Below are 72,089 nucleotides of genomic sequence, written 5' to 3'. Positions count from 1 at the left end.
TTACGACCTAATCATGTTTCAGATAAACTGATTCAGTTCTTTCAAACTCCATCTGATGGTCTGTTGCATGTATTGCTACCTTATATATTGTTTGGTATTGGACTTTTATTATTTTGCTTGTGTGTGCCCCTTGTGATGCAAGTCCTCATCTCATGCATAAGAAGGGTTTTGACTGATGTTTTTGTCAATCCTCCGAGACAACCCTTTTTCTGGGAATCTATAGGGTGCTTCGCACTTAAACAAGAAAGGGGAATTGTAAGGGGTTAATAGACAGAGTATGTGGCCATGAGGAGTTCATCCTGAGAGTCATGAGACCGGGGACAACAGGAATGTCCATATCAGAGTGCTCTGAACTCAGGAAGGAGCTCTGGCCCTTCTCTCTGTTTGCTCTCTGCCTTTCATCCTTATCTTGTTGAAGATTCTCAGGAAGGAGCTTTGGCCCTTATCTCTCTGCCTTTCATCCTCATCCTGTTTAAACCAGGATACACACCTTTTGTGGCATGCCCATTACTCTTTCACAGTGCCTTGGAGGTGAGGAATGCTGATAACAGGGGGACTAGGCTTATATATACCCTTACTCAACTATGTGAGTTAGAGATGTAGAGATGTAGTGTCCTGTTAATAAAACCTGTTACACATCTCTCCTGGTTGAACTCTCATTATTGAACATGCTGGCCATGTCTGGTGGCACCTCAAAGACCTTGGAAAGGTAGGACCCAGCTGCCCAAAAGAAAAAGTCAAAGGACTTTTCATACTTTCACCACATTATCTTCCTGAGAACATTCTACTCTGGCAAAGATAATTCAACAATGGAAAGTGTTTTGGAGCAGAACCTCTAGCCTGGATGAGTATTTGAGGTCATGCTCTAGGACTCCATTAATCCCTGTCTTAAACATAAAACATTCATCATGTATTCATCATGTGTCCTCCCATAGGGTTTATACTGTCTTTAACTCTTTTCATTTCTTGTTCAGATATTTCTCTGACTCATTTCTTTTCTAGCCTCAATCCCTAAATGGTTCTTGCTCAATCGAACTTCAACCTATTAAAGACCTTAGTTTTGTTTTGTTTTTTAATTCTTTTTCCCTTCAGCTGAATGTAAAAACAAGTTTTAACATTTATTTCTAAAACCTTGAGTTCCAAATTCTTCCTTCCACCTCACTCCCCCTAATTGGTGTAGGTTAAAACATGTAGCCATGAAAAACATTACTAAAATAGTCACATTGTATAAGTAAACATAACCCCTCAGACACACACACATACACACACACACACACACACACACACACACACACACACAAAGAAATCTCAAGAAAAATAAAGTAAGAGAAAAAGAGTATGCTTCAGTTAAAGCCTTTAGTTTAAAAAGTCAAGCATTCATTGCTATCTCCAGTAGTCCTGATTCATATCTGGCTACTGGACCCAGATGGCTCTTGAGTAGAAAGTGAGGCTAGTGATTCAGCACACCATCCCCTCACTCAAATCCAATTCACATGCTTATCATGGCATTACCTCCCTGATGTCATGGCCTCCTTCGAGGATGAAGATCAAACCACTTATGCTACTATAAAGAGTGTAGAGGCCCAAGCCCAAGGGAGTGATATTCACATATCCTTGATGATCTTCTTCATCAAAGATATGTATGGATTATTGCTCATTGTATGGATCCATTGGCTCACCAGTGAAGCCTGACCTAGGCTAATCTGTGGCTCCAGAGATGGTTGTGAAAGTTTCTTTGATAGAGAAGTATGCAGATTTCTAAGAACAAATACTATAAATTTTCCCAGGAAATTGTAAAACTGTGTCTCCTTTAACCAGTCATTCCTGAGATAAGTTTTTGCTATAAAAAGTCTGAGTTTCCAAAAATAAAGTTGGTAGATTTTTCACTTCCCAATCTTTTGTGTTTGGATATGTTTGTCTACCTGACCTGACTCTCTGAAATTCATGTCCAGACCCACACCAGAGCTATTGCAGGTGATAAACAGAAGGACTCAGCATCCCAATGATTCTTAATATTAGTAGAATGTTTTGGCCAAAACTTCCTTCCTTAATCACCACTCCCTGATCCCACATACCCAAACCAAAAAGGTTTTATTAGAATCACCTTTAAACAAATTGGAGACATCCTTGATCAGGGTAATAATTATTAAAAGCTATTGTTAGGGGCAGCTAGGTGGTGCAGTGGATAAAGCATGGCCCTGGAGTCAGGTGTACCTGGGTTCAAATCCGGTCTCAGACACTTAATAATTACCTAGCTGTGTGTCCTTGGGCAAGCCACTTAACCCCATTTGCCTTGCAAAAAAACTAAAAAAAAAAGCTATTGTGAGACCCAGGGTAACTGGGAAATACACCTTCTAAAAATTACTAAAATGTTCATGCTCATCAGCCTTGGGAGAGCCTGACCCTTGAAAGAAAGTTATTGGGGTTTTTTTCCCCCATATTTCCTAATCCTACCCTAGAGTTCTGAATTCTTAAAAGTTTAGGTCACCTGACTTCAAATGACTCTGGAGGAGAGAGTGAGGCTGATGACTTTATATAACTCATCTCACTTAAATCTAGTCCTTAATGAATGTTTGTCCATTGACTCATTGATTGATGCTTAAGATAAAGTAATTGGATGGCAAGATCAGGGATTGGGGTGAGGAGTAGAAAAGTAGGAAATATGATTTCTATAGGACATTTTGTCATCATAAAAGGATAAAGGTATGGCTTAGGAACTGCACTTAGAGTTATTTATGATGATTCATATTTTGCAGACTTATTTGTAAAATGAGCTGGAGAAGGAAATGCTAAACACTCCAATATCTTCCCCCGCCAAAAAAAATACAAAGGGAGTTATGAAGATTCAATATGACTAAAAATAAATGACTTAACAACAAATACTTTGCAAAGCACTTTCACACATGATTTCTTTTGATCCTCATGGATGAGGTGGGCAGAGAGGGAATTTTTAATCACCATTTTATAGCTCATTCTTTGCTAAATTTATTTTTATTTTTAGAGATTTGTTTTCTTTTTATCTCATTTTCAGGCCCTATGAGTCAGTGTACTATAGTGGAAATCAATTTGAATGTAAGAGTCTGAAACCTTGAGTTTAAATCCAGATTCTGCCACCTCTGTGCCTTTGAGTAAGTCACATTCTCTCTGAACCTCATTTATATGTAAAAAGAGTAAATGGAAGAAAATGGAAGAGAGGATCACACAAGAGAAAATGGACAATTTTGATTACATAAAATGAAAAGGTTTTACACAAACAAAATCAATGCAACTAAAGTTAGAAGGGAAACATAACTGACAAAGAGAATCTGTAGCAAGTTTCTCTGTTAAAGGGCTCATTTCTAAGATATATAAGGAATTAATTCAAATTTAAAGGAGTTAGAGCCATATTCCAATTGTTAAATGGTCAAAGGATATAAGTAGGTAGCTCTCAAAGGAAGAAAGTTCTTTCAAACCTATCCATAGAGCCATATGAAAAAAAAGTTCCAAAGCATTAATAAATACAACTTAACAAAACTCTTAAGATTTTACCTCATACCTATCAGCTTGGAAAAGTGGACAAAAAAGGAAAATAACAAAATTTTGAGGGGCTGCAGGAATATGGGCACATCATTACACTGTTTTGGAGCTATAAATTGATCTAGCCATTATAAAAAAGCCATTTGGAATCATGTCCCAAAAGTTACTGAACTTTGGATACTCAACCTAAAATAGCAATACGGGGTCAATATCCCACAGAAATCAAAATAGAAAAGGACCCTTAGGTGTTCATAACAACTCTTTTTGTAGTGGCAAGGAATCAGAAACTAAAAGGATGACCATCAAATGGAGAACGACTGAATACATTTCAGATTATAAACATAAAGTAATGCCATTTTGCTATAAGAAGTGAAGAAGGGTATATAACCTATATCAGATTACTCACTGTCATGGGGAGGAAAGAGGGAGGGAAAGAGGCAGAAAAATATGAAACTTACCAAAAAATCAGGGTTGAAAACTATCTTGACATGTAATGGAGGAAAAAAAATAACTTTTTTTAAAAAAATGATGAAGGGCATGGTTTCAAGGAAACTTAGGAGCATGAACCAGTGTAAAATGAGCAGATCCAGAAGAGCAATTCATACAAGAACAACAATATTATAAGATTAAATAACTTTAAAAGACTTAAGAACTCTGATCAACACAATGTCCAAAATAATTCCAGAGGTCCCATGATGGGAGAAGGAAAGGGAAGGGATAGAAGACACACAGAACTGTTTCCTGCAGAGGATGCCTGTGTATTTGCAAGACTCCTCTTAGAGCTATGAGTAGGATAATATAGGCCTTGTTCATCTTATCCTACTACTTACTCATTGCCTAGATGAGTTTCCTACCATAAACATTCTTTATCTACTCTGAGAAGTTGTGACAAAATTGTTTATAATTCTGCAATTTAAATTCTGAGCCCCAAATCTAAAATGGCATCTTAGTAAGAAAACATAAAACAAAAACAAAAACAAAAACACCCCACCAATAATTTGATCTTCCTTTCCTCTCCAAGGATTTACCTGATAACTCTTTCCAGTTGGATTGTATTCCCAGGAAGCAAAGACATCTTATCAAATGCTTGTAGTTAACACAATTTATAAGACAAAGTAATTAAAAACAAAAACAAAAGGTGACCCTCTGATTTCCACTCCTCAACATGGAAGCTTGAGAAGAGAGAATTATTACCAAGAGGTTGGTGGTTCAGATCACAAGATGTTCACTCATAGTATCTGTTCCAATACTCTTCAGTGTGCTCTACCTACAATGCCACACTCCCAGAGTCCTAGTCTTACCTCATGGCTGCCTTATAGTCTCAATTCTCTCCAGTATCAAGTTCAACATTTATTTTTGATTTGGGTGATTCAGAAAGAGCAGGGTCCCTGAGTCTGGGACACCAGATCTCTTGCCTTATCTCCAAGACAGGAGGTAGTAGAATAGGGTTGTCCCAAAAAATTGATGCCCTTTAGGCTTAGCCTTTCTTTTCCACATGGCCCCAGAGGTGGTAGCAGAAAGAGGCATTGGTGTTAAGGAAGTTCTGGACTAATCCAGGAGCCAAGAGGAATGTATAAGCCAGTTACAGAGGAGAGTCAGTGACAGAACAAGGAAAAATTCTGATATCAAATGTTCTGGAAAGCAGAAGATTCCTGGACCAAGGACAAAGAAGAAATGGAACCATAATATGAGTCAGGTGTTTTAGAAAACCGAACCTCACCAGAGAAGGAAAGAAAGTTGACTTGACAATGGACAAGATAAGATTGCTTAATGTGTCATTGGGTTAAACTAATATTTAAAAGTCTTCTAAGCCCTGCTGTTTACACAGAAGCTGAGAGCTCTTTCCCCTTTTTATTTTGGAGATCAAAGTCCAAATTTGATGTTGCCAAGAGAAACTCTAGGTGAGGGTATGGATCAAAGAATAAGATGAATGATAGACTCCCAAGATTGAACATAGTTCAGGTGAACCCAGGACTTCAGTTCTTGGAATTTTCATTTTAATGCTTACTATGTTGAAAGACACAGTGATAGCTGCTGGGGACATAGAGATGAAAAACCACACATTCCCTGCCTTCAAGGTATATACAATCTAAAGGAAAAGGGCAGAATGATGAAGACTTTAACAAATGAAGATCTGGAGAGGGAAAAAGGCTGAGAGAATATAATGTGAGTACAAACAAAACCACTGTAACCAAGAGTAGTAAAATGGAATTTTTACAAGTGTTTTGGACAAAAGACTCATCTCTAAACTATAGAGAGAATTGAGTCAAATTTATAAAAAAAAAATCAAGTCATACCCCAGTTGATATATATATTCAAAGGATATGCAAAGGCAACTCTCAGACAAGGAAATCAAAGCTATCTATAGCCATATGAAAAAATTGCTCTAAACCATTATTGATTAGGGACACACAAATTAAAGCATCACTGAGGTACCACCTCACACCTCTCAGATTGGCCACTATGAGCAGAAAGGTTAATTATCAATATTAGAGGGAATATGGGAAATCTGGGACTCTGATGCATTGTTGGTGGAGTTGTGAACTGATCCAACCTTTCTGGAGAGCTATTTGAAATTATGCCAAAGGGCAACAAAAAATGTGTATAGCTTTTGATCCAACAAAACCATTACTGGGTCTATACTCTGATGAGATCCCCCACATGTACAAAAATATTCATAGCAGTTCTGTAATGGCAAAGAATTGAAAACTGAGGGGACATCTATCCATTGGGGAATGGTTAAACAAATTGTGGTATATGTAAGTGATGGAACACTATTGTTCTATTAGAAACTAGGAAGGATGTGAATTCAGAGAAGCCTAGAAAGACTTGCATGAATTGATGCTGAGTGAGATGACTAGAACTAGAAGAAAATTATAGACACTAACAACAACATGGGATGATGCTCAACCCTGATGGACTTGCTCACCCCCATCAGAGCAATAATCAGGGACAATTTTAGGGGATCTGTCTCTATCCAGAGACAGACTTGTGGAGTTTAAACAAAGACTAAAGATTATTTTCAATTTTTAAAAATTGTTAAATGTATTACATAATTTTTCTTTCTCTAATGTTTTCTTTCTTCCTTTTGGATCTTTTTTCTTCTCTCAACACATTCAATTTGCAAAGAAAATGATTGATAGAAACTACCATTGTTTGTAATTAGAAAACAAATAAAATACTTAAGTAATTTAAAAAAAAAGAATATAGTGTGAACAAAGTCAGGGAGATTGGACAAGTGAAGGATCTAGTTGTCCAGCTTGGTTGAAAAATAGTTATTATCAGTGAGTCATAGGGAAAGCCAAAAACTATGGCTCAATTCAGGGTTGAAGTAAGAATTCTGCAAGTCTAAGGAGCACAGAATTTCAGAGTGACAATTTTTTCCTTACTAATGGCACTAGTGTCTGCCAACGGGGTTATTTGGAAATACTCTTCAGATTAACAGAATGCCTTCTGTGGGGGGTGTGGGGAGGGAAGCAAGAATGGGGAAAAATTGTAAAACTCAAAATAAATAAAATCTTTCTAAAAAAAATACTCTTCATGCAACAATCTTAAATAACCTTGAAGTATAGCTGAAACTGGTTGTAATTGTTCCCCACCCACCAAGTTTAGGCCAGGTTGACTTGGGAAAGGCAAAGAAGAGAGCACAGAGTTCTATTCCAGTCAAAGGAAGGGGGAAGTTTAAAGAGAAGAAAAGGGTCGTTGTCCAAAGACCTCATTTGAGAACACAAAGGCTCAGAACATGAAACAACTGACTCAAGAGAAGTATTTGTACCCAGATTTTCCTGACTCCAAGTCCAACTTGGTCTAGTGAGAATGCCACACTGCCCCAGATTCAGGGAGAGAAAGATCAACAGCAAATAAGAAGCCTAAGAAAGGAGCAATTAATCAAAATTCCAGATCATTGACCCCTCCCTGGTCTCCATTCCCTTGGCAGTCCTAATTTCAGTTTTTATTTTCTTGTACTGCTTGGAAGATACATATAGCATGACTATATATTCTCTACAAGTGAGGGTTTGGGGATAATGATAGTTCAATCTAATAGTTCAATCAAATCTAATTCCATTAATTGAACTTCCTTGCCAGGTTGCCTACCAGGGTTTGTTGTGGATTGGTTCTTTTTTCTGGGTCCCTTCCAATGTGTCAGTCATAGAAATAAAGCCAGGAGATGTACGGGAAGATTATGAGAAGAGTCTGGACTCAGATTCATCCTAGATACTTAGGTTCAATTAGAGTTTATTTAGAAAGTGGCATGTCAATGTGGCATTATGGTTAAGCTCTGGCAGTTACTAAAATGAGTTTGCATTCAAAATAAGAGACCAGATAGGGTAATGAACCCTCACTTGTGCTAGAGTAGGGAATGGTGCTAAAGGGTAGGGAAAAAGACATAGAGAGCAACATTTTCTGAATAATCCACAGAAATAGATACTGGAGAGCAGCAATTTCTTCCCTTTCCTACCACTTTTATCCAACAGCAGTTTGCTGGTTTCACCATCTTCTGCCATGAGGCACAAGACCTGATCCTTACTGTGAGAAATGTAGGGTGTTGTTCTTCACAGGGTATGGAGGGGAGCCTTAGGGAATCCATTACAAAAGGGGAAGTTGTGAGAAATATAAGGTGAGGGTCTTCACAGTATGTGGAGGGGAGCCCTTAGAGAATCCATTACAAAGGGGGAATGGCCCAGCCAATCACAAGACTGAAAGAGTCTTCCTAATCCCATTCCAGGGATACCAAACCCCAATGGTCAAGAATGACCTAGAGATCTTGACCTAATGCTACTGAGTTTGTGCAATTAGGTAATTGAATATTAACCCACACACCCCCTGTGACGATTGGGGTTCTTTAGCATGTCATGCCTTGGATGAGGGGGGGGAATCATATTAGGGGCATATCATGGAATGGGCAGACCTTTTAGACTGTAACTCAAACTCTGAGAGCCTATTAACATCCAAGAGGGAGAGGAAAGAGTTTCTGAGGACAATAAATTACCTGCTCCTGAGACTAAGGTGTGCCTCACGCCTAGGAGTGAGGTACCCATATCTTGTAAGGTGTATATTGCAAGGTTCATGAATAAAATGTACAATTTTGTCTCACTCTAGCAGGTTTTTCTTTTCATTCATTTATAACACTTACCAAGGTAGACTTTATCAATTATCTTTATTAGCTAGAACCAAAAAAGTCAGGTGTCCTATCTTATTGTCCTACTGCCTTCCCTCAGGAAGTCATTTGAAACCATAGGAATATAAACCACATTAAGACTGGAATATTTTGTATGCTGCTGCTTGGATGTGAAGTTGGATTGGTGGAGATAATGCCAATGCAAGGGTATGTCCTTGCCTGAAGAATCAGTGCTAATGCAAGAAATATGGGAGAAGACGGGAAGTCTTCTTGATACTATCTCTGGGAGAGAGGGAGGAAGAGAGGAGGGGTGGGGAGGGGAGGGAGAGAAAGGAGAGAAACATTTTTGAAGCTGCAAATATTGGTAAAGCCTGCTCCTCAATATGATACTGATTTCCAGTCTACTTCACACATAACAGACGTCAAAGAATTATCTCCTGGGTAATATCAGAACTTCTTTAATCTAAAATATCTTGCTTCTAGCAAGAGAGATCATTTACTCTGTATTTTCTGGTATTCTCTAGTCTGTGTAACTTTTCCAGTCTGAGTTATCCTCTTGGATAAATGGGTTTAGTGATTATTTGCCATTTGTGATTTACTTTGAAATGGTCTTTTACATCATCATGATTTGGTGGGAAGAAGTCAAATTGATAAGTGAAAGTTGAAGAAGTGCTAGTAACTAGGGAAGAGATATTTGTTCTAAAAATTATGCCAGCAGCCCAGTAATATGGCAGAGTAGGGGCAAAGATATTTTAGTTCACAATCCTTTTCAGAAGCTGGAGAACTCAGTAGCCAGTGCTGTGACCTTCCCCCCCGCCTTTTCTTTTTCTTTTTAAAATTTATTTATTTTTATCCATTTGTACAATGCTATTTCCAAGTTACAAAATTTCCCTCCACAATCCATTCCCATGCCTCTTCCCTCAGCAGGGAACAGTCAGGTTAGCATTGTACATACATATTTTGTTAAACATGTTTACAAATTAGTAATTTTTGGCATGAGGAATTAGGATTAAGGGAAAGAGATACATAAAAGATACTTTTTATAAAGTGTTCATCAGATTCGGAAGGGTTGCTTTCTTTCTGTGTTTTGTTTTGTTTTGTTTTTCTTCCTCTGGTTGGGGATAATATAGTCCATAACCAGTCAAATGCAGTTGTCCTAGCTCTCTGGACTGCTGAGAGGAGTTGCTTCCATCAAGATTGTTCATCACAGTGTTGTTGATGATGTGTACATTGTTCTCTTCGTCCTTCTCCCTTTGATCAGCATCAGATCCTGAGTTCGACCCTTTATGTTTTCTTATAGAACAATAGTATTCCATAGTATGAATGTACCATAACTTGTTTAGCCATTCCCCAATTGATGGGAATCCCCTCAATCTCCAATTCCTTGCCACTACAAAAGGAGCTGCTATGAATATTTTGAAACATAGGATTTTTCCAATTTTTTAATAATTTTGTTTTAGGTTTTTGCAAGGCAAACAGGGTTACATGGCTTGCCCAAGGCCACACAGCTAGGTAATTATTAAGTGTCTGAGAACGGATTTGAACCCAGGTACTCCTGACTCCAAGGCCAGTGCTTTATCCACTACGCCACCTAGCCTCCCCTAAAAGAGCTTTTTTTGGGGGGGGGGTTTGCAAGGCAATGGGGTGAAGTGACTCCCCCAAGACCACACAGCTAGGTCATTATTAAGTGTCTGAAGCTGGATTTGAACTCAGGTCCTCTTGACTCCAGGGCCAGTGCTCTATCCACAGCACCACCTAGCCACCCAATAATTTCTTCTGGATATAGACCTAGAATTGGAATTTCTGGGTCAAAGGGTTTGAACAGTTTTATTTGGGCATAGTTCTATATTGCTCTCTAAAAAGGTTGGATCCAGCAATGCATCAATGTCCCAATCCTCCCACAACCTCTCCAACACAGATCATCTTCCCTTTTTTCTCATTTTGGCCAATCTAATGGGTGTGAGATGATACCTCACACCCATTGTTTTAATTTGCATTTCTCTAATCAAAAGTGATTTGGATCATTTTTCCCTATGATTATATATAGCTTTAATTTCTTCATTTGAAAACTGTCTGTTCATATCCTTTGACCATTTATTATTTAAGAAATGACTTGTGATCTTATAACTTTGATACAATTCTCATTATATTTTAGAAATGAGACCTTTATCAGAACTTCTAGTTGTGAAGATTGTTTCCCAGATTTCTACTTTCCTTCTAATTTTGGTAGCATTGATTTTATTAGTGCAAAAACTTCTTAATATAGTAAAAATCATTCATTTTGAAGTTTACAATGTGCTCTAATTCTTGTTTGGTCATAAATTTATCCCTTTTCCATAGATCAGATAGAGTATTTTTTTATTCTATTTATTTATCTATGGTATTGTTCTTTATGTCTAAATCTTGTACCCATTTTGACTATATTTTGGTATAGGGTGAGATGTGGATCTATGCCTAGTTTTTGTCATACTGTTTTCCAGTATTTTTCCCAACAACTTTGTCAAGTAATGAGTTCTTATCCCAGAGGCTGATGTCTCTGGGTTTGTCAAACAGGAGATTACTATAGTTGTTTACTGCAGTTTCTTTTGAACCTATCCTAATCCACTGATCCTTATCCTATTTCTCAACTAGTACCAGGCAGTTTTGATGACTGCTGTTTTATAGTATTAGTTTTAGATCTGGGAGGGCTAGGCCACCTTCCTTTACATTTTTTTTCATCAGTTCCCTTGCTCTTCTTGCCCTTTTGTTGCTCCAGATGAGTTTTGTTACTATTTTTTCTAGCTTGGGAAAGTAGTTATTTAGTAGTTTGATTGGTATGGCACTGAATAAATAATTTAATTTGGATAGAATTGTCATTTTTTTATTGTATTAGCTCGACCTAACCATGAACAACTGACATTTCCCCAATTATTTAGATCTGACTTTATTTGGGTGAGAAGTGCCTTATAATTGTGTTCATACAATTTCTGGGTTTGTCTTGGGAGGTAGATTCCCAAGTATTTAATGATATCTTCAGTTATTTTTAATGGAATTTATTTTTCTATTTCTTGCTCTTGGACTTGGTTCATATATAGAATTGCTGATGACTTATGTGGGTTTATTTTATATCCTGCTACTTTGCTGAATTTGTTAATTGTTTCAAGGAGTTTTTTAGATGATTTTCTTGGGTTCTCTAGTTATACCATGATATCATCTACAAAGAATGAAAGTTTTGCTTCCTCATTGCCAGTTCTGATTCCTTCAGTTTCTTTTTCTTCTCTTATTGTTATTGCTAGAATTTCTATATATTGAATAGTAATGATAATAATGGAAATCCTTGATTCAACCCTGATTTCACTGAAAATGTGTGTTTATTCCCATTAAATATAAAATTTGTTGATGGTTTTTAGATAGATGCTATTTATTATTTTAAGGAAAACTCATTTATTACTAAAATTTCTAGTGTTTTTAAAAGAAATGGATGTTGTATTTTATCAAAGTCTTTTTCAGCATCTATTGAGATAATCAGATAATTTCTGTTGGTTTTGCTACTGATATGCTTAATTATGTTGAGTGTTTTCCTAATGTTGAATCATCCCTGCTTGACTGGTATAAATCCAAGCTGATGATGGTGTATTATCCTGGTAATAGTCCTTGCTGTAGTCTCATTGCTAAAATTTTATTGAAGATTTTTCATCAATATTCATTAGGGAGATTGGTCTATAATTTTCTTTGTCTGTTTTGGTTCTTCCTGGTTTATGTATTAGCACCATGTTGGTGTTATAAAAGGAATTTGACAGAATTCCTTCCTTTCCTATTTTTAAAAATAGTTTATGAAGAATAGGAATTGTTCCTTAAATGTTTGGTAGAATTCACTTGGAAATCCATCTGGACCTGGAGACTTTTTCTTTGGGAGCTTATTGATGGTTTCTTCAGTTTTTTTTTTCTGAAATGAGGTTACTTAAGTAATTTATTTCCTCTTCTGTTAATCTAGGCATTTTGTATTTTTGTAAATAGTCATCCATTTCACTCAAGTTATCCAATTTATTGGCATACTGTTCAGCAAAGTAACTCCAAATTATCTCTTTAATTTCTCCCTCATTAGTGGTTAGTTCACCTTTTTCATTGTTGATACTGGTAATTTGGTTCTTCTTTTTAATTCTTTTTTAATCAGATTAACCAAAAGTCTGTCTATTTTATTGACTTTTTCATAAAACCAACTCTTAATCTTATTTATGAGGTCAGTGGTTTTCTTGCTTTCATTTTTATTAATCTCTACCTTGATTTTCTGAATTTCTAATTTGGTATTTAATCTGGGCATGTTTAATTAATGTTTTTCCTAGCTTTTTAATTGCATACCCAAATCATTGATCTCTTCTTTCTCTATTTTATTCATATAGGCATTTAGAGATATAAAGTTTCCCCTCAAAACCGCCTTGGCTGTATCTCATAAATTTTGGTATGATGTCTCATTATTATCATTTTCTTGGATATAATTATTATTTCTATTATTTGCTGTTTGATTTATTACATGTAATTTTTATTGCATCATGGTCTGAAAAGTGTGTATTTATTATTTCTGCCATTCTGCATTTGATTATAAGGTTTTTGTGCCCTAGGACATGGTCAATTTTGGTGAAGGTACCATGTAATGCCAAGAAAAAGGTATATTCTTTTCTAACCCCATTAAATTTTCTCAGAGGTCTATCATATCTAAATTTTTTTAAGATGTCATTCACCTTCTTAACTTCCTTCTTGTCTATTTTGTTGTTAGATTTATATAGTTCTGAGACAGGGAGATAGAGGACTCCCATTATTAAAGTTTTGCTGTCTATGTCTCCTTGTAATTCATTCAGTTTTTCCTCTAGGAATCTGGATGCTATACTGCTAGGTGCATACATGTTTAGTAATGATATAGCTTCATTACCAATGGTGCCTTTTAAGAAGATGTAGTTTGGGGGGCAGCTGGGTGGCACAGTGGATAGAGCACCAGCCCTGGAGTCAGGAGGACCTGAATTCAAATTTGATCTCAGACACATAATAATTACCTAGCTGTGTGACCTTGGCAGGTCAATTAACCCCACAACCTTGTTAAAAAAATTTTTTTTAATATATAGTTCCCTTTCTTATCCCTTTTAATGAGATTTATTTTTGCTTTAACTTTATCTGAGATTAAGATCACAACCCCAGATTTTTTTTTACTTCAGCTGAGGCATAATATATTTTTCTCCAACCTTTTACCTTTACCCTGTGTGTATTTCTCTGCTTCACATGTGTTTCTTATATACAACATATTGTAGGATTCTGGTTTTTAATCCATTCTGCTATCTGCTTCTGTTTTATGGGACAGTTCATCTCATTCACATTTACAGTTAAGATTACTAATTCTGTATTTGCCTCCATGCTATCTTTCTCCATTTATATTTATCTCTTTCCTTTTCTCTTCTTGCTCCTCACCAAAATTTTACTACCTTTCCCCTTTGACTTTTCTTTTAAAAATTTAAATTTCAGTTTATTTTCATTTATACCTTCCCTTCACTTTTATCAGTCCCTTCTTCCCTTATCTTTCCCTTTCCCAGTCTCCCCCTTCCCTGTAGATTAAGTTAGATTTTTATACTCAAGTAGGAATGTATCTTATTTCTTCACTGGGCTAAATCTATTGAATAGAATTTGCTCATCATTGACATTCTCCCTTCTTTTCCTCCAAAATTATAAATCTTTGTGCTTCTTCCCTAGATGTTATTTATCACTCTAGTATTATTAATCAGGTATCATCAATCATACATTGATTTTTTGATTGCTTGACAATCTATTGTTATCAAGATATCATCACAGACTATTTACTTTATTGCATGACAAGCAGCATTGACTCAAAGAGCATCAAATTATAATTATAATCATTCTTTAACCTTATCCCCTTTTTCAAGTATCTTTCTAGTACAAACAGTCCTCCTCATGAGTCAAATGATATGAGCCATATCATTTCTTGAACTATTTGTGGCCCTCCCCCAAGCCTATTTTCTTTCACACTTTACCTCCCCCCATCACCACCCATAGTACTTTACATCATGTTAAGTGAAGCAATGCCTATTCTCTCTCCCACTTTACCCCCCTACTCCCACCCAGGGTACTTAACCATTGTTAAGTGAGCACCTGTTAAGTCGAACCTTGATCTAATTAATTGTAAAACTATAAGAATCTTAAAGATTTCTAAGTCCTGGGAGGCTCTGATGGTCTCACCTGAGAACTTTACCAATGATTGTAAGTTACAGAGACAATGTCTAGGGTCCTCACAGTTTATGATGCCCTCCTTAGACAAGGTGCTAAGCAGCTGTGATTAAAATGAGTCAAAGGAGGGGTGGCTAGATTGCACAGTGGATAGAGCACCAACCCTGGAGTCAGGAGTATCTGGGTTCAAATCTGGCCTCAGACACTTAATAATTACCTAGCTGTGTGGCCTTGGGCACATTGCCTTGAAGGAAAAAAAAACAAAAAATAAAAAATAAAATGAGTCAAAGGATAATGAGACACAAGTTTTAAGTTAACACCCCTGCTTTTCTTCTGGGCTTTGTGTCTCAAAACGTAGTGATGTGATCTTGGACCTCTACAATGGAGAGATAAGATCTAATTAAACCCATAACCTTTAGGTTCATTCTCTTCAATTATATTATACCCTCTAATTATCCTTAGAGAAGTTAAGTTCTAAAGAATTAGAAGTGTTGTATCTTCCCTTTTAGGGTTGTATACAATTTGGTAGTCTTGACCAAATTTGTTTTGTTTTGTTTTGTCCTTCCCCTTTTCATTTACTTTTTTTTTCCTATGCAACTCTTCGATCATATATTTGGTGATTGAATTCTCTGTTCAGTTCTGGTCTTTGTGTCAGAAAATTCTGGAAGTCCTCGATTTCACTGAATATCATCTTTTTCCCTGGCAGTTTTGCAGGGTAGTACATTCTGAGTTGTAATCCCAGGTCCTTTCTGAAATATGCTATTCCAGTTCTTTCGATCCTTCAGTATTGAAGCTGGTAGGTCCTGTGTGAGTCTGGTTGTGTTTCCTTTATATATGAATTGTTTTCTTTTTGCTGCTTGCAATATTCTCTCCTTTATTTGAGAGTTCTGGAATTTGGCTATTACATCCCTTGGAGTTTTTATCCTGGGGTTTCTTTCTGGAGGGTTTCCTGTGGATTCTTTCAATGGTTATACTGTTATCTTGTTCTAGTAGATTTGGACAGTTTTCCCTTATAATTTCCTGCATGATATTTTCCAGGTTTTTTTGTTGGTACAGGCTTTCTGGTAGTCTGATGATTCATAGATTGTCTCTCCTGGATCTATTTTCCAGGTCATTCATTTTCCCTAAAAGGTACTTAACATTTTCTTCAATTTTTGCAACCTTTTTTATTTTGTTTGATGGAGTCTTGTAGTCTTGTAGATTTATTGGTTTCTATTTGTTCAATTCTAATTTTCAGATTTTTTATTTTCTTCTGGGTTTCCTTTTCTATTTAGTTATTTTTACTTTTAATGGAGTTGATTTGTTTGGTCAAGTTTTCATAATTTTCCTGCATAACTTTCATTTCTTTTTTCCATTTTTCTTCTTCCTCTATTCTTCGGTTTTTAAATTCTTTTTTTAAGCTCTTTGATGAGCTTGTGTATTTGAGCCCAATTTATAGACTGCTTTGAAACTTCCCCGTGAGTGATTTTTCACTGCTTTCTTCTTCAGACATGGCATTGTTGTCATCTTTGTCTATAAAGTTGTTTTCTATAGTCACTGCTCTTTTAGCTTTTTTTGTTCATCTTTGTTGTTTTTGTTCTGCTCTTGGGATATAAAAGTATAGATCCAAATTTTTATTTTGATGGACCTAGGGTCTGATCCCTTGCTTGTTGTTGGCCAAGATGTTACCTATGCAGTTCAGGCCTTACTTTTGCAAAGGTTTTTTCCCCACCTTTATGTCCAGGTTCTGACTTAACAGTGGTTTGTTCCCAACCCAGTCCTGTCTTTTACCCCAGTATTTTCAGGGTTCAGACTTTGACACTGGAGTACTCCCTGATGGCTTGCTATCTAGCTTCCGGGACTTCTGCTATTGTTAAGCTGTTGGGACCTATGGCTAAAAACCTCTTGCTGGCTTTTCCCACTATCCTGCCTCCTGGATTTTACTTCCCTCTTTTCCCCCAAAAGAGAGACAGCCCTTCACTGAAGATCCTCCATGATGTCTACAGTTGAAAACTTCTTTAAATCTTCTCATTTTCTTGGTGGAATCTGTAGTGTGAATGTCAGAGTAGAGGCTTCATTTATCTTTGGTAGGGGAAGGCTCCAGGAGCATGTTAGCTTCACACTGCCATCTTGGCTCTGGCCTGGTAGACCCCTTTTCTCTAGATACAAATCAGTCTAGAGAATGGGCCACATTGCCTAACAAAATCTTGTCAAAGGTCCCATATAGAATTTAGTATTTATCTATGACTATAAGGAAATCTATTACCCACTCTTTCATTTTCTGGTTAAACATCAATGGGTTGTATATAACTTGAAGGTCACAAGCTAGACATACCTAATCTATAAGATTATGAGAGAAGTGGGTAAGATTCTAGAGATATCTATCAATGCCTTCCAAGAGCCTCATTTAGGCAAGTCATGTGGACATACAAATGGGGAGCACCCACTTATGACAGAAAATTTGATATACATTCAATGTACAACACTGATTGTTTGTTCCTTTTCTGGCAAACTACCCTACCTCATTATTCATTCCCAGGGTAATCTCTCAGTCCATCTTCCTTCTTTATTGACCAAAAATGTATTTTAAAATTTTATCAATGGAGATTTCTCTATGGTTTTCCTAATTGATTGATCAATTTTCATATTCTAACTATAGATTTCTTTATCCTATAGTTTTAAAATTAAAAAATAGGCCATTTACCCTTATAAGCCACAAATTGGTGAGTTCCACATTTCCACTAATATCTCAGGGTCCATTCCAAATTTCTCTGACTAACATTTGATCCACATATGCCATTCTTTATTTCTCTCTTAATGTTTGGCTTGGCCCCCTTGGTCACACCATCCAGTAACCCATTCCTCATTCTTTATACCCTCAGTCCTCAGTATAGCAATGGAGATGGTTCTTGAAGAAGTGAAGAGTCAACTTGAACTGGATCTCTGCCTCAGAGTTGACCTGGAACTAATTATAGGGTTTCTTCAAGAGAGACTTCTCTGGGACAGGCACCAAGTCTTTGGACTGGTGATCAATCACCACATCTGAACAAGACCCTACTTGAAGACTCCCCAAACCATCAATGAAAAATTCTACAAGGAGAAGAAAATAGAGAGTATAGAACAGATAAACTTTGGGCCAAAGTTTAGAGTAACCAGTATCATCAGTACCACCATTGCCTACAGACCTAGAGTCCCATGTTAGGAGATCCAAGTGAAGAATAAGAAGACAGTACTGAATTTGGGGCTTCCTGATCTGATAAGCATAACAATGCACAGACACAGAAAGAAAGAAGATTGCAGAGCTTCAAGGTTAAAAGCTCTAGATCTCAGGTCTAAGAAGTAAAAAAGAAATTCAAGATTCAAGACTAGGGAGTAGTCTCTTGGAGGGCAGGGAAACAGATTCTGGACACTCTCAAAGTGGGATAGAATAAGAAAACAGACAAGCTCTTCAGTTTAGGGTATAGAAAGTTTGGAAGCTGATCAAGGTGAGCAGAACCAGAAGAACATTGTATACTTTAACAGCAAGATTGTGTGATGATCAACTCTAATGGAGTTACCTCTTCTCAACAGTACAATATTCAAAAACAATCCTGAAGGACTTGTGACAGAAAATGCCATTCACATCCAGAAAAGAAATTATGGAATCCAAATAGAGACCAAAGGTTACTATTTTTAATTTTTAAGATTTACATTTTGTGATTTTTTCACTCTCACATTTTTTATTCCTTTTTGTTCTGATTCTTCTTACACAACATGATTAATATGAAAATGTGCCTAATATAGTTATACATGTATAGCCTATATAAGATTATTTTCTCTATCAAGGGAGGTTGGGAGGGAAGGGAGGGAGGGAGAAAAAATGTGAAACTCAAAACCTTACCCAAAAAATGATTGGAAAAAGGAATCAATTAATTTAAAAATATATAAAATAAAATTGTTAAAACAATAAAAAAGTGAGTTCTCTTACATACTGGCTAATTTTTAACCTTAGCCTAGTATCCTTACCTGAATGGGCTACTCTATGCAGTTTGGGATCAAGACCAACTCCCCAGAGCTTCTCTGTATGGGCCAGGAAGAAACTGACAATGCCACTTGTGATCACACAATTGGGGAAGCCATCCAAGGGCTGGAAAGACCCAAGTCATTTGTGGATGCAGCTCCCATCTTCACCTTGGGCCAACAGCAGTTTGAATGGGAATGAATTCCCAGCCACACTGCCACCTACCTACACAAGAGGGAGAAAAACTGAAAAATAGGCATTAATGAACTCAAAGGCCTCAGCACCCATCTTGCCTCTCCTGGGAAGTATTGCAGTAATATTTCATATAATTATTATCATGATGATTGTGTTGATCTTCCCATCTACTCAGCTAAAGGACTCTCAGATTCTTAAACCCCACAGTAGCTGACCCCCTACCTCCTCTTCCATCCATGTTCTACTTTCTCTATTCAACAAGGGAAGAACATTTTGTTATTCTCACTATTGTCACCATATTCCATCTACTGTTCAGTGTATTACATCTTAAATTCTGAGATCAGCTTTGGGACTATTCCAGGCAGCCAGGTGGCACAGAGGTAGAATACTAGACCTGGAGGCAGGAAGACATCCAGTCTAACTTCTGACACATTCTAGCTATGTGACTCTAGGTAAGTCATCTAACTTCTGTCTGTCTCAGTTTTCTCAATGGGAAAAAGGGGGTTATTATTATTATTATTATTATTATTATTATACCATCTACCTCACAGAATTGTTTTGAGGATCAGATAAGACAATATTTGTAAGACACTTAAAAGGAACTGGTACTTTAGATAAAGCCTAAAGCAGCCTGAGTATGGTAGGTATGAATGAGCCTCTGGGAAGGAGGATGATGGGGACAAGAGAATGGATGAGAAAATCAGATAATTCAAAGGAAAGGGCAAATACAAAGATGAAAATTGAGTCACAGGAAAACAAATCAATGGGATGCAAAGCTGAGGATATCAAAGACTCATGGTCATCAATTCAACTGGAAAGACACATATCAGGAGTGCTAGTGGGTCATGTTTTCTTAATCCTCACCCTTTCCCATCCTGCTGAAGCAATACAGTTGTGCAACCATCAGTCAAGAAAAATGGTAACAAGACCTAGGAAGAAGTTGTTGTTGTTTGTTATTTTTTGTCCTTCATCTTCAAAGAAGATCATGATATCAGGGAGGTAATGCCTTGACATGTCCATGAATTGAATTTGAGTGAGAGGGCACTGTGCTAGCTCTAGTTCAACAGCACAGAATTAACAGTTGAGGAAGGGAATGCATAGGTGATATGTGGAGTCTCAAGAGAAAGTAGGGGGGCAGCTAAGTGGTGCATAGGGCGACTAGGTGGTGCAGTGGATAGAGCACTGGCTCTGGAATCAGGAGTACCTGAGTTCAAATCCAGCCTCAGACACTTAATAATTACCTAGCCGTGTGGCCTTGGGCAAACCACTTAACCCCATTGCCTTTCAAAAAAACCTTCAAAAAAAAAAGAGAAAGTAGGGAGAAGGTAAAAAAGACAAATTTTGTCAACTGAGTAATTCTGTCTAGGACCCTTGCTCTGATACTTAATAGCTGGCAAGTCATTTTAACCTGAGTTTCAGTTTCCTCACTTGTAAAATAAAAAAAAATAAAGCCTGTCATACCTACCTCAAAAGATTGAGAGGTTCAAATGACAATGAGTTTTTTGCAAGCTATAAAGTGCAATATGCTAGCCATTATAATAATTATCATCACTATTAATCATCAATAATTTATAAAGTATCTACCATGTGAGAGGCACTGTGTTACACAAGAGACTGATGCTACCCTCAAAGAACTTGTACTCTACTGAGTGAAAGGAGATAAAATAAATAAGAATTTATGCATATAACAGAGGGTATCAGAGAAATTCTGTGCATCAAGCCACTAGATAGACAATTAAGCCAAAAGTCAAAGATTCCTACAGAGGACTGGGTTTAGTCCAATCTCTGCATCTAAAATGGCAGAGGCAGCAGCATTCAGACTACAAAGGGACAGGACCAAACAGGGCTCAATAATCATATTTAGTAGAAAAGAATGAGCAGAGTCTGGCCTAAGTACAAAGACCCAGATGCCAAGCCTGGAAATAGGAGTAAAGAGAAGAAAATACTGAGTACATCAAAGAATATTCTAGATTTAAAGAGATACAGGAAGTAAACATAGAAGAGAGTGTCTTTAAGACAAGGTGAAGTAGAATCTCATTTTAAAAAATAAAAGCTGTTTTTGCTACAAGAATTATGAGAATAGTTGGAGAAAAATGAAGCAAGAGAGAAATATAAAGCTAGAACTGAAGTAAAAACTCTGGCCTCTGACACCAGCTGTAAAATCTTGGGCAAGTCACTTAACCCTATTTGCCTCAGTTCTTCTTCTGTAAAAAATGAATTGAATAGAGGAACAGCAAACCACTCCAGTATCTTGGCCAAAAGAAAAAAAACAAACAAAAAAAAACAAAAAACAAGCCCAAATGGATTCACAAACAGTCAGATATGACTGAAAAATGACTAAACAAGATAACAAAAAGCTCTGGAGAAAAAAGTTGTAAGGAGAATAAGTAGTTTAGTAGAGAAGGCAGAAAATATTACCCAACTAATGAAAACTAATAGAAATTGAATAACTTCATGAAACAATAAGTATTTGAATAAAGTTAAAGGATTCAAAAAAATGGAGGAAAATGCAAAGTTATCTATTAAAAACATTTCATTGGGGGAAAAAAGATTGAGGAATGGGAATTTAAGAATCACTGTGGGGCAGCTAGGTGGCGCAGTGTATAGAGAACTGATCCTGGAGTCAGGAGTACCTGAGTTCAAATCCTACCTCAAGCATTTAATAATTACCTAGCTGTGTGGCCTTGGGCAAGCCACTTAACCACACTGCCTTGCAAAAACTGAAAAAAAAAAAAGAATCACTGAACTTCTTAAAAACTACCACCAAATATTCTGTTATATTAAAAAAAAACAAAGCAAAACAATTAAAAAGGCATAAACACAAACATTTACTTGATATACTATACAATATATATATATATGTATATATATATATATATATACATATATATGTATATATATATAAAACCAAAAGCTAGGAGCAGCTAGGTGGCACAGAGCAGCAGCCCTGGAGTCAAGGGGACCTGAGTTCAAACCGACCTTAGACACTTGATATTTGCCTAACTGTTGTGACTTTGGGCAAGTCACTTAACCCCATCACCTTGCAAAAAAAATCCCCCAAAATAAAAAAATTTTAAAAAATAAAACCAAAAGCTAGCACTAACTATAAAGGATAAAACAACTTAAAGATCCTTTTAGTAAAATGAAAAATAAAGCAGTGATGCCCACTGTTGCCATTATTATATGACATAATTATAAAGATACTATGGTGATAAAACAAGGAAAATTTGGGGAAGAATACACAAAAGCAAAACAGAAACAAATTTAATAATCACTTTTGCAGATAAAATGTTTACGAGGACTCCAAAGAGTTAATTAAAAATTAATTGAAATAATTCACAACTTCAAATTAGGGGCAAAATATAAAATAAACCCAAAAAATCATCAGTCTTTCTATATTACCAACAAAACCTGAAGAAAGAGATGGAAAAATGAAATCTATTCAAAATAACTATGGGATTATAAAATATCTGGGAATCTACCAACATAATATACACAGAAATGTGAATACTCTGCACATAAAAGAAGATAAATAATTGGAAAGATGCTAACTGTTCATATTTGGATCATGACAATACAATAAAAAATGACAATACTATTTAATTTTTAGATTTAATACACTGCCAAACTACCAAAAGATTACATTCTAGCATTATACAAAATATCAAGAAATTCATATGAAAACAAAATGTCAAGAACCTCAAGGGAATTGATATTAGAATAAAAGGAGATAAACAAAACTAGATCTCACAAGTACTACAAAGAAATAATTATAGAAAAATTTGGTACTGTTTTAAAAGTAGAAAAGTTTAAAATAATAATAATAAAAGCGGAAAAATTGATCAGTAAACAGAATAGATATATAAAGTCCAGAAGTAATTAAACACATAGTTTTTGTTAATCAAACACAATTAAACAAGTATGGGGTTGATAACCTAGAGACAGCTACAGTAGTCAGAATTCATTATAACACAAACTGCTAGGAAAATTTGGAAGCAGTCTGGCAGACTAATAGCTCATACTATAAACCACAATAAATTCTAAATGGCTATGTGACCTAGATATAAAATCATGAAAGCAAATTAGGAGAATATGAAATGATTTCACAACTATGGATAAGAAAAATATTCCTGATCATATAAGAGAGAGGAACACAGTTAATTTTAAAAAAAAAGAGAGAGTATTCTGGTTACAATATGTACCAAAGAACCATCTGTGCAAGACTTTCCTGACTGGTGGAGGCTATGATGATTCAACACAGTATATCTGTATGAGAGGTAAGTTGGCTTGAGAGTTTTGGAAAGGAGATAACTTTTACATTACTTTTTTGCTTTGAGAGAGGAAATAGGTGGTTCCAGACCAGTTGGAGAGAGAACCATGGAGAGAAAAAAGATTTTGGGATGCAGAGAAACCAATTCCTCAAGATGTCCCTAATTTCTACTTTGGAGAATTTCTCCAAAGATGATCTCCCTCTCCCTCCCCTCCCCCTCCCCCTCCCTCTCCCCCTCCCCTCCCCCTCCCTCTCCCTCTCCCTGATATCTTATTCTCAGTGAGAGTTCTGAATCACTCTGTATTTTCTGTTATATTCCAACTAATATGACTTCTCCAATTTCTCTTTGCAATCTGCTTGGATTGATGGTGTTTCTTGTCATTCTCTATTCATGATTGACTTTTGTGTAATTATCATTTGATAGGGAAGAGTTAAACATTACAGTGTAAATTGGCATTACTCCTTTCCTCTTTAAGGAATATATTTGGTTAGTGAAACTAAAGACATTTTTGCCCTTGAGGGGGTATATCATGCCTACATGTCAGCAATATTTAGGTGTGGGGACAGATGAGAGAGAAAGAGATAAATAATTCTAGTCCAGTAATTTTCTTTCAAAGTAAAACAGCAGCCAGACTTATGACCATTTTACTTCTCTCCTACAGGTAGGAATTGTTAAGCATAAAATTCTCAAAATTATAATCCTGGTAAAAAAGATTCATTTCTTTATAGAGTACTCAGCCTTCATATCAGTCACCTTGCCAACTTAGTAAGAAATTAAGACTCCTGGGGATCTTCCCCTGTTAATTACAAACTCAGGAGGACAATGATCAGGATGTTGGGAGACTTGTCCTGCCAGGAAGTTTTGTGCAACTTTCATGTCAGACCACAAAAAAGGTTAATGATCTCCCTATTCACTATTTTTATATAAAACTCAACTCTCACCCCATTTAGCTGTGGTCATTTTCTGAATGACCATCACCTATATAGGTTAGAAGTGAGATCTTAAGAGAATAAAACTTTAAAATGTCCAACCTATATTTTCTGCCATTTTATTTAACCCTATATTTTTAAGATTTTTTTTACAGTTTTAGGTTTAACAGAATCAAAGTTTCCTTTAGAGAGGGGTAGGCAAGATTCCAAAAATATTTATCAATGTCTTCCCAAGAACTGCATTTAGGAAATCCATTTGGACATACAAATGGGCAACACACATACAAAATGTACAAACAAGATCAATATAGTTAGAAGGGAAACAGTTATTTGGTGGAAGAGAGAAGGAAGGAACATTTAGAACAAATTTCTCTGATAAGTATTCTATATCCAAGTTATATAAAGAATTGATACAAATATATATATATATATATATATATATATACATATTGACAAGAGTCATTCCTCAATAGATAATCAAACGATAATGGACAAGGGGGCAGTTAGAGGGCACAATGGATAGAGCACTAGCTCTAGAGTTAGGAGGACCTGAGTTCAAATCTTGCTTCAGACACTTATCATTTGATAATTACTTAACTATGTAAGATTGAGCACTTAACCCCATTGCCTTGTGAAACTAAAAAATTTACAAAAATAAAAGAAATGGAAAGGCAATTCTCAAAAGCACAGAACTTTTTCAGTCATTCAACACAAACTCTAAAAGTAATACCTAATAATGGACAATATTTTTCCTTCTCTTTTTTTTTAGGTTTTTTCCAAGGCAAATGGGGTTAAGTGGCTTGCCCAAGGCCACACATTTGGGTAAATAATGGACCATATAACAAAAATCATGCTAATGTCTTGAAAAGGGGATGAACATATTCAAAATAGAGTTTCAAAAGGCCCTTTTGAGATTGATAGCACAAGTCCAGTTAGAATACCAACTAAACCAAAACAGAGTAAATTTTAAAATTTTATTTTTAATTTATGGAATAAAAAAGCATTTCCATAATGAAATAAAATTAATGAGTATTTGTAGAGGAAGGAAGGAAGGAAGGAAGGAAGGAAGGAAGGAAGGAAGGAAGGAAGGAAGGAAGGAAGGAAGGGAGGGAGGGAGGAAGGGAGGAAGGGAGGGAGGGAAGGAGGAAGGAAGGAAGGAGGGAAGGAAGGAAATGAAAGCTTGGGAGCCCAGGAGTAGGAATAAAGGAGGACACTTCTTAGCACATCCAGTTCTGTTTTTTCCAGTACATTCACCAGAAGCTCAACATTCGTCTCTTTGGTGAAAAGAAAGTCATCATTAACCCACAGCATATACTTAGTAGTAACCTGAGATAGGGCCAGGTTTCTTCCAGCAAACCAGCCCTGTCAATGGGAACAGCAGAATAAAAAGAGAAAACTAAGCCATAGAATCATTCTCAATCCTTCTTGCCTCGAAGACGAAAGGAACTAATTTTGGGTCAAGGTGGGTTGGGGGTTGGGGGAAAAGTCATTTATTCTTTGTTTGCTTTCAGCTCAGTCTCTAGCCTATGGAACTGCTAATGCCTCTCAGGTGATGGCTCCAGAGTCATCAGGTTTAGGTCACTGCTGACTCATGCATGTCTCTTACATTTTCATTTCTTTAGCTACAAAGCAGATGTCTTTCTCGGCCTCCACTGCACTGTTTCTTTTATTCAAACCTCCCATCCTGGAAAGGTACCCACCTATATGAGTCCTTGCCTAGTGAGTCCACCACTCTAATAACCAGATAAGAGTCCAAGCAATTTGAGAGGCAGAATAGTAAAGAGGAAAGATAACTGGCAAAAACTTAAGGACTCTAATCAATGTAGTATTCCAGTCAAGATTCCAGAAGCTAAGTGATGAAGCCTGTTACCCATCCCTTGACAGAAAGGTGATGGGCTCAAGATGCAGAAAAAGAGATTTGTTTTATTTAATTATATGTGCTGATGACAAAGATTTGGTTTTGTTTTCAATGGAATGGGAATGAGAAGGAAAGAAAATAAGTATTTGTTAATTGAAAATTTTTTTTAAAAATCACTGACTTTAGAGTCAACAGACCTGTATTCAAAATCTGCCCCTATTACTTTCTACATGAAGTCACTTAACATCTATGAATCTTAGTTTTCTCATCTGTAAATATTAGAGGGTTTGGGTAGATAGTCTCCAGGTCTCTTCCAGCTCTAAATCTAGGAACTTTGATAGATATCTTGTGAATCCTCTTCAGCCCGCTCTAAATGAGACTTTGTTATTTACAAGAGAGCCAGAGAAGGGGTTAGAAGGCTGGCCAATCCCTCAGAAAGGGGTACCTGATTAAAATTATATTTATCAGTACCCCAAAATATTGCTAGGTTAGCAAAATAACTTTTTTCTTAGGCTCAAGCTTATTTTCTGACCATTATCCCTTAAAGAAGGTATATCTTCAGGCTTAATTCTTTATCACCAAATGCTAAGTTACACAAAAGATCATCACAAATAGTGAACTGTGAATAAACTCATTCATCCAAGCAGATAACAAAGAAAAATTATAAAAGTTATACAGATAAGAATATACCAGAAAACACATATAGAGTAAATAGAACATCTTCACTGGAAGCAAGACATCTTGATTCAACTGAGAGGATGAGCCTCTTTTCCAAGAGGAAATTCCCTAAATTTTTAAGAAAGTAAACTGAAAATCTGGGTTATGTTAAGACCTGCTCCTCTACAGGCCTGCTGCTTCCCAAAGTCCCTCTTCTCTTCCTGAAGAGAGTCTTGAACCACATGCATCCTTCCTGTAACACAGTCAGTAAGTAATTATCTTGAACTTGGAATCATGCCCAGGAAGCCGAAGATACATGCTCCTTAAACAGCCTAATTTATATTTCCAAGGAGTGATCCCTTTGGGTACCAATAATTATAAGAAATGAAATCATGGTAATTTTTATCCTTGGTTCCTCAGTAAAAATTCTGTTGTCCTTGTTGTCACCTTAAGTGTATAGGAAAGGCTAGAAATACAAAATGCAAAACATGTTTTGTTTACAACTTAGTTGCAGCAACCAACCCAGATGGCTTATGCCTTAGTTATCCAGTACCAGCTAAGTGATATAGTGGATAGAGTCTGGATTGACCAGGTCTGTAGTTAGGAAGACTCAGGTCAAATTTGGCCTCACACTTACTAACAGTGTGACCCTGGGCAAGTTGCTTTACCCTGATTGCCTTGGTTTCCTTATCTGTAAAATGAACTGGAGAAGGAATAGAAAACCACTCCAATATCTTTGCCAAGAATACCCCAAATAGAATCATGAAGAGTCAGACACACTAAAAGTGACACAGTCACTAATTATTTACTTCCTCTGTCTGGAATCATTATTACATAGCAGCAGACACAATATCCTAAGCAACCCATTCTACACTTCCAAGGAGTGATCCCTCTGGGCAGCTATGACTATCACCCAATCTCAGTAAGGATGGAGTGAAACCTGCAGAATCATTCCAGGTCACATCACATGCATATACTAGGAAGGCCATATAGCAACTCCACTGAGTTATCTGATGAAGCCTTGGGGTTCCCAGGATGTAGAGGAACATGTAATTAAAACTGTCTGGTTGCACTTCTCCTGGAGTATGGTACAGTTCTATACATCTTGATACCTGCCAAGTCTAATACCTGCTTAAATAGCTTGCTTCAGAATCTTAACTCTGAACAAAAGAAATCCTTGCAGGGAATCCATACAGTGAAAAAAATTTCTCCCACAACACTGACTCTTAGAGAAGCTTCCTGGTTCCTGGTTGAGTAAGTCTGGCTATAGAAGGTGAAGTCGTCTATCACCCCTAGCATAATGCTTATATTACTTCTTTTCTCTTCCAGGGACAAGTCTATGGCCATCAACTACAAAGACTTTTTAAAGTTTATGTATGGGGAGGCTAGGTGGCGTAGTGAATAAAGCACCGGCCCTGGAGTCAGGAGTACCTGGGTTCAAATCCGGTCTCAGACACTGTGTGGCCTTGGGCTAGCCACTTAACCCTGTTTGCCTTGTAAAAATCTAAAAAAAAAAAAAAAATAAAGTTTATGTACTACTAGGTAAGTAACCTCAGGTCAGCAGTACCTTCCTTATATGAAATAAGCACTGGTTATAACCTCTGTATATACATCCCCCAATGTCATGGGCTAATAGAACCTGTTCTACACCAACTTTTTTAAAAGGGAAGGGAATAAATTTTATTCTGGACTGGAGGAGGGGAGCTGAAGAGAAGATAATGACACAGAAAAAAACAAAGCAAAACTGTGATGAAAGGACAAAAGGCATCAATAAGATGGATTTAAAAGAAAACAATGAGTAGATCTGGAGATTGTTGTCAGATCATGTTGGGTTTATAACTGCCCAATCTGCAAGGAAAATCACTGAGGCAGAGCTCTGAGCCAATGGCACTTTGTTAAAGCACCACAGTTCCACTTAAGTGAACCTCAGATCTTCCTCACAATCTGAGATGCTTTTGGTTCCTACAACCTTGTTTTTATAAGCTTTGATACCAATATGCAAAAAAAAGCATGATAAAATACAGAATTTCATTGGTTAAAAGACTTTGAGGGTCAAAAATGATGTATCAATAGGGGCACCACAGGTTGGGTGAAGCACAGGGCATCTCCACTGACTAACTTCTCATAAGATGATCATAAAATGATTACCTGCCCATGTTGGATAAGAAAGGTTGTTCAGAAGTACAAAAATAAGTTGGAGGCCTTTACAAAGAATCAAGGCATCTATCTCACCCACACTGGGTTTGGACATGGAACTTGGGTAAAACAGAATGGTGATATCTTTGTCATAATTCTTGTGGTAATGCAAGTGAGCTTCATAATTAATAAGAAAGTAGCAAACATTACATTAAAGTTTGAAGCTCATTATAAAGGCCTACTATAAGAATCTATCTTATCTATTTTTCTTATATGATTTATGTAAAATCAAACTGATTAATACTGATTGAAATAGGTAGGGGTCCAAATGAATCATTTCTCACCACCATACCTGGAAACAAACTTCATACATACAATTTCAGAATGTATAGGTAATAAGCAGAAAAGGAAATGGCAAATTACTCTAGTGTTTTTGCCAAGAAAAATTCAAATGGGGTCACAAAGAATTTAACACGAGTGAAATGACTGAACAACAAATGAGCAGTGGTCCAAATACAGAGAATTCCAATCTGTGATTGGCATAAAAAAAATCTCATTATTAATGAATTCTGTCTTGGGAAATGTAATAAACTTTTGGTAGCCATTATTTTTAGTACCCCCATTTTTTTAGCCTGGCATTAGTGTTTTGCTTGCCTTCTCAGTGGGTGAGAGGACTGAGAGAGAATTTAAAACTCAATTTAAAAAGAAAAGAATTAATATTTTTTAAAATAATAAATTGTTATACTAATAAAAATATACTAATGAGGGAAAAGTCTGAAAGGCTATGTAAGGATGATAGTTTTTCATAAATTTCCAGCAACAGCCACTAAATCTAAGAAAAGCTTTCAGTTGTCATAGACAACTGTGTCTGTCACCCAGTCTCAGTAAGGATGGAGTAAAACCTGTGGCATCATTAAAGGTCACATTATATACATGCTCTAGAAATGTTCTTTGTTGACTCTATTCAATCTTCTGAATGGGTATGGGGGTCCCCAGAATGTCTCCTTCTCCATATCAGTTGTTAAAACTTATTTGAATGTGATCAGGCAACAATCCCTTTTTGAAATCAATACTTATTCCCTAAGGGAAAAGAAACCATATGATTCAAAGTGCAAAGATTTGAAGTCAGAGGACCTGGGTTCAAATTCTGACTCTACCATATTGTGACCTTGGACCAATCCTTAAACTTGTTTATTCTTCTATAAATCTATATTAGATGGTATCTAGATACATATATGATCCTATAATCTCTCCTGAGACCATTCTTGAAAAGTCAAGAGTATTTTGATGGTTATTGTATACTTGTGTACATTGCTCTTTGGACATATATCCATGTAGTAATAATACCCAAGCTCTTAAACTCTTTCCTCCTCAGATGATCTTTCTTAGCTACTAGAACTTTCTAATTTCTCTAAATCCACTCACCCTTGAGATGGGATGTTCAGGGCTACCATGACATTTTCTAGCAATAGAGCCATCATCTCTCTCTGTATAAGTTTCTACTTGTATTATTAGGATGTTTAGGTAATGAACTCAGCCACATGAAACAAATTCCTTGGGGTTCCTCCAATCTTACTATTGCATAATCCCATGAGTAAAGCTCACTTAGTTTGGGGAGGCCTATCCCTACTCAGGCCATAAAAAGATATACTAAAATTGCCTTTCATAAGGTTAGTGAAGTGTCATTGTCAATCACAGTAGATCATGCTAAATCTTGAATCCTCATTATAAATACTAGATTGTCAGAGTCTTTGTGCAAAGAATCCATCAAAGGTTGGAGGGAAGGGAGAGGTCTTTTGTAGACCTTTAAGGTCTTTGTAGACCAAGAGAAACACATCCCCAGCTTTGACCCCCATTCCCATCCCTGATCCCATCTCTATTTCCGGATACCATTCCAGTAGAAGAAAGCTTCTGTTAAACCAATTCCAAATTTCTCTCTAGACCAGTGGCAACAAAAACTTAAGTGAAGATTCCTTAGCTATACTATCAATACTATTACTTATATGGGTGCTTTGATATCTTGTCTTAGATCTCTTGGTCCTTCCAGAATGAGTGTCCCTGAATAATGAAGCATCTCCCATTAGGCTTAGACAGACCTTCTATGGTGGAATTTAGTTGAGCTGAACCAACTCCTTTTTTGTATTATTTATTCATTTGTATTATTTGTATTCAGATGCCTGGAGAGATACCTTGGAGCTATGTGAACCCAAATTTTTTGGTTTTACTCATTCTCTCACTAGAATACACTAAGTTCTTTGAAGCAACTTGTCTTCTAGATAAGAGTTTATACTGAGGAAAAATTGTTGCCAAATCATTAATTAGAATTTAAGCAAGGGGCAGCTAGGTGGTGCAGTGGATAGAGCACCAGCCCTGGAATCAGGAGTACCTGAGTTCAAATCTGGCCTCAGACACTTAATAATTACATAGCTGTGTGGCCTTGAGCAAGTCACTTAACCCCATTGCCTTGCAAAAAAAAAATTAATCAAGAAAAATATAGTCCACACAAAAAAATTTATGCACACACACACACACATATGTATATATGTAAATAGAAAGGCCAGGAGTAGAGTTTATTAGGTAAAAAAGGCAATGGTAGTAATGATCTCAGACAAAATTAAAGCTAAAGTATATTTAATCAAAAGAGAAAAATAGGAAAACTACACTATTGTCAGCCCTACTATTCAATATTGGATTTTTTCCCAACTGGAAAGGCTTTTATTTCACCATAAAAATGCAAACTGCAAAAAATACAACTTTTTTATAATACAAAGGTTATTACTACTTTAAAGTATTCCTGAGCTTCATCTTAAGAAGCAAAACATTATAAAATTTAATAAGTCTGCAGCCTTAATCTGGTTGAAACAATGCAAGTAAAAAATCATTTAGTAAAAGTGTCTTAAAAAATTCATACACACAAAAATTTGTACTAAAACAAAAGCTTTTAATTAACTTTTTTTGCTCCCAATTATTTTAATTTGTTAAAAGTCAATGTTTCAGAAGTAATGTAGCCATCTCCAGACCATGTTGTCTTATACTCCCACTTACTAGATTCTTTAAGAAGTATAGTGGGAGGTGGTTAGGCGGTGTTGGGGGTGGCTAGGTGGCACAATGGATAGAGCACCAGCCTTGGAGTCAGGAGTACCTGAGTTCAAATCTGACCCCAGACACTAAATGATTTACCTAGCTGTGTGGCAAGCCACTTAACCCCATTTGCCTTGCAAAAATGTTAAAAAAAAGTATAGTGAATTTTCATCTTCAATTTTAAAGGAAGGTAAGCGTAGGTAAAGCTAATATAACAAAAAAATTACAATTTTGCTTAATTGATTTAAGTAATGTTTTCCCTATTAAATTATTTTTAAAATTGTCTTATTGAGGTAGAAAAAATAATAAAGTTCATTTGGAAGAACAAAGGATCTGAAACTTCAAAAAGACCAGGGGGAAAAGGATGTAAAGGATTTATTAGTATCAGACCTTAAACCATATTATAAGATGAGAGCATTGTTGAAGTGAAAAATGGGTAATTTTGATATTTTAAATTAAAGTTTTCTTGAATAAATAAGATGTGCAATTAAGAACAGAAGGAATGCAGAAAAATGGGAAGATGCTTTCATGGACAATCTCTCAGATAGAATGTGATTGGATTGGAATATTGTAATACAGAAAATGAAGAGTTAGTAGATTTAGAAAAATGTGGAAAGACTTAGACTTAGGAAGGAGGATGCTGTCTACTTTCAGAGAAATATGTAACAGGTAGAGAGAAGCATGTTCAGATCTACATATATGTGTATGATTGTAAATATCTATATATGTCTAAGCACATGTTTATGCATGCATGAATGCATGTGTGTGCATCCACACTTAGAGTCTTCTTTGGGCAGGGCCTTTAGCACTGAGATTCTCTATTTCTTCATTCAGTTTAAAGAAATTAATGCCTGAGAAGACATTAATGTCTGAGAGGACATTTCCACTCAGACTGTGATATACTTATCTAAAAGGAGATATGAACCATCTTCATCATGAGGAAAATAGGAATAAATGGCAGTGGGAGACAAGAGGAGAATCCAATTAAACTTCCAGCCCTTTAGAGGCAAGCATCCTCCAGAAGATGGATTGACACAGTGTGAATCCTTACCATATCACACATTCTTCACACCATAGGGTAAATGAAAGGGATCTGTGATTTCACTGGTGTAGTGTCAGTCAACCAATAAGCATTTCATAAGGAGAAAGGAACAAGCATTTATCAATCAACTTCTCTATATCAGACACTATATGAGGCCCTTTACAAACCAATTTGGCTCAATTCTCACCACCTTGGGAGGTAGGTACTATTATTAACTTTGTTTTAATAGTTGCATAAATTAAGAGAGTATTTGAGACTCATCTGGGGTGTTTGAGGCCACATCCTGAATGTCTATTTTCCCCATTCCAAGCCCTTTATTCTCTCCACTGTTCTACTTAGATGCCCACCATGTCTTGGGAGTACAGAACGAGGCAAAAGACCATTCCGTGAACTCACCGTGAAAAGGGAGACAACACAGGGACAACTATGTGCAAACTAAACACAGGAGAAATAATCAACAGAAGGAAGACATTTGAATGAGGAAACTACTTCTCCTAGTGCAAGTCAGCACCTTTTTCACAGTTTAAAATTTTGTAAAATTTCCTGGAGCACCAAGAAGTTGGCTAATAATGATAGCTCACCCAGGGACTTCATAATTATTATCTCATTTGATCCTACACTTAGCACAATCCCCAGAACAGAGTAGGCACTTAATAAATGCTTATTGATCCTCACCATCCTGGGAGCTGGGTTCTATCATTATTCTCATTTTACAGTTGGAGAACTGTAGGCAGACAGCAGTGAAGTGAGTCGCCAAGATCTTCCTGGGTGTGAGAACCACAGTAAACCTCAAATTCCAAGGGAGATCCTTCCCAGATAATCATCCATGTGGCTATTTCAGTCTAATGTCCTTCCTAAGGAGTGGAGGGCTCCTGACCTTTAAACAAAGGCAACCTGCCCTTCCAGAAGCACCTGGATCAACCTTTCCGGAGAGCAATTTGGAATTGTGCCCAAAGGGTAATAAAAATGTGCATACCCTTTGATCTAGCAACACTACTAGAGGATCTATACCCAGAAGAGATGATGAAAAAAGGTAACAACACTTGTACAAAAATATTCGTAGCAGTCCTGTTTGTGGTGACAGAGAATTGGAAATTAAGTGAATGTCCATCAATTGGGGTATGGCTTAACAAACTGGAACACTATCGTTCTATTAGAAACCAGGAAGGATGGGAATTCAGGGAAACCTGGAAGGATTTGCATGAACTGATGCTAAGTGAGATGAGCAGAACCAGAAAGACATTGCACACCCTAACAACAACATGGGGATGATGGTTAACCTTAATAGACTTGCTTATTCCATCAGTGCAACAATCAGGCACAATTTTGGGGTATCTGATGGAGAATGCCATTGGTATCCAGAGAAAGAAGTTATTTTATTATGTGATTTTGCTATCTCTTATACTTTATTTTTTTCCCCTTTAAGGATATGATTTCTCTCTCATCACATTCAACTTAGGTCAATGTATACCATGAAAACAATGTAAAGACTAACAGACTGCTTTCTGTGGGGGGGTGGGGGGGAGGGATGTGACTTTGGGGGGGGGGGAATTGTAAAATTCAAAATAAATAAATAGGTTAAATCAGAAGCACCTGGATCCTCCTCCCCTCCTTGGGATGCTGACAAAAGCCTACCTTTGCAAAGGGCATGATGTAATATTCCACATAACCTTCATCAATTTTCTCCGGCTTCTCACTGTCGTCAGCCACAATTACAGGTCACATTTGGGTAATATCTCTGGATGCTCCGGAGCAATGCCTGAAGCTTGTAGGGTTGCAGGAAAGTCTTGGTTGTGATGGTCACCAGCACACTGAGCTTCCTCTCTGGGGAAGGAAAACCATGGAAAATCAAAGCTGTCTTCCACAGATGACTTCCTCAGTCTTTGTTGGCATCTGTTCTCTCTATCTGCTCAGTATTGAAGTGTTTTGCATGCACATTATTGCGTTACTTAACTCTGTGTCTATTCTCCCTATCACATCTGGAATTCCCTGAGGATGGGGATCACAAGAAGCTAGGCAGTACAGTGGAGTCAAGGAAGCATGAGTTCAAATCCAAATGCAGACACTTACAGGCTCTGTGACCCTAGGCAATCTAACAGACCCTAACCTCTAAAGGCATCAGTTTCCTCAACTTTAAAATGAGAATAAGAATAGCACCCACCTCCCCAGGGACTAGCATATAAAAGCTGAGATAGGCAGAGCCACGTAGCTTGCAAGTTATGGGTGGAATTTGAACTTTTATCTAATGCACTACCTGTCTCTAGGAACATCTCCAGAAACTTACATTCCCTCAGGCAAACAATGAGTGTATATAGAATTATAAATAAAATACATACAAAGAAAACACAAGGCAATGTCAGGAAAGAGGTACTAGCAGCTGGGGAGGGGGTGTGAAAAAAGGGGGAGGGAATCAAGAATGGCATTAACTTGAGTTGAACTTCCAAGGAGCTAAGAATTCTAAGAGGCAGGGGTGAGGAGGGAATTCATCTCCTGAATGAAAGGCCACCGGGACACAGATACAGTTATTGGAATGTTTGTGTGTGGCAACGGTTTAAAAAAAAAAAGTCAGTTTGGACTCTAGGATGCATGCAAAGGATTAATAAAGCAGGAGAAATAAGTTGGCTTACATTTTAAAATGCCAAACAGAGTTTTGTCTTTGACTCTAGAGGGAATAGGGAGCAGCACTGAAGCTTCTTGCAGTGGGGATGGGGTGGGGAACTGAAGTAATCCAACCCTGCACTTTAGAAATAGCATTATGGGGGTAGCTAGATGGTGCAGTGAATAAAGTACCCACTCTCAAGTCAGGAAGACTTGAGTTCAAATGTAACCTCAGACACTTAATAATTGCCTAGTTATGTGACCTGGAGCACTTAAAGTTAGGGAAACTGAGGCAAGTAAGTTAAGTGAGTTGTCTAAGGTCACATAAATAGTGTTGGAGGCAGGTACTCAAGCCTTCCTTTTTAAAAATAATATTTTATTTTTCCCAATTCTTTGTAAAGCAATTTTAACATTCTTTTTAAAATAAATTGGAGTTCTAAATTCTCTTCCTCTTTATCTTCTCTCTGCCCTCCCTGAGTTGATAATTGATAATTGGTTATATATGTGCAATCATGCAAAACTTATTTCCATATTAATAATGTTGTAAAAGAAAACACAGAACAAAAAAAAAAGGCAAAGCAAGTGAAAATTTGTCTGTAGTCAGATTCCATCATTTCTTTTCTTTGGACATAGCTATCATTTTTCATAACGAGTCCTTTGGAGTTGTCTTGGATCATTGTATTGCTGAGAGCAGTGAAGTCATTCACAGTTGATCATTATGCAATATTACAACTGTTACAGTGGACAATATTCTCCTGCTTCCTTCCGCTCACTTCACTTTGCATCAGTTCATGCTAAGCCTTTCCAGGTTTTTCTGAAATCATTCAACCTCACATCTTTCTAACTCAAGATCTGATACTCTATTTCACTGCTGAGCTGTCCCAGAATAAGGAAGAGTAAAGAGTAACAGATAACAATGTCTGTGAAAATAGATAACTAGAAAGATGAAATGACCAAAAAATTACTCCAGAAGACATCTCAGGACTCACCAGAGCAGTACTCTACAAATAAGGGGGAAATGTATACATCTCCAAGGAAAAATTTGAAGTACAATTCATGCAGGCACATTCATCAAAACTAACACTAAAATAAAAAAAACTTCAAATAATGAGCAAAAGGAAAGCATCAAACCTAAATATCACCATTTTTAAAAATCAAAATTGAAAAGAACAAGAATCAAACAACTTTAGATCCAGAAAACAATGAGATTTGCTCCCTTCCCCAACTTCTATCCTCAACAAGAATTTCCAAAACACACTATTACAATGTTGGTGGAGCTGTGAACTCATCAACCTTTCTGGAGAGAAATTTGGAAGTACACCCAAAGGGCGACAAAAATGTGCATACCCTTTGATCCAGCAATACTACTACTGGGTCTATACCCTAAAGAGATGATGAAAAAGGGTAAAAACATCACTTGTACAAAAATATTCATAGCAGTCCTGTTTGTGGTGGCAAAGAATTGGAAGTCAAGTAGATGTCCTTCAACTGGGGAATGGCTTAGCAAACTGTGGTATATGTATGTCATGGAACACTATTGTTCTATCAGAAACCAGGAAGGATGACAATTCAGGGAAGCCTGGAGGGATTTGCATGAACTGATGCTGAGTGAGATGAGCAGAACCAGCAAAACACTGTACACCCTAACAGCAACATGGGGGTGATGATCAAACTTGATGGACTTGCTCATTCCATCAGTGCAACAACCAGGGACAATTTGGGGCTGTCTGCAATGGAGAATACCATCTGTATCCAAATAACCGTGGAGTTTGAACAAAGTTCAAGGACTATTCCCCTTTAATTTATTTATTTTCTTGTTTATTTGTTTGTTTTTTAGGTTTTTGCAAGGCAAATGGGGTTAAGTGGCTTGCCCAAGGCCACACAGCTAGGTAATTATTAAGTGTCTGAGACCGGATTTGAACCCAGGTACTCCTGATTCCAAGGCCGGTGCTTATCCATTATACCACCTAGCCACCCTCCCCTTTAATTTAGGGAAAAAAACTGCTATCTTATTGTCTGATCTTGTTATCTCTTATACTTCATATTTCTTCTTTAAGGATATGATTTCTCTCTCACACTCAATTTGGATCAATGTACAACATGGAAACAATGTAAAGACTGGCAAATTGCTTTCTGTGTGGGGGTGGGGGAGGGAAGTAAGATTGGGGGGAAACTGTAAAACTCAAAATAAATAAAATCTTTAATTAAAAAAAAAGAATTTCCAAAACGCATCACTGGAGGAAACTCTCAAATCTAGGAGATCCCAGATCCATTTGAGTATTATTGACTGTGTCAGAACCACTGCTTTTCAGATATTCATTGAACATAGACAAGTTCAAGTCTCAGTTCCAACACCAACTGTTGTGGATCAATGAACCTCTCTGAGTCTTGAGAAATAGGCATAATCACACTTGTAACACCAACCCTCACAAGGCTATCATGGGCTCAAATGAGAGCAAAAATGGAAAATCTTTGCCAGGTTTAAGTGCACTATGGTCAGTTATTGTTATCACTTTTAGTCAGCTTCCCAGAGAGCCAAAATATCCTCTTTGAAAGTTAAAAAGGTACAAATACTCAAAAGGCTTCCAAGAATGTCTAGTACTGGTTCACACCTTTAAAATCTTTTCCATCCAAGAGATAAGCTGTTCAGTTGTGTCCAACTCTTTGTGGTCCAATTTGGATTTTCCTTGACAAAGATACATAGATGTCTTTTCCTTTATTGAAGAAACTGAGGCAAACAGGATAAAATGACTTACCCAGGGTCACATAGGAAAGTAAGCATCTGAGACCATATTTGAATTCAGAAAGATGAATTTTCCTGACTCCAGATTTGGTCTTATCCACTGTGCCACCTAGCTGTCCTACAAAGCAAGTCATATTTAAATCCTTAATTATGAAATTATATTTATATTACATATATATTTTATTTTATATTTGTATTATATATTAATACATATGCACATTATACTTATATGCATTGTTAATGCAATATATTTGTATATTGTTAGTTATGTATATATTAAATATAAAATATATTAAATTATAAGTTTTTATGTAATATATAAATTATAAATTCTTAATGATTAAATTCCATGCTTTGGAATTAAGGTTCCTACAGACATTACTATTCTTTCTCAATTTCCTTTCCTAGATCATCATCCATATTCTTCTCTTGGGTCGACTTCAGGGCCCTGTTATAGAAGTGATTCTCTTTCATCACTGTCAGAAATGAGCTTCCATGGGTTCAACTATCATCTCTATGCAAATAACAACCAAATCCAGTTCTCATCTCTCTCTCCTGAGTTCCAATCCCTTATCACCAAATATCTCTGGCACAGCTCCACCTGGATGTCCTATAAACACCTTAAATCAACATCTCTCCCAAATTTATTATCTTCCCAAATCTTAAAGCTCATCCTCCCCCACTTTCCAGTCATTCTACCTCATTCTTCTGGTTTGCTCAGGTTACTTAACCAGGTATATATCCTTTTATAAAATTTATTTAATTTTTAATTCATGGAATAAAACAAGCATTTCCAAACACAATTCAATTAAAAAAGATGATTACACACGAAACTGCAAATTTACTGTGCACAACTTGCTATTCCTTTTTCTTTTTTTCTCCCCTTCTCTAATTTCCACCCCAACTTAGACATAACTATCATTAGACCCAAATAGATACCTATATGTGTATGTGTGTGTGTGTGTGTGTTATACTATTGTTTACATACTTCTATTTATGAGTTCTTTCTCTGGATTCAGATGGCATCTTTCTTCATATGTCCTTTATAGTTAATTTAGGTATTTATGATAGTCAAAATAAATTATTCACTCAAAGTCATTTTTTTTTTAGGTTTTTGCAAGGCAAATGGGGTTAAGTGGCTTGCCCAAGGCCACACAGCTAGGTAATTAAGTGTCTGAGACTGGATTTGAACCCAGGTACTCCTGACTCCAGGGCTGGTGCTTTATCCCCTTCGCCACCTAGCCGCCCCAACTGCTAATTATTTTAAGGAACATTCCATTTATTCCTACACTCTCTAGTGTTTTTAATAGGAATGGATGCTGTATTTTTTCAAAAGCTTTTACAGCATCTATTGATATGATCATATGATTTCTGATAGGTTTGTTGTTGATATAATTGAGTATACTAACAGTTTTCCCAATATTGAACCAACCCTGCATTCCTGGAATAAATCCTACTTGATCATAATGTATTATCCTAGTGATGACTTGTTGTAATCATTTTGCTAAGATGTTATTTAGGATTTTTGCATCTATATTCATCAGGGAAATAGGTCTATAATTTTCTTTCTCTGTTTTAACTCTTCCTGGTTTAGGTAACAGCACCATATTGGTTTCATAGAAAGAGTTAGGCAGAGTTCCATCTTTCCCTATTTTTCCAAAGAGTTTATATAGAATTGGAACCAATTGTTCCTTAAATGTTTGGTGGAATTCACTTGTGAATCCATTAGGCCCTGGAGATTGTTTTTTAGGGAGTTCAATAATGGCTTGTTGAATTTCTTTTTTCTGAGATAGGGTTGTTTAGGTATTTAATCTCTTCTTCATTTAACCTGGGCAACTTATATTTTTGTAAATATTCATCCATTTCACTTAGATTATCAAATTTATTGGCACAGAGTAGGGCAAAATAATTTCGAATTATTACTTTAATTTCCTCCTCAATGGTGGTGAGTTCACCTTTTTCATTTATGATACTAGCAATTTGGTTTTCTTCTTTTTTTTAATCAAATTGACCAGAGGTTTATCAATTTTATTGGTTTTTTCATAATACCAACTTTTGGTTTTATTTATTAATTCAATAGTTTTTTACTTTCAATTTTATTAATTTCTCCTTTAACTTTTAGAATTTCTAATTTAGTATTTAATTGGGGATTTTTGATTTGTTCTTTCTCTAATTTTTTTAGTTGCATGTTTAGTTCATTGATTTCCTCTTTCTCCAATTTATTCATGTAAGCATTCAGAGCTATAATATATCCCCTGAGAGCTGCTTTGAATGAATCCCATAGGTTTTGGTATGTTGTTTCATTATTATCATGAATCTAGGATAAAATGGTTAATTCTTTCTATAATTTGTTTTTTGGTCCACTCATTTTTTAAAATGAGGTTATTCAGTTTCCAATTTGCTCTGGGTCTATATCTCCTTGGCCCAGTATTGCATATGACTTTTATTGCATTGTGATCTGAGAAAGATGTATTCACTATTTCTGCCTTTCTTGCAGTTGATCATTAGGTTTTTATGTCCTAGTACATGGTCAATTTTTGTATAAGTTCCATGTACTGCAGAGAAAAAGTTATATTCTTTTCTATCCCCGTTCAGTTTCCTCCATAAGTCTACCATATCTAATTTTTCTAACAATCTATTTACCTCCTTAACTTCTTTCTTGTTTATTTTATGATTCTATTTATCTAGATCTGATAGTGGGATGTTGAAGTCTCCCACTAGTAGAGTTTTGCTGTCTATATCTTCCTGTAGTTCTTTCAGCTTCTCCTCTAAGAATTTAGGTGCATATATATTCGATATTGAAATTACTTTATTGTCTATGGTACCTTTTAGGAGGATAAAGTTTCCTTCCTTACCTCTTTTAAGGCTATTTTTGCTGCTGCTTTGTCTGAGATAAGGATTGCTACCCCTGATGTTTTTACTTCAGCTGAAGCAAAATATATTTTGCTCCATCCTTTTACCTTTACTCTATATGTATCTCTCTGCTTCAAATGAATTTCTTGTAAGCAGCATATTGTAGGATTCTGGTTTTTAATCCACTCTGCTATTCGATTACGTTTTAAGGGAGAGTTCATCCCATTCACATTCAAGGTTATGATTACTAATTCCTTATTGCCCTCCATGCTATCTTCCCTCTGTTTGTATTTTTCCCCCTTTCTCCCCCCTTTATCCATATTCCCCAGTATTTTGTTTCTGAATGCCACCCCCTACAGTGTGTTTGCCCTCCTATATCACACTCTCCCCTTTCTTTCCCCTTTCCCTTTTTCCCTTTTCCCTTCCCTTCCTTTTGTTATTTCCTCTTCCCCCTCACTCCCCTTCCCTTTCTCCATCCCCCCCTCCCCTTTTCCCCTTTTAATACTTGAAAGGTTAGATGTTTTATAAGTTAACTGAGTATGTGTAGGTTGACTTTAAGCCTAGTCTGATGAGAAGAAGATTCAGGTGTTTCTCATCTGCTCCCTTCTTCCCCTCTATTACCATAGGATTTTTGTACTTCTTAGTGTAATGAGATTTACCCCCATTCAATCCCCTCCCTCACCCCATCTCTTTCCTGTCCCCCTTTTTAAGGAGGTAGTGTTTTTTAGATCATTCTATATAAGTCATAGAAAATTCTGAGTGTCTGTCCCTTCTAGTTCAGTATATTCTATTGAATAGAGTCAAAATTCCTGAGAGTTATTAGAGTCTTTTTCCCAAGTGGGGTTAAGGCCAGTTACATCTCTTTACATAGCAGTCTCATGGATAGGTCATGAATGTCCATCATTTCTGGCTAGGTATATTCTCTCTGTTAGAATTACAATTCTCAAGATTTATGAGAATCTTTTTCCCCATGCTGGGATATAGCCAGTTTCAACTTACTGAATAGCATTTTTTTCCCTTTTACTGCCCCCCCCTTTTTTAACCTTTTCATGTGTCTCTTGAACCTCCTGTTTGATGTCCAAATTTTCTGTTTAGCTCTGGTCTTTTTCATCAGAAATTTTTGGAATTCTTCCATTTTGTTAAATATCCATCTTTTTCCCTGGAAGAGAAGGCTCAGCTTTGCAGGAAAGTAGATTCTTGGTGGCATTCCAAGCTCCTTTGCTCTTTGAAATATCTCATTCCAGGCCCTTCGATCCCTTAATGTTGATGCAGCCAGGTTCTGTGTGGTCCTTACTGTGGCTCCTTGATATTTAGATTGTTTCTTTCTGGCTGCCTGCAGGATTTTCTCTTTTATGTGATAGTTCTGGAGTTTGGCCACAACATTCCTTGGTGTTTTCATTTTTGGATCTTTTTCTGGTGGGGATCAATGTACTCTTTCAATAACTACTTTGCCCTCGGATTCCATGATATCAGGGCAGTTTTCCATCACTAGATCCTATAATATTAAGTCCAGGCTTTTTTTCTCTTCAATGTTTTCAGGAAGTCCTATAATTTTCAGGTTGCCCCTCTTCAATCTATTCTTGAGGTCAGTGGTTTTGTTGATGAGGTATTTTACATTTTCTTCTATTTTTTCTATTTTTTTAATTTTGTTTAACTAACTCTTCCTGTCTCATGGAGTCATTAGTTTCTGTAGACTCCATTCTTTTTTTGGGGGGAGGAGTTTTCTTCATTAACCTTTTGCAACTCCTTTTCCAATTGGTCAATTCTACTTTTGAAAGAGCTTTCCATTTGACCAATTGAGGTTTTGAGAGAATTAATTTCTTTTTGCATTTGCCCATTTGAAAATCTGAGAGAATTATTCTCATTTTGTATTTGTCCAATTGAGGATCTGAGAGATTTATTCTCCTTTCGTATTTGTCCAATTGAAGGTTTTGTTTTCTTGTTGCAAGGTATTGTCTCTCCCAAATTTTGTTTTTTAAGTTTTTGCAAGGCAAATGGGGTGAAGTGGCTTGCCCAAGGCCACACAGCTAAGTAATTATTAAGTGTCTGAGACCGGATTTGAACCCAGGTACTCCTGACTCCAGGGCCATTGCTTTATCCACTGCACCACCTAGCTGCCCCTCTCCCAAATTTTTAAGTTCCTTCCTTATTTCTTCAAGGAAGTCTTTCTGTGCTGAAGACCAGATTGTATTCTCCTCAGTGGTTCCAGGTCTCTCTGAGTTAGGATCTTTCCCTTCCAAGAATTTTTCTATGGATCCACCTTTCTGCTGACCCTTCTTCATTTTGCTAAGACCTGAGTTGGGGAGGGGCTGGTTCACAGGGGCTTGGGATCACTAAAGGCTTTACTCACTGTTTGCAATTCCTCTGGCTGGCCAGTAGGAGGTCCTGGTTGCCCTCTCTGGAGTGTCTGTGACCTTGGTTGAGGCCTTCTCCCTTTGCTTGAAGGGAGGAGTTGGAGCTATTGAATTCTTTTGCCTTCAATCAATGGTGTTCTTTACCCTGGCTTGAGGTCATTCCTCAGCTGGGCTGGTTCTTCTGGTCACACACCTGGGCCTGAGGCAGAAGTAGTTTGCATTTGTTTGTTAGGGAAGAAGTCTGAGTTGTAATGGGACTCAGACCAGAGGAGCCCAGGAATTATGTTTGAGGCTTTCCTGCTCCAGAACTCTCCCCCCGGCCCTGTTGGCAATCTCCTAGGGGATAGCACCAACACCAGTGCCTCCACTCTCCAGCCGACTCAAGCCCCTGCCATCTAGCCCCACCACTGATCCAGCATGTCTGGCTCTCAGGTCCTCGGACTCCTGGTTCCAATTCAGCTGTTAATCTGGTTTATCCGGGGCTCATCCTCCCTCTGAGCCCAGACTCACCCAGCTGAATTCGGCCAAAGCTGCTGCTGGATACAAATCCCGAGGTAGATGTTCTTTCTCCTGGCTTTTCTTTCTGAGTTTTGTGGGTCGGATTTCTTTTAAGAGGTTTGTTTCTTGTGATAGATGGAGGAAAGATCAGGAGACTTTAGAACTGTGCCTGTCTTCTCTCCGCCATCTTGGCTGAAGTCTCACAAAGTTTTTCTTAAGGTGGAAGGGAGGGCAGTAGTCAACTTGATAAGTCTTTTTGGTGGTCTTTGGCCACCTCTTATGCAGAGTATAGACAGAACCTTGAATGATTACTGGAGAATGAGGGGGTTTGGAGGGTTTTGGGGTTTTTGTAAGGTAATGGGGTTAAGTGACTTGCCCAAGGTCACATAGCTAGATTTATTGAGTTAAGTGTCTGAGGTCGAATCTGAACTCATGTCTTCCTGATACCAGGGCCAGTGCTCCATCCACTGTGCCACCTAGCTACCCCTAAAGAATGATTTTCAATGTTAGATTATGATCCAAGATGAATTAATTGACTTAAAATGTTGTGGGAAGGATTGTTATAAGAGAAATCCCTCCTTTCCATTGGCCTATTAAAGGAAATTTATAAGACCCCTCCTAGCCCTCAGCAGTAGCAAAGGAGTATCAGGAAATACTAAAAAATTAGCAGCAGATAAATCCAAGTTCCCAACCAGGGACAACAGTGGAGATTTTCTAGGCAGCAGGATTCTGAGTTGTGGGTATCTAGCGAAAGAAGGGATTTATTGGACAAAATGAGCCCTGGAGCTTTGAGAATTCAGGAAACTCACCTTCTATTGGAAAAAAAAAAGAAAATTCCTGAGCAGTCCAACATTTGATAAGAAAAGAGTATTATACTAGTACTAGAGGAACAAAAAGGGACCACAAGTAAAATATGGACAAATAAGGGTTCTAGACTTGTTCTCTTTGCTCTGTAGGTCATTAGGAAGGCATCTGCATGTTTAGCAACCCCCAACTTCATTTTTTTTCCAAAGGAAATCCAAACCATAAAGCGTCACCTTAAGTCCAGGAGAAATTCCTGTGGAAGGTAGAATTCAATGAAATTTTGGGGAAGGGATTTGCCAACAGTACAATCTCAAGTTAGTTTCCCTTCTAAAACAAAAGAATCACAGGATGGTGCCATGAATTTGGATAACTTTAGGACTCTGTGAAAATAAACAGGACTCACCTTAGTGGAAGGAGAATTAATCAGATTGTTTATAGTCTTTTGATGCTTTTTTCACATTTTTTATGGAATTTTGTTATTTTTATGGAATTTTTGTTATTTTTTTTTATTTTCTAAGGGATAGGAATACTGACAGTCTTGTAGCCAATATACAAATTGCTGCCTTGATTGGGAACTGAGTGATCCTTTAACACATACCTAGACCCAAATTACATTAAGAGAATTCCTCAAAGGAAACTCTGGTTGGGGCTAATTAATGATCAAAGAATTTGTAATTTCCTAGGGTTGACCCCAAGGCTAGATGTGTAAAACCAGAGCTTGGGAAGATAAACCTCAGGTAATGTGCACAATATAGGTAAGTGACAGACAGATTTCTACCACTCACCCTTCCAAGAAATTCAAGTATTTTGAAAAGTTGAAGGCAGGGGCGGCTAGGTAGCACAATGGAGAGCACCTGCCCTGAAGTCAGGAGTACCTGAGTTCAAATCCGGCCTCAGACACTTAATAATTACCTAGCTGTGTGGCCTTGGGCAAGCCACTTAACCCCATTGCCTTGAAAAAACCTTAAAAAAAATTGAAGGCAAAGAAGTCTTGGAAATGGAGTCACTGACTTGGTATATCCTACAGACAGTGTATGGTAGACTGTCCTGAGGTAGGAGGGCAAACTTGGAGACTGGAGCAAGTAAAGAAACACTCTTCTCTACCCAAAGCAAACTTAAATTTGGACAGCTTTCTGGAAGGGGCACTTTTTGAGAGTGAACTAATGAATATTTCTTTCACTAATACTTCCTGAGGCCTAAAGATGGTATCTCATCAATATCCACTAGATGGTATTAGTATAGGTCACATACTGAAGGATGAAATTTAACAGCTTTGGGGAAGAGGTCTGAATGATCAGGTTCTTCTCACCTCTACTCAACACCTCCTGGCCTGGGGTATCAGCAAGGCTTTTTAGGTTTCCCAGAGAGGCCTTCATGATAACCTAGAGTTGGGGTGGTGAAGAAGAAATGTTATATTTTTGCACTAGACAGTGTGTTACTTATCTCCCTGTCTCCTACCGATTATACTCCTATTGGATTAAAAACAAATCACAGGTAGATAGAACACTAGCCCTGGAGTCAGGAGGACCTGAGTTCAAATCCAGCCTGGGACAGTTAATAATTACAAACAAATCCCAGTAAGCAACTGCAAGTGGGTTAAGTGTTCTTAACCTAGGTCTATCAGTCTTTTCAAGGTACCTAAGATACCCTTCTGGGACTCAGTCTCCTTGATCCTTAACAGTTTTCTTATTATCTAACTGCCCTGGAGTGATGAATCCTGAGTTTCTGAGAGAAATTATTATTAATAAACAATGATTTGAGGAGATCCAGAGTTCCCCCCCTTTTTTCTAAAGTGCTCATGTCTGAAAGACATTGTTGATAATGAGATCGAATTAACTTTCTCCTCAAATATGTTCAGAGTCCATCCAGGTGGGGAAGTCTGTTGCAATCTACACAGCTATGGGAGGGGATAAATTCTTTGATTGGATTGGCCAAGGTTGGGCAATTTAGATGTAAATGACATAATTAAAGTTACATTCCCCAACTCTTCATTAGAATAGGTTGTCATTGTAATATTCATTCTCTCCTTGTTAACCAATCAGAGTGGATTGCCACCCTCAAGAACACCCATATAAACTGTAAACCCATTGCCATGATTGTCTTTGATGTTACCCATTTTATTGGCAATAGGCAAGCCTTATTAACAAAATGATTAATTACCCAGAAACTATGTCTTTTGAACTTTTTTAAATGTCACGTTTTTGAACAACTTCTAGAAACATTGCAATACATCTAAAGATAGTAAACATACAAAGATACCTAATATTGCATGAAGATTAAATTGCTCTGAATATGTGCTTCCCAAACTTAGATTTCAAGGTGTCAGGTGTGGGTTTTTTAAAAAAAATAGTCAAGTTTCAGTTTCTTCTTCTATAGCCATAGGCTCATTTTGTCTTGTATAGAGAAGACAAAGTTGCTTGTGCATCTTACTTGCATCCATGTGACCTCTGGATTCAAGTTGAAAGCCTTCAGTCTCTATGTCGGTACATATATTAATGATTGTACACTTATCCCACCAAATGACCTTCTGATGTCCTTCAATAGTGGGCAGAACCACAGTGAATTTAAACACATTTAAACTCTGGAAGGTTCCATATTTTGTATCAATTGCTCTTGACATTGTAGGTATATTTTAAATAGAAAAGTTTTTAATGTGGATATCAAATATTCAAGAATTCTTACAAGGCCTCAATCCATTTTATATTTAGGTACACAACTAACTTGAAGCTGAATCTGTATGAAAGGTTCTGCAATGATGAATAAAGTCAACATTGATGCTATGGTGCTTTCTGGAGGTTTGTTCAATAATTATCAAATTAATAATTAATTGCTCTTTATACCGTTGGGACATTTTGGCATATACTTTTTGCTCCTTAGCCAATATATTGTTTCCTTCAAATTATCTATAGATTTTTTCTTAAGCTAAAAGCTCTGAATGTTTTGTAGAAAGTATAAAAATGTACTTTGAAAGAATCATTATTTTCATCTTTTGGCTAAAAAAAAAAATTGTCTCTTAAGAAAGATGGTGCCAGGATTACATCAGAGAGGAAAAATGGGAAAGTTCTTTGCTTGTAATTCTTGTGCCACTGGAAAGCACTTGTGTCAATAATTGTAGATCTTATCTGGGCCCCCCACTTTCCAAGTCTGTAGGGAAGCTAGAATTTCAGTAACTCCCCTTGACATGACTAGTCTTTTGTTCATTATACTAACATTACACAATGTGTTTTGTATTTGATCCAATTTCCATATTTTTGTATTAGACTTGTTGCAACCATATACTAATTAAACATTTTTCAGAACCTCCTTCACACTTCTTTCCTTTAAATTTCTTTGTATCTCACATTTTTCCATGTTGTGTTTCAAACACAACACACACACACACACACACACACACACACACACATTCTAATGGTGAACTATTTGGGTTTTTTTTTACCCTTCATTGACTCTTTTTTTTACCTTATCCTTTAGGTCTTCACTTCCATTATTTAAGGACTTCAAGAATTCTGGATATACTTTTGTTTTATATTTCATTCCATTTCTTTATTTTTTAAGCTTCATTTAATCAATATGGTACTCAAGTTTTCTACTTTAGTGTTCTGGCCATATATTGATTTAATCCTCTATTGTTCTTTCCACAGGTCTTCAATAATTGTCTTAAGTCACTTCTTCTATGGTCACATTTGATGCCTCTCTTTAGAAGTATTCCAAAATAGATTTACCTTTTTTCCTATTTTCCTTACTGTGGCAAGGGTCACCACATATCCTCCTGAATGTAGATCCTAAAATGTTTTCATAATGTCAGATATTGTGGGAGAATGCCTTCACTCATGACTGCTTTAATAAATATCCAACTTTTAAAAATTATTGCTTTGGTATGATTGATCTATTAATTGAATTCATTAGTCAAAAAAATTGCTTTTTAAAATTCTATTCTCAGTATACTCATCTCTATTTCAAAACCATTCAAGACATCACCATTATTATGGCCAAACATTTCACTATTAGGTAGAACTTCTTGAATTGTGTTAAGTATAGATTTTTCAATGCCTTCAGGTTCTTTAGTTTTTCCCTCTTCAGATTGAAGTAACCCCCTAATTTCTGATCTTATTTCGTTTTATATGAATTTAGGAATAAAGCTAATTCTTATAATTTGTACAAATATTTGTACTATGCTGTTATGTAACATGGACTTGAAGATATTTTTAACAGAAACTAGTACCACATCCTTGTCTGCATCTGGTAATATCTGTTTCCAATTTATTATGATATATTCCTGGTACATAATTCAAGGATCCATATCTCTAATCTATTTCTCATGTACTCATGGTTTTCCCACTTTAGTGGTCAGTAGCATCTTTATCAAAGCTTTCCTGGTCAGATTACTAAAATTTCTAAAAGATCCTGACTCAAAGAGGCACTCTATTTTTTTCTATATTAAGCTCATCATTATAATGGCTTCAAGTAAGGACACCCTGTTTGATTCTTAAGACTCAGATAAGCAGTTGCATCATACTACCTACCAGGCATGCTTACCCAAGCAGAGGTATGCCCAAGGTCACCTGGCCAGAATTCCAAAGCTGCTATTATGATCTCAAAGCATGAGATTCTTTGCTGTATATCACTTTAGTTGGAGTTTTTATTTTGCCATTCTCCAACCCCTTTAGAATGTACACTCTGGTTCAACTTGAGTAGGTTGCTACAATTGCCATGCTAACAATGACTACTACCTTGTAGACTGATGCAACTGGTCCATCAAACTGGAGGCCTTGAGAAAAGTAAAAGAGAGGACAAAGAAAGCAATCAGAGCAGCAAACTTCTTAAATTTTTTTAATTAACAAACATTTTTGTAATAAATAATGCATAATTGTAATAAAAATGCATAGTCCAACAAATTCCCATATTCTAAAATTTATTGACCTCACGATTCATTTCTGAATTTTGAGTCCATCACTTCTGTGTCAAGACATGGATGGGTCTATTTACTTTCCTGGCAAACATGGTATGAGGCAGTTTGTAATAAGAACTTCTCCAGATGGGGTGGCTAGGTGGCGCAGTGAATAGAGCACCCACTTGCCTTGGAGTCAGGAGTACCTGGGTTCAAATCTGACCTCAGACACTTGATAATTACCTAGCCATGTGGCCTTGGGCAAGCCACCTAACTCCATTGCCTTGAAAAATCTAAAAGGGAAAAAAAAAGAACTTCTCCAGGTGCAAACTAAGGAAGAGGAGGAAACCCATAGTTCATTACATCCTCTCCCTAGGCTGTAACAGGAAATAAAAGGTACTTCTTAAAAACTGTCCCCTCCCTCTAGCAGATTTTACATAGAGGGCCCAATCTGTGTGGAAAACTTAACTCTGAGAAATGCAAGGACCAACCCAGTTTCAGAAGACTGATGCTGAAGCATGTTAATTGTCTCCTGACTGAGAAGTTATGAACTAATAACAGAATGAGATACACACCTTTTGTTATTGTTTAGTCAACTAGATGTATCCAACTCTTCAAAATCTCTTTTAGGGTTTTCTTGGCAAAGATAATGGACTGTTTTATCATTTCTTTTTTCCCACCTCATTTTACAGATAAGGAAACTATGTCAAACAGGATTAAGTGACTTACCAAGGATCACATAGCTAATAAGCATCTGAGGCCAAATTTGAACTCAGATCTTCCTGACTCCAGGGCCATTTCTCTAACCACTGTACCGCACATATTGAACATGATATACATATATATAAAGAGGTTTTTCTTTTCTTCTTTTTTCCAGTGGGGGGTTAGGAAAGGAAAAATAATTGTTCATTGAAAAAGAGTGAAATTTAATTTGGAAGTTATATCCAATGTGACCATCAGTAGAGTCTTTGGAGTCTAATTTGGGAGCATCTGGCAGCTTCCTCATTCCAATTCCAATTCTACTATCTGCTGCTAAGAGCAAAAAAATCCCTCAAGCCCAGAAAAGAACTGTCTTTTGTTTCTTTAAATTCGTTGTATGGCATATATATTTCCTGAGATTTAAATGAAGGAATATAGATTCTACATTTCAAAGGCTTTCTGTGACAGTTTCAACTAAGCTAATGGTAGCCAAGTCAAAAAAGGACTTAAGTTAAAAATAAAAAGTGGTAATTCAACTTAGGAGTTGAAAACAATACATGTTCTGGGCAACTAGATAGCAATGGGTAGAAGCCCAGGAGTCAGGAGGAAATGAATTGAAATCTGACTTTGGACAACTGATGCTTACTAGTTGTGTGTCCCGAGCAAGTCAGTGAACCCTGCTTGTCTCTCAAAAAAATTTTAAAAAAGAAAAAAAGAACAATACAAGCTCCATGAAATACTAAAAAAATTCCCATGATTAAATTACAAAATGAATATTAGAGCTTCCCAAAGCCTTAATTCTATTGTGACATAGAGATTATCTTGCTTCTTTTTCTGTCTCCAGGGATGCCTATCCTACTCTCCAACTCAGAATGAGAGGTAAGATGAACTAAGATCTTTAGGGAGAAAAGAGAATCTTCTTCCTGTGAGATCTACATAAAATTGCTCCTTGTTCAGGCTAGAAGGCAATCATGGGCATATTAGATAGAGAAGTAGATGGAGAGGCCCCATGGATGAGCAGACACCTACCTGGGATCACCACTGTGTGAAGTGGCATCACCTCCACTCCATGGACTGGATACCCAAAAGGGATGTTGGGCTGAGCCAGAACAGGGGGGAAGGCGAGGAAGCCCTTCTCTGCTTGAAAGAAAGAAACCTTAACAGAGAGTACTACACTCTGCCTGCCAATAAGCATTTATTAAATGAATCTATGGTCAAAGCCCTGGCCTGATCTGAAGAACAGAGACCAGGAAAGAGACATAATTTCCACCCAGGCTTTTGCTCAGCCATTCAATCACATCCTACTCTTAAGTGACACACCATGGTCTTTTCTGGGCAAGGATCCTGGATCCAACTACTTGTATATCATTGCATCACCTTCCTGGATATCATGGTCCTCTTTGAGAATGAAGGACAAACAGCAATAAGGCAAACAAATTAAATTACTTGCCCATGACAATCATGCCTGGGACCAGATATGAACTCAGTTCTTTCTGACTCCAGGACCTGCATCATCTAACTGCCTCTTTCCCACCCTTAGGGAATCTCAACATTATCTAGGGGTAGATTTCTACTTTCCAGAAGCAACAATAGGGTGCCAACAAGGTAGCATGAGGGCTAGAGAACTTGGGGGCAGCTAGGTGGTGCAGTGGATAGAACACCAGCCCTGGAGTTAGGAGGACCTGAGTTCAAATTCAACCTCTGACACTTAATAATTACCTAGCTGTGTTACCTTGGACAAGTCACTTAACCCATTGCCTGCAAAAACCAAAAATAAAAAAAGGAAAGGACTTGGCCTGGAATCCAGAAGATCAGAGTTTAAATTCAACCTCATATACTTACTGGCTATTAATTCTAGACAAGTCATTTAACTTGTGACTGCCTCAATTTCCTCAACTGTAAAAAGAGATTTATAAATGTATCTGTCTCCCAGGGTTGTTTTAAGAACCAAATGAGGTAATATTTGTAAAACACAACCCTCTGACTGGCATATTGCTTGCTGACTATCCTGATTCTTTCCTATTATTATCAGATTCAGAATTATTTGAGAATCAGGAGATTTGAGTTCTAGACTGGATCTATTACTAAGTGGGTAGGCAACACTGGCTAAGTCACTTCCTCTCTCTAGGCCTCAGTTTCCTCATCTATAAATTAAGGAGTTTGTAGTAAATGATCTATATGGATCAGTGACCAAGGGAACTAGTAGAACAATGTTAGACTTGGACCTAAGTTCAAATCCAGCTTAAGACATTAACTAGGTATGACTTTAAGCAAGTCACTAAACATTTGTCTGCCTCAACTTTTTTATTTATAAAACAAGGATAATACTAGCACCCACCGGCCTCCCAGAGCTGTTCTGAAAATAAAATGAGATAATATTTGTAAAGTACTTTGCAAACCTAAAAGTGTTAATAAATGTTAGCTATTATTGCTATTATTATCTGATAAAGAAACAGTCCTCAAACTTGGGGAGATCCTAATCCAGAGATTTCTACAATTTATCTGTTTTCCTGTCAGCCCAAGAGATCAATGAGAACAGGGTCTCCCTTCCCTGATATTCTCTGCCCTGACCCCACAGATCTGCTCATAAGGGTATTAATCAGTGTTGGTGACTGAGGAGCTCTCTTGGAAATTATTTACATATAATTTATACACCTATAAATATTGTACATTTATGTGAGTGGGTCTATATGTGAGTTCATGTGTATATGTGTAAATATACGTGCACATATATACCCCATCTATACCTAGATAGATGCATGTGCATATAGATAACTGAGCCATCTACACCCACAGAAGATTTAAGTTCCAGATGGATTTTTTACTCTCTCTCTCTCTCTCTCTCTCTCTCTCTCTCTCCACTTTTTCCTTTTTTGACTCTCTCCCCTATAGCTCTCATTGATCTAATTTTCCCTCAGTGAGCATTTCAGAGCATAAATAGAACCTGTGTGTAGAGTCTGAGAAAGAGAAGGAACCATCAACAATCCCTCCTCTTGGGGCCATCCCAGAAGCCTGGCCCCAAGACAATATATCTGCTGCCTAAGTAAAGATGGTTCTACTGGGCCTGAAACAGTTTCTATATACTTAACCAAAACCTTTCTTTTCTTTGTAACAGAACCTGGGCAGAATTGAGATTGCAGAGAATCCTATCCACATTACCTCCTCTGGAAGTGTTTAAACTCGACTTGTCTTCTGGCTTTTATGTCATTGAGGTCACTCCATCTGTAGGCAAGCTGATAATTGTAATTTTTTACCTCATCCATACCTTCACATTTACACTGCTTTTGGGGAAATAGACTGGAAAAAGAAAAAGTTGAATTGTAAATGTAGGTACTATAGGGTAAGGAAGTAGGAAAATCCAACCCACCTGTTCATTTATTCCCAAGATTAACAATGAACATTCATTAAATCAAAAACATAGCTAAAGGAACAGGCTTGGTGGAATCAGCAGAGAAAGAAGACTCTGTTGAGCAAGATTCTAGTCTGGCAAGGTGAAGAGACATGAGAGGTATAGAATAAATGGGAGACCCCAATTGCCCTGGAGGAACTCCTCCTTTTCCCCTCTCCCCATTAGCTTTACTCTGTCGATTGTTGCCACAAAATTAGACCATGGACAGACAGATTAGTTTTACACTGCTGTCAAAAGTTTGTCTCCTGAAGTACCATACTGCAAAAAAGCTTTGGTGATATGGGAAAGATCTGAGATCAAAGAAAAGCTACTATTACCTACTATATCTTAGACTCTCTGTTAGGCATTAGGACATAAAAACATAAAAAAATCAATAAATACTTATTAAGTGTTTACTAACTGTGAAAGGTTCAATTACTCTGATCAGTACAATTATCCAGGAAAATTCCAAAGGACTCGTGATGAAAAATGCTATCTACCTCCAGAAAGAGAACTGATGAACTCTGAATGCATACTGATACAATTTTTTTCACTTTATTTTTCTTGCCCTTTTTGGTGATATGGCAATGTGGAAATATATTTTTGCATGATTTCATATGTATAATAGGTATTGCATTTTCTGCTTTCTCAATGAGTAGGGGGAGATGATAGAGAGAGGGAGATGCAACATGCTGATTGTCTTGATTTACCCATGAAAAGAGAAACTAGCAATTGATCAAATTGCTCATATCCAGTGATCTCATTGCATTCATTCCATAAGGAGATTATCCACCATGAAAAGACCTTTCTACAGAAAAAATATTCTCAGTAACTCTTTTTAAAATTTTTTTATTTATTTAAGACCATGGAGTTAAGTGACTTGCCCAAGGTCACACAGCTAGGCAATTATTAAGTGTCTGAGGTCAGATTTGAACTCAGGTCCTCCTGAGTCCAGGGCTGGTGCTCTATTCACTGTGCCACCAACTGCCCCCACAGTAACTCTTTTAGTAGCAATCACAAATTTGAAAATAAACTGTGTCCAATTATTGAGAAATATCTAAGCAAAGTATAGGTTATCACTGAGTCATAAGAAACAACAAATATAAAGAATACAAAGAAATTGCTATTTACATGAAGTGACACAGAAAGAACAAAGCAGAATCAAAAGCACCATTATTAAAATTATATTCACAATCTAACTTGGCAACAAAATATCAAAAACATTGGACAAGGATGTATTCAATGAATAAGGTGGTTTTGGTTAACTTTTTCTTTGCTATTAAAAATTTGGTTCACTTAGCAGGAGTAAGAGAGGTAAATGCAGAAATAATTATGAATTTTTTGAAAAAGACATTAGGGGGGATGGCTAGGTGGTGTAGTGGATAAAGCACTGTTCCTGGAGTCAGGAGGACCTGGGTTCAAATCCGGTCTCAGACACTTAATAATTACCTAGCTGTGTGGCCTTGGGCAAGCCACTTAACCTCATTTGCCTTGCAAAAACCTAAAAAAAAAAAAGACATCAGGAAAGTACTAAAATAGTCATAGTTATACGGGTATAAGGAACTTAAGGGTGAGGAAGCTTCCTCCATCAATGCAGGTCAACACTGCTAAGGACTGTTAAGGGATCTCCTGAATTTGTCTTTTTGAACAAATTTTCCAGAAACACTAGACCCAGAGGCTCTAGACAAAGATGAAGCTCTCCGACCCCTCCAGCTGACACAGTGTGCTGTTAGCATCCCAAGTTGGATTCCTTGTGTGTCCTTGGGAGTCAAAACAAGCAGCAGACTAGATTGAGCAATTGGAACCCTTGCAGACAAGCAAAGCGTCATAAGCAGTTCCCAAGGGGAAAAGACTGTGGTTTTTGCTTGCCCTCACTATGCTCCTCCCTTTTGAGAAGGGTTTTGTCTTTTTTCCCACCTTAAAGTACCTTCTCTTTTCCATACCCACATCTCTTTAGGTAAAAATTTCTGTTTTCTTCTCCTTCCTTTGTCCTGTTGTTATAAAAATGCTATATAGATTTGTGAATTCTTTGGTTCCATATGCATGTTTATTTCTCTAGTAATAAACTTAGGTTGGATGAAATTGTGATTGCTGGTTGACAACACCTTCTCTCAAACAATCTTAGAGAATTGCTTTAAAGAAAGGTTAAATAACTTGCCCAGAGTCAGGCCAACAGTTCACAACGAAGGCAGGATTTGAACTTGGGTCTTCCTGATTGAAACATCAGATCTCTACCCATTGCACCACTCCGTTTTTTATTAAAAATAAGAAAAATAAATACATAAATTTGTTTAACATGACTGTACATGCATAACATATATCAACAGATTATTTCCCATCTTAGGGAGAGGAGAGGTAAGGGAGGAAAGAAGAAAAATTTGGAACTCAAAATTTTATAAAAATGAATGTTGAAAACTATCCTCATATGTATTTTTAAAAATACTATTAAAAGTGGGGAAAATAAAAAAATAAAACTAACATTTGGACAATATACTGGTACATAATATAAAACATATACCACTTCTTTTTTTGTAACAAACAAAAATCAATTCAGGGATAAAGTTGTGTGGACTACCTTTTGTATGTTCTATCTTTGACCTTTCTCATGCTGTTTTGGGGATGATATATTGTGGGGGAACTTATGTTGGAGTTTTTTTTAATGTGAAATTAATAGCAGAGAAGGGGGGAAAGGAGTGTTGGAAATCTTCATTAATAGAGAAATCCTAGGGAGATGCTCTCTAGATGGCTGTTTTCCTTATCTGTAAAATGGGAGGTTAGCTTGGATGACTTCTGACCCTTCTATCTCTCAATCTAGGATTTCATGACTATTATATGACTAAAAAGTGAGCTCATCATGAATTGAGAATGAAATAACAGAAGTACTCTGAGATATGGATATTAATAAAAGAGGAAGAGGAAGGCCTCCAGTATGTTGGATGAAACCATAGAGAAAGAGATAACAGAAGTACACATATACTGACATTATTAAAAGAGGGAGAGGGGGTAGCTAGGTAGCGCGGTGGATAGAGCACCAACCCTGGAATCAAGAGGACCTGAGTTCAAATGTGACCTCGGATACTCAATAATTACCTAGCTGTGTGACCTTGGGCAAGTCAGTTAACCCTATTGCCTTGCAACCCCCCCAAAAAATATGTTAAAAGTTGGGGGGAGGAAGTTCTCTATTATGTTTGAAGGAACCCCAAAGGAGAATCCCTGAAAGTATGTACTTGGCCAGGAAGTATGTGCATAGGATGAGGGGACCTTTAAAAATCACCATCTAGGGGCAGCTAGGTGGCACAGTGGATAAAGCACTAGCCCTGGAGTCAGGAGTACCTGGGTTCAAATCCGGTCTCAGACACTTAATAATTACCTAGCTGTGTGGTCTTGGGCAAGCCACTTAACCGCATTTGCCTTGCAAAAACCTAAAAAAAAAAAAAAATTCACCATCTGCCTCACAGAAACATACCCATGAAAGTACAAACACCCTGAAGTAAGAGGAGTCTATCATGGGATTATATCCAAAAAGAATGGGCTATCATCATACCCACTTATGTAGTACTGGAATTTTTGTTGCTTTTTACTTTGTGTTTTTATAAACAAGAGAAAACAATATCAGATCTTGATCACTTCAGTCCAGTGTTACCATGGTTCAGAATCTTGATGTTCTAAGACTTCCCTTGACCAAACACTTCAGGCTGATCAAATAAGGGAATTCATTGTACAGAATCCCAAAATGATAAAAGCCCTGAGTCTCATTGCTCTCCCCTCTATTCCATTCTCCTATATAAGCATATCTCTGTCTAATAAACACAATGGGTTCCAAACACTCCATTGGGAGAAATAATGTTCTAGGAGGCAATAACCGACAATGGGTGGGACCTACTTGCCGGCCTTCACAGATTTGTAAGACTTTTATGATAGCAATTATATTCTCCTTTTCAGCAGCCGTGCCTCAGTGGTGCCTGCAACCAACATCTGTGCTTCCTGAGTGGTCCACTCCTCTATAGCAGCTAGGTGTTTGGCAAAGTTGTGAGAATGGGGGCACTGAGCCATGTGTGAGCCCAATTGTAGAGCTGTATCAGCACCATGAGTGCTGACAAACTGAATGGAAAAGAGGGAGAGATTCAACAGATAAAGTGCCTGAGGAATTCAAGTCATTTGCAAGCTGTCCACGTGAGTTATTTGCTCATGGAGGGTGACTTTTATGAGGCAATTCCATTGTGATTTCTGAAAGCAATTGTCACATTATCTTGGCCACTTTACAAACATCACATCTGGGAATTGTTCACATGAAAGAACTGGCTAGAAGATACATCTGGTGGCCTGGAATTGATTCGGGTATTAAAAAAAAGGTTGGAAGAAAAGTTTGGGACATGCTACCACAAGAATTCCTATTGATTCTGCAGTACCATTCCAGCACAAGGATATATTGACTGTTGTAGAGTCCTTCTAAATAGTTTGGAGTGTATCTACTTCCACCTTAAACAACTTAAATATTGTTGCAATAATCATCATCCTACCCAAGGAACAATGGGATACCCTAGTGGGAGAAGGAGGTGATAGCATAGCCCCAGGGCCTTCATGGTCTTTCACTTTGAACCATCTAGACCCACCATGATCATCTGGCACCCCAAAATAACTTAGTCAGGTTTGACTTTCACAGAACAAAAAATAGATGCAATGATGTAATAAAATATTACAAACCATATATGGTCATAAAGTATGCTTAGTTTTGCCAGAAATGACTGTATTACAGATGAGAACATTGAGATGTTAGTGATATGAAGTGGCTTGCCTTAAGGCACACAGTTACTTATTAAGAAGGTCAGGACTCGAAATACCGGGACACTGTGGGAGTCATTCACTGTTCCAGAGGCATCAACAAGCATAAGACAGAAGCAGGCAGCGTATGTGCTAAAATAGTGTAAGAAAAGGATGATGGGGATGCTCTAGAAGGAGAGTCAAAACATATGGGTTCTTGACCCAGTAGTTTTACCCAACTTCTATAAAACTTTGGTCACATCATGTCCCCTCTCAGGTCCTCATTGTCCTTAACCATAAGATCAAGAAATTGGATTGGTTAATCTTAGAATCTATGATTTACATAGATGGTCTAAACTAGACATAGGGTAGAATAGACATTGGGAAGGTTTACCTTATTCAAAAGTGTCTCCCTTAACTACTATCACCTACATTTCAAAGTTTTTCCTTGGAGTTATTCAGTCAAGTGACTCTCACTTCTGGATCTTAGTCTCTGTCTCTGTCTCTCTGTCTCTGTCTGTCTGTCTGTCTGTCCCTCTCTCTCTCTCTCTCTCTCTCTCTCTCTCTCTCTCTCTCTGCCTTTCTTTCTGTCCCTCAGTTGTCCATTTCTGTCTCTGTCTCTATGTGTGTGTGCCTCTCTCTCTGTCTGTCTCTGTCTTTCTGTCTGTCTCTCATACATGCATACACATACACACAAAATCAAGGGAAGGTCTATGTCTTCCAAACCAGTGATATTCTTCATGAGACACCTAAACTTTTATGTTTGGTCTAGAGACAATTCAATAAGCTTCCATCTACAAAATTTTTCCCACTGTCAGAGTGACACAGCCCTAATAATGAAAGAACAGAGAGCCAGAGAGACCTGCAAAATTGGGGGTGACAGAAACTCACCAGATTCCTTCATATGTAAAGATCTCTTTGAGTTTCTTTTCAGGCAGAAGCCTGAAGACAGAAGGAGCAACATCCTGGGTATACAAAAATGGTATTAACTTAGTATGGAAGTCCAAGGCATTCCAGTAGAAAAATAGGAAGAAAGCTAACAGTAAAGCTGTCAGCAGTATCTTCTTGGAAAAATCCATTTGTCACTGGGTTTTCAACTGTTGGAAGAAACATAAAATTAAAATTGCTGAAAAATCATTTATGTCCATCATCATCTCCAAAAAGTCATAGTGTGATACTATGCTGAAATTTGGTTACATAAAAAAGAACAAAAGGAATACTCCCTCTGCCCTCTTGTAGTTTACAAAGACCAACATGTGGTAAGTAAATGATGGAATACTCTTGTACTATAAGAAATGATGAAAGGGATGGTTTCAGAGAAGCTGGGGAAGACTTGTATGAACTGATGCAGAATGAAATGAGCAGAGCCAGGAGAACATTTACACAAAACAACATTGTAAAGGCAAACAACATTGAAAGACTTAAAAACTTGATCAACTGCAATATCCAACCATGATTCTATAATACCAATGTTGAAGCAAACAGGGTTGTGTTTCCCCCTCACCTTGTTTCAAGGGAGGGAAGCAGAAGGGAGAGAAAGAAAATAAATGCTTGTTAATTAAAAAAAATTAAATTTTTAAAAAGACCAGGATGTAACTTGAAGTGTCCAAGTACCTTGAATAGTAGAAACATTTAACCAAGATTCAATGGGACAATGAACTGATAATAATAACTTGCATTCAAATAGGAAGGTTTGCAAAGTCCCCAGTAGATATTATTTGATTTTTCTATATGAAAGGACGTGGATTGGGTCAAAATGGCGATGTGAAGAAGAAACCGCCGGGAGTCCTCCCAAATTTTCCTCCAAACAACTTGAAAACATCTTCACGACTGATTTTCAGGGAGGGGAATCAGGAAGCAGCTTATGAGCACAGCAAGAAAGGTCTGTCTCACTGGGGTGGAGAGTGAGGTCCAGGAGAGCAGGGGACCTATAGGCGATGTCCAGGCCTGGGGCACTCCACCAGCCAGGCTTGGCCTCCACAGAGCCAGTCCCGGGGTGCTGGCTGGTGAGACCCCCGCCCCCAGGGCCCAGCCTGCAGGAAGACCACGCCCCCTAGATACCAGGCCCCAGGGTGCCAACGAATACCTGGAACCCACCCCAAGGCCTGCCATCAGAGAGGCCCTGTTTCCATAGCAACCCAAAGGCAAGGCCCTGCTCCTGGGGCAGACCGGCAACAAGATAGCTCAGCAGGGCCCCCAACAAAAAGGCCGTGCTTCTTTTTTTTTTTTAATTTTTTTAAAAAATTATTTATTTTAGGGGAGGCTAGGTGTCACAGTGGATAGAGCACCGACCCTGGAGTCAGGAGTACCTGAGTTTAATGTCAACCTCAGACACTTAATAATTACCTAGCAGTGTGATCTTGGCCAAGCCACTTAACCCCATTGCCTTGAAAATAAATAAAATAAATATTTATTTATTTATTTTATTCTGAACTTAAGAAATTAAAACAAACATTTTGCATAATGAAATGGGATAGAAAAACAGAATTGTACTTGAAATTGCAGATCTCTTATGTACAACTTGCTATTCCTTTCATATATACAACAAAGTTATCATGTGATTTCCTTTTTTCCCTTTGCCACCTTAAACGCTGAGTTAATTACCATTACATGCAAATCTGTATGTATGTCTATACATCTATTCTCACACATGTCCATGTATGTGCATGCATACATATATGTTGCTCTTTTTCTGTATTCAAGCAGCTTCTTTCATAGGAGCTTCGTGATTAATTTGAGTAGTTATAATAGAATGATTTGGTTGTTCCAAGTTGTTCCTAAACATTAAAAAATGTTCTCTTGGTTCTGCTCATTTTGCTCTTCCTTATTGTTCTCCATGCTTTTCTAAAATATCCAGGCTTTTTTAAAAAAGCTTCTTTGAGCTCATTATTCCATAGAGCAGAGGAATAGTGCATCATAAGCATAAAATCTAATTTGTTTAGGCATTCCCCAATTAATGGAGATGTAATTTCTGTAATTGATGTAATTTCTATAATTGACATAATTTCTTTGCCACTACAGAGAGCTGTTATAAATATTTTAAAACATGAGGGTTCTTTTTCATTTTCCCTAATCTTCTTGAGAAATAGACTTACTAGTGGAGTTATGGTTTAGGCAATTTAAAAGCATTTTGGGCATGATTTCCAGTCTCTCTCCAAAATTGTTGGATCAATGAATGAAGGTTCCAAGTTGGTTTGTTTTGTTTTGTCTTGTTTTTTTAGTGTTTTTGCAAGGCAAATGGGGTTAAGTGGCTTGCCCAAGGCTACACAGCTGAGTAATTTTTAAGTGTCGGAGGTCTGATTTGAACTCAGGTACTCCTGACTCCAAGCTGGTGCTCTATCCACTGCGCTACCTAGCTACCCCTCCAAGTTTTCTTCATTCTCCCCAACATTTTATGCTACCTTTTTCTCTCATTTTAGCTAATTTGATAAATGCAAACTGATATCACAAGGTTGTTCCAATTTGTATTTATCTAATCAATAATGATATAGAGCATTTTTTATTCAGCTATAAATCATTTTGGTATACTCTCAATGGATTCTAGAGTGACAGAACCCAGAAAAAGATAGAAGGGACCAATTTTACAACTTGAGATATCTTGGGGGGGCTTCAGGAAAAATCTGTCTCATTCGGATAAAGGGGGAGTAACCCAGTGCCAGTAGAGGTGAAGAAGCTAGCAGGAGGCTCTCTGCCATAGCACAGATCAACTATCAAGACCTTTGGGTCCCAGTTCTGCAGTCCAGCTGCACAGAAAGTCAACTGAAGGACCTCGAGGCCCAGCTTGCAAATTGCAAGCCTAGGAACCCCATTGCAGTTGGAATGACAGGACCAGGTAACCCCTCTCATAGTGAAGAAGCCACCAGCATCTGAGGCCCCAGTGAGCAAAATGTTGCCCAAGAAGCTTGGAACAGTGTGCCCACACTCTGAAGCCCAGAAACAGAAGGAGGCTAAAAATGAATAAGAACTAGAAAAAAATCCTGATTATAGAAAGTTATTATGACTATAAATAAGATCAAAACATCATCTCAGGAGCAGCTAGGTGGTACAGTGGATAGAACACCAGCCCTGGAGTCAAGAGAAGCTGAATTCAGTCTGAGACTTAATAATTGCCTAGCTGTGTGACCATGGGTGGGCAAGTTGCTTAACCCCATTGCCTTGCTAAAAAAACAAAACAAAAAAAAACCCTCACCACTTCAGAAGAGGACATTGGAAAAATGTAAAACACAAAAGGAGACTATGAACTGATCTATCTCAAGACCAAAAAGTCCTCTTGGAAGAACTCAAAAAGAATTTTAAAAATCAAGAAGAAAAATTGGATATAGATTTGACAAAGTTCTTTATATACTTGAAATATGAGAGCTTTATCTGAGGAATTGTCTATAAATTTTTTTTTAGCTTTCTACTTTCTGATCTTGGAAATTTTATTTGTTTAAAAACTTTTTAATTGAATTTGATCTAATTATTCATTTTACATCTCAAACCATTATCTCATATTTGTTCATAAATTGTTCAACTATCAATAAGTTAAATAGGTAATATGTGATATCTCCCTTTTTATCTAGGTCATGTATCCATTTTGACCTTATCTTAGTAAATGGGGTAAATTATTGATCTATGCCCAATTTATGCCAGTCTGCTTTCTAACTTTCTCAACAACTAGCACCAAATAATGAATTCTTATTCCAAAAACTTAAATCTTTATATTTAACAATGGGTTACTATATTCCTTTGCCGCTATAGATTGTATATCTACTCTGTTCCTCTGATGTACCCTTCTATTTCTTAGCCAATACCGGACAGTTTTGATATTCTTGGCTTTTGTTCTTCTAAATGAATTTTGCTATTTTTTTCTAGCTCCATAAATTAATTTTAATAAGTTATTATATAGATTAATTTTGGTAAAATTATCATTTTTATTATATTGTCCTAGCTAGTCATAAACAATTACTATTTCTCCATTTATTTAAATCTGATTTTATTTGTATGCACAGTTTTTTATGATTTTGCTAATATAGATCCTGGATTTGTTTTGGTAGATATATTCTCAGGCAGTTTATATTGTCTAGAGTTATTTTAAATGGGATATCTCTAGCTATCTCTTCCTGTAGGATCCTGTTGGTGATATATAGGAATGCTGATGATTTATGTAGGTTTACTTTATATCCTGCTACTTTGCTGAAATTATTATTACAATTAACTCTTTAGTTGAATCCTTAGGATTTTCCAAATATTTCATCCTATCATCAGAGATAATTTTATTACCTTATTCCCTATTTTGATTTCTTTTTCTTCTTGGTGATGGTGGGCTTCCATTTCATACCTAATCTTACTGGGAAGGTTTCTAACATATCCCATTACAAACAATGCTTGCTAATGGTTTTAGGTAAATGCTTCTTATTAGTTTAATGAAAAATCCATTTATGCCTATATTTTCAAGTGTTTTTAAAAGAAATGAGTATTGTGTTTTATCAAATGCTTTTTATGCAACTGTTGATATTAACATATGATTTTTATTTCTTTCATTATTGACATAATAACTATGTTAATAAGTTTCCTTATTTCAAACCGTCCCTGCATTCCTGGTATTAATCCTACTTGGTCATCATGTTTTATCTTCTTTGTAATTTATTGTTGTAATTTTTATCTTGTATTTTATTTATGAATTTTGCATCTATAATCATTAATGAAATTAGTCTATAAGAAGGAAATTCTTTGTTTTTATTTTTCCTGGTTTAGGTATTGGTATTGTATTTGTTTTCAAAATGGAATTTGGTAGGACCCTTTATATGTCTATTATTCCAAATAATTTATTTAAAATTGGAATTAGTTGGTCTTTAAATACTTGATAGAATTCACTTGTAAATCTGTCTGGTCCCATTTGTTTTTCTTAGAAATTTCATTTATGGCCTGTTCAATTTCTTTTTCTGAAATAGATTATTTAAATATTCTATTTCCTCTTCTGCTATCTGGGCAGTTTGTATTTCTATAAATATTCTTCCATTTCACATAATTCTTGGATTTACTGGCATATAATTGGGTAAAATAACTCCTTATGATTGCTTAGATTTCATTTGCTTTAGTGATATATGCAGTTGTTTTGGTTTTGATCCCACAAATTTGGTTTTCTTTTCTTTTTTTTAAATCATGTTAGCCGGGGAGTCAAGTCAGTTTGGTGGCAGGAGAACAGCTTTTCCCTAGGAGCTCTCTCCAGAATATTTCAAAAGCCTTAAAATTATGACTCTAACTAAATTTTTAAGAGACAGAGTTCACAGAAAGATCCAGTGAGGCAATTCTCTAGCCCACAGTAACCTGAAAGATCATCGGAATGCTCTGTTCCACATGATTGGAGGGGGCAGCAGCACCCTGGAGTGAAGGAGAACCAGCTTCCAAGGAACAGACCCTGGGATGCTTGGATTCCTGGGGCCCTGGGACAGGACTCTGAGGCTTTGTCCATATTCAGACCCTCATGACAGTCTGGGGTCCCCCATTGCCATAGAGCAGGGACCCTCCTTACAGCTCCAGAGCAGAGGGGTGTGCTTGTGGTCAACCACAGACCAGAGTACAAGCAAGAGAGCAGTCAGAGTCTCTCATAAGACCTTGAAGGAACTGAGGTCCTTGCAGGGGTGTCCTAATAATACTCAAAAGCTCAGGAATCACCCTAAAACCAGGGCACAGGCTGGAGAAATAAGTAAACAGAGAAAAAGGAACCTGACCATAGACAATTACTTTGGTCCCTTGGCAGATCAAAACACATACTCAAAAGATGAAAAAATTCAAGCTTCTGCATCTAAAGACTCAAAAGAAAATAGGAGTTGGGCTCAGGCTAGGGCAGAGTTCAAAAAAAGATTTTGAAAATCAGGTAAGGGAGGTAGAGAAAGAATTGGGAAGAGAAATGAGAGAGATGCAGGAAAAACATGAAAACCAAGTCAGCAACATAGTCAAGGAGATCCAAAAAATGCTGAAGAAAACATGTTAAAAACCAATTTAGGTCAAATGGATAAAACAATCCAAACAGTTAATGAGAAGAATGCCTTAAAAAGTAGAACTGGACAGATGGAAAAGGAGATAAGAAAGCTCTCTAACAAAACAAATCCTTCAAATGTAGAATGGAGCTAAAGGAAGCTGATGACTTTATGAGGAATCAAGGCACAATAATTCAACACCAAAAGAATGAAAAACTAGAAGAAAATGTGAAACATCTCATTGAAAAAAAACAACTGATCTGGAAAAAAACAGATCCAGAAGAGACAATTTAAAAATTATTGGGCTACCTAAAAGTCATGATCAGGAAAAGAGCCTTGACTTCATTTTTAAAGTATTTCTACAGAAAAATTGCCCTGATATCCCAGAAGCAGAAGGTAAAATAGAAATGTAGATCATCAGTGCAACAAACAGGGACAATCTGGGGCTGTCTGCAGTGGAGAATAACATCTGTATCCAGATAAAGAGTCATGGAGTTTGAATAAAGTTCAAAGACTATTCCCTCTAGTTTAGAAAAAAAAAAAGATATCTTATTGTCTGATCTTGTTTTCTCTTATACTTCTTGTTTCTTCCTTAAGGATGTGATTTCTCTCTCATTACACTCAATTTGGATCATTGTACAACATGGAAACAAAATAAAGACTGACAGATTGCTTTCCGTGAGGTGGAGGGGAAGGAAGTAAGATTGGGAGAAAAATTGTAAAACTCAAATAAAATCTTTAAAAAAAGAAATGGAGAGAAACCACCTATCTCCTCCTGAAAGAGATAAAAAAAAAATAACCCCCAGTAATATTATAGCCAAGTTCCAGAACTCCCAAGTCAAAGAGAAAATATTACAAGCAGTCAGAAGGACACAATTCAAATATCATGAAACTACAGTCAGGATCACACAGGACTTTGCAGAAAACTACATTAAGGGCTTTTGGGGTTTGGAATATGATATTCAGGAAGGCAAAAGAGCTTGGAATGTAACTGAGAATCAACTACCCAGCAAAACTGAATATCCTCTTACAAGGGGAAGATGAACTTTCAATGAAACAGGGATTTCAAATGTTGCTGTTGAAACAGCCAGAGCTGAACAGATAGTTTGATCTTCAAGTACAGGACTCAATGAAGCATAGAGAGATTGGATGGGAAGGGTAAATCATGAGGGATTTAATGATGTTGAACTGCTTGTATTCCTGCATGCAAAAATGATATTGATAATATTCATATGAACCTTCTCATTTAGTAGAGCAATTAGAAGAAGCAAATGTAGAAAAAGCACAGGAGGCAGCTGAAGGCTATAGCATGTAAAAATGGAGTCAATGAGAGAAAGGGAAATGTACTGGGAGAAAGAGAAAGGAGAGATAGAATAGGCTAAGTTATTTCATGTAAAAGAGTCAAGAAATAGCTTTTGCAATGGAATGGAGGTGGGGAGGTGGGGGGAATGATGAAGCTTTCATTCTCATTGGAAATGATTCACAAAGGAAACAGCATGCACACACAATAGGGTATAGAAATCTAGAAGAAAAAGGAGAAAAGGGGACAAGGGGAGGAGAGGGTGGATATAGGTGATAGAGAAGAGGGTAGATCATGGGAGAGGATAGTCAGATATAATATATTTTCTTTTTTACTTTTTGTTAAGTAGTGGGATTGGGTGGCCTGTCCAGGGACCACAGGGCTGGGTGGGTCTTTGGGGTAGGATGTTGTCTTGAGACCTCCTGGCCCCAGGGCCAGTGTTCTGTCCACTGCACTGCTTGGTTGCCCCACAGGGGACAGAATGAAAGGAGAGAGAAAATATAATAAATGGTAGTGGGGAGGAATGGATGGAAGGAATTGCAATCAGTAACATCAACTGTGGAAAATTATGGAAGTAATTTCTCTAATAGACTTATGATAAAGAATGCCATCCACCCCAGAGACAGAGTTGATGGCATCAGAACACAAACTGAAGCACATTTTTTTTTCCTTTCTTTCACTTTATTTCTCATGGGGTTTTTTATTTTTGTTGGGGGAGAGGAGATTATGTTTCCTCTTACAACAAGAATATTTTAGTAATGTGTATATAAATAAAAATAAAGAAAAGAAAAAAGAAATAATATTAGTCAAGTGTTTATTTTATTGATTTTTTCATAATACCAACTCCTAGTTTTATTTATTAATTGAATAGTTTTTTTGCACCAATTTTATTAATTTCATCTTTAATTTTTAGTATTTCCAATTTAGTATTTAAATCATACATTGTTTAAGCTTAGATTTTTAGTGTCTAGTTTGTTTTTTCTAAGTTTTCATGGTCCCTTATTAAATGTAATTTATATTGCTTGTGATCTGTAAAAGAAGCATTTAATATTTCTACTTTTCTGTTTTTATATATAAAATTATTGATCTATGAAGGAAATTTTAGTGAAGTCATGTGTGATGCTAAGAAGCTCAGTATTCTGTGCGGTGCTTTCATACCTCAATCCAACAAATCAAATCATTTTACACTTTTCATATAGATATACACGTTCAACTCCTTCAATTAGTAGTTTTCTCTGATTCCTAGTTCTTTGATGTCTAATTTGTAAGTAATTTCCTTTATTGTCAAGGTGCATTCTAATCCTTGCATTTTAAACACTTATTTGTTTCTTTTCCCAAAAACTACATGTATTGCTATTTCTCCCTTTTCTTCCTTTTTTGCTTGGTAAAGGTGATGATGCTCTTTCTCATTTTATGTAAATAAAATGTGTTTCAAGCAGTTTTGGTTGTTTGTGATTTCTGTCCCAGTCTTTTTCCCTATAGTTGGCAAAGGATACCTGCCACAATGATGGTAGCAAATTTTTGAGGTGGTGGAACCTGGAAATCTTTGAAACTCAGGAAATTGCTCCAATAATGTTTTGCATGATCTAAATTTATGAAAGTGACAACAAAAAATATGGTATGCTTTTTCCTTTGTGTTTTTCATTGGATATGGTTATTTATGTGTTAAATCATCTATTTTGCTTTGTAAAGGGGATGAAATTTAATAACTATTGTATAATGGCTTAATTTTTGTTCATCTTTATTTACATGGTGAAAAAAATAGACCTAAATGTTTGTATGATATAATGTGTCATTAAAGGATCTGATAAGAATCTGCATAGTCTATGTTAATGGTGCTTATATATCCTTTAAATGTAATTCAGGCTCAGTATTAACACAGAATTAATAAGGAACAAGACCAGAACCACATCAATATCTTAAAACCTTTTTATGCCTTCATGTTGGATGCCAAATTCTGTTTTTATCTTCTAAATATAAACTTTGAATTCTGTGTCAAGTGATGAGGCTGCTTTTGAAGAGTAACTGAAATAACTGTGAAAATTCTCATTGAAATACAACATTGCAGCAAAGGTTATTAAGATCAGTTCATTGGAGCACATATTTAATTTTTCAGATCAATATATCAGAAACTGTATTATAGAGAAAAGTGTAATTTTGTTAACTGGCAATTTTTTGAAAGACTTTTTATAATTTTGATTTTAAAATTTCTATTGAAAAGAATTTGCGGGGGTGGCTAGATGGCACAATGGATAGAACACTGGCCTTGGAGTCAGGGGTACCTGAATTCAAGTCTGGTCTCAGACACTTAATAATTACCTAGCTGTGTGGCCTTGGCCAAGCCACTTAACCCCATTGCCTTAAAAAAAAAAACTAAAAAAAAAAAAGAATTTGCAAATTGTTCATCTAGTTTAATAAAGTACTTTAAACACACACAAAAAATAAAATTATTGTGCCCTAATATATGGTCAGTCTTTGTAAAGGTGCCAAGTACCATTCAATTCTCTCCATATATCTATCATATTTTACTTATCTAATATTTTATTCACTTCCTAAACTTTCTTTTTTATTTTGTTTCTTTTTTATAAAACTTTTACTATTATTGTACCACTATCTATTTCAATCAGTAATTCACTTAATTTTTTGCTTTTAAAAATATACATGGAGGGGCGGCTAGGTGGCATAGTGGATAAAGCACCGGCCTTGGAGTCAGGAGTACCTGGGTTCAAATCCGGTCTCAGACACTTAATAATTACCTAGCTGTGTGGCCTTGGGCAAGCCACTTAACCCCATTTGCCTTGCAAAAAAACCTAAAAAAAAGAGTGGTTAAAGGAGGATGACCACAAAAAAAAAATAATATACATGCACATACCACTTCCGGCCAGGATAGTGGAGAAAAGACAGGTACATTTCTAAAGTCTCCTGATCTTTCCCCCATCTATCACATGAAACAAACCTCTTAAAAGAAATCCGACCCACAAAACCCAGAGAGAAAAGCCGAGAAACAGAACATCTACCTCAGGATTTGTCTCCAGCAGCAGCTTTGGCCGAATTCAGCTGGGTGAGTCTGGGCTCAGAGGGAGGATCAGCCCCAGATCATCCAGATTAACAGCTGAATGGGAGCCTGGAGTCTGAGGGCCTGAGAGCAGCACCTGCTGGATCAGTGGTGGGGCTAGACAGCAGGGACTTGAGTCAACTAGGGAGTAGAGCCACTGGTGTTGGTGCTGTCCCCCCGGAGATTGAGGACAGGGCTGTGGGGAGAGTTCTGGTGCAGGAGAGCTTCGGACACCATCCCTGGGCTCCTCTGGTCTGTGGAACTCAGAGTCTACACCTCCATTACAGCTCAGACCTCTTCCCAAACAAACAAATGCAAACTAATTCTGCCTCAGGCCCAGGTGTGTGAGCAGAAGAAACAGCCCAGCTGAAGAATGACCTCAGACTAGGGTAAAGGGCACCATTGATTGAAGGCAAAAGAATTCAATAGCTCCAACTCCTCCCTTCAAGCAAAGGGAGAAGGCCTCAATCAAGGTCACAGACACTCCAGAGAAAGCAACCAACACCTCCTACTGGCCACCCATAGAAACTGCACCCAGTGAATAAAGCCTTTAGTGATCCCAAGCCCCTTTGAACCAGCCCCTCCCCAACTCAAGGTCTTAGCAAAATGAAGAAGGGTCAGCGGAAAGGTGGATCCATAGAAAAGTTTTTGGAAAGGAAAGACCCTAACTCAGAAAGACCTAGAACCTCTGAGGAGATACGATCTGGTCTTCAGCACAGAAAGACTTCTTTGAATGAATAAAGAAGGAGCTTAAAAATTTGGGAGAGACAATGAATACCTTGCAACAAGAAAACAAAACCTTAGAAAGTACAATTGGACAAATACAAAAAGAGAATAAATCATTCAGATCATCAATTGGACAATTACAAAATAAGAATAAATCTCTCACATCACCAATTAGACAAATAAAAAATGAGAATAATTCTCTCAGATCCTCAATTGGTCAAATGCAAAAACAAAATAATTCCCTCAAAACCTCAATTGGTCAAATGGAAAGCTCTTTCAAAAGTAGAATTGACCAATTGGAAAAGGATTTGCAAAAGGTTAATGAAGAAAACTCCTCCCCCAAAAGAAGAATGGAGTCTACAGAAACTATTGACTCCATGAGACAGCAAGAGTCAGTTAAACAAAATAAAAAAATAGGAAAAATAGAAGAAAATGTAAAATACCTCATCAACAAAACCACTGACCTCAAGAATAGATTGAAGAGGGGCAACCTGAAAATTATAGGACTTCCTAAAAACATTGAAGAGAAAAAAACCCTGGACTTAATATTACAGGATCCATTGATGGAAAACTACCCTGATATCATGCAATCAGAGGGCAAAGTAGTTATTGAAAGAGTACATCCATCCCCAACATAAAAAGATCCTAAAATGAAAACACCAAGGAATGTTGTGGCCAAACTCCAGAACTATCACATAAAAGAGAAAATCCTGCAGGCAGCCAGAAAGAAACAATCTAAATATCAAGGAGCCACGGTAAGGATCACACAGGACCTGGCTGCATCAACATTAAGGGATCGAAGGGCCTGGAATGAGATATTTCAAAGAGCAAAGGAGCTTGGAATGCCACCAAGAATCTACTTTCTGGCAAAGCTGAGCCTTCTCTTCCAGGGAAAAAGATGGACATTTAACAAAATGGAAGAATTCCAAAAATTTCTGATGAAAAGACCAGAGCTAAACAGAAAATTTGGACATCAAACAGGAGGTTCAAGAGACACATGAAAAGGTTAAAGGGGGGGGGGGGCAGTAAAAGGGAAAAAAATGCTATCTAGTAAGTTGAAACTGGCTATATCCCAGCATGGGGAAAAAGATTCTCATAAATCTTGAGAATTGTAATTCTAACAGAGAGAATATACCTAGCCAGAAATGATGGACATTCATGACCTATCCATGAGACTGCTATGTAAAGAGATGTAACTGGCTTTAACCACACTTGGGAAAAAGACTCTAATAACTCTCAGAAATTTTGACTCTATTCAATAGAATATACTGAACTAGAAGGGACAGACACTCAGAATTTTCTATGACATATAGAATAATCTAAAAAACACTACCTCCTTAAAAAGGGGGACAGGAAAGAGATGGGAGGAGGGAGGGGATTGAATGGGGTAAATCTCATTACACTAAGAGGTACAAAAATCCTATGGTAATAGAGGGGAAGAAGGGAGTAGATGAGAAACACCTGATGAAC

The 72,089-nt window shown here is 37.0% G+C and overlaps 1 pseudogene; it reads right to left on the bottom strand.

The window, feature by feature from the left end:
* Positions 1 to 17,613: 17,613 nt before the first annotated feature.
* LOC141512061 (beta-1,4 N-acetylgalactosaminyltransferase 2-like) lies at positions 17,614 to 59,670 on the bottom strand (annotated as a pseudogene).
* Positions 59,671 to 72,089: the final 12,419 nt, after the last annotated feature.

Source organism: Macrotis lagotis, chromosome 2, assembly GCF_037893015.1.
Source record: "Macrotis lagotis isolate mMagLag1 chromosome 2, bilby.v1.9.chrom.fasta, whole genome shotgun sequence".
In the NCBI taxonomy this organism is placed as follows: Eukaryota; Metazoa; Chordata; class Mammalia; order Peramelemorphia; family Peramelidae; genus Macrotis; species Macrotis lagotis.
Note: the sequence above shows the minus strand (reverse complement) of the source record. Positions and strands in the feature narration are given on the sequence as shown.